Source organism: Metopolophium dirhodum, chromosome 8 (genome assembly GCF_019925205.1).
Source record: "Metopolophium dirhodum isolate CAU chromosome 8, ASM1992520v1, whole genome shotgun sequence".
Taxonomy (NCBI): Eukaryota; Metazoa; Arthropoda; class Insecta; order Hemiptera; family Aphididae; genus Metopolophium; species Metopolophium dirhodum.
In genome coordinates this window covers 3,368,422-3,437,512 of record NC_083567.1, presented here as the reverse complement: position 1 = coordinate 3,437,512, position 69,091 = coordinate 3,368,422, and the positions used below count along the sequence as shown (strand labels likewise).

General features: G+C 31.1%; 5 protein-coding genes across 6 annotated transcripts; 3 read left to right on the top strand and 2 right to left on the bottom strand.

The window, feature by feature from the left end:
* Positions 1 to 12,814: 12,814 nt before the first annotated feature.
* On the bottom strand, positions 12,815 to 13,658 carry LOC132951155 (trimethylguanosine synthase-like). The gene is made up of 4 exons (XM_061022897.1): positions 13,607 to 13,658; positions 13,416 to 13,547; positions 13,024 to 13,328; positions 12,815 to 12,964 (listed from the first exon to the last, which is right to left on the bottom strand). Exons 1-4 carry the CDS (start codon positions 13,656 to 13,658, stop codon positions 12,863 to 12,865), a joined length of 591 nt encoding a protein of 196 aa, XP_060878880.1. The 3' UTR covers positions 12,815 to 12,862.
* A 418-nt stretch (positions 13,659 to 14,076) lies between these two features.
* LOC132951153 (uncharacterized) lies at positions 14,077 to 16,264 on the bottom strand. The gene is made up of 4 exons (XM_061022896.1): positions 16,041 to 16,264; positions 15,392 to 15,514; positions 14,670 to 14,844; positions 14,077 to 14,295 (listed from the first exon to the last, which is right to left on the bottom strand). The coding sequence occupies exons 1-4, from the start codon at positions 16,262 to 16,264 to the stop codon at positions 14,179 to 14,181; spliced, it is 639 nt and encodes a 212-aa protein (XP_060878879.1). The 3' UTR covers positions 14,077 to 14,178.
* A 17,226-nt stretch (positions 16,265 to 33,490) lies between these two features.
* LOC132950408 (radial spoke head protein 3 homolog B) lies at positions 33,491 to 43,755 on the top strand. 2 transcript variants are annotated; one of them, XM_061021844.1, is made up of 9 exons: positions 33,491 to 34,167; positions 37,753 to 37,834; positions 37,945 to 37,995; positions 38,228 to 38,398; positions 40,453 to 40,578; positions 40,692 to 40,895; positions 41,573 to 41,729; positions 41,811 to 41,891; positions 42,558 to 43,755. In XM_061021844.1, exons 1-9 carry the CDS (start codon positions 33,680 to 33,682, stop codon positions 42,725 to 42,727), a joined length of 1,530 nt encoding a protein of 509 aa, XP_060877827.1. In that variant the 5' UTR covers positions 33,491 to 33,679; the 3' UTR covers positions 42,728 to 43,755. The 2 variants fall into 2 exon arrangements, with proteins under 2 accessions (XP_060877827.1, XP_060877828.1); XM_061021845.1 differs by lacking the exon at positions 37,945 to 37,995.
* A 4,396-nt stretch (positions 43,756 to 48,151) lies between these two features.
* On the top strand, positions 48,152 to 50,155 carry LOC132950649 (zinc finger BED domain-containing protein 5-like). The gene is made up of 2 exons (XM_061022171.1): positions 48,152 to 48,171; positions 49,336 to 50,155. The coding sequence occupies exons 1-2, from the start codon at positions 48,152 to 48,154 to the stop codon at positions 50,153 to 50,155; spliced, it is 840 nt and encodes a 279-aa protein (XP_060878154.1).
* Positions 50,156 to 54,069: 3,914 nt separating this feature from the next.
* LOC132950931 (uncharacterized) lies at positions 54,070 to 64,485 on the top strand. The gene is made up of 6 exons (XM_061022561.1): positions 54,070 to 54,305; positions 54,399 to 54,575; positions 55,622 to 55,706; positions 58,048 to 58,202; positions 59,507 to 59,672; positions 59,753 to 64,485. The coding sequence occupies exons 2-6, from the start codon at positions 54,510 to 54,512 to the stop codon at positions 59,848 to 59,850; spliced, it is 570 nt and encodes a 189-aa protein (XP_060878544.1). The 5' UTR covers positions 54,070 to 54,305; positions 54,399 to 54,509; the 3' UTR covers positions 59,851 to 64,485.
* Positions 64,486 to 69,091: the final 4,606 nt, after the last annotated feature.

The following is a 69,091-nucleotide window of genomic DNA, read 5'->3' as shown; positions in this document are numbered from 1 at the left end:
AATTTAATACCATCCATTATACAGTGACCCACTTGTAACCTACAGTACAGCAGAGCGACATCCACTTGCCCACCTTTTTAAGAATTTTGCCTTGCTCTGATTATAATGCATTGTTTACATCAGTGTTAGGAATAAAGTATTTTTAGATTCTGAGCGGAGCGAATGTAATGGTTTTACAATGATGTTTATTTCTTTTTTTTTTAATTGAACATTTTTAAAGCCCAGCAACTATGGCCATTAGCTGTTTGTTTGTTTGTAGGGGAGGATACTATTGGTTGGTAAACACGTGTGTGTAGTTTTGGCAGATTTTCAAGTGGGCACCCGTAGGCACTATTGAATGCGTATTATCTATAATATAATTGTGTTATTGTTTTTTTCATCGGATAATAGTAAACACTTGGTTTCTCTGTGAAAACAAAAGTTATTTATTACTTTTTATTTACATTATTTACAAATTTACCTGTGAAAACAAAAGAAACAACAATTTATGTTACTATATTGTCACTCTTAATTATTATTAACAAGTTAAAACACAATATTATAATCAATTTGCCTGGTTAACAATCTTAAAGAAATCCTTATATATTATTATTATCAATTTTACAATTTTATCACTTCATCATCTTATCGATGTTTAGTTATAATAATAATAGTAATATCTAAAGAAAGTATTTTCTTTACATGTATAATTCTCATATAATATGTAAAATGAGACCACACGGGAGCCGCCATATGCATTCCGATTTGATTTTTAACACTAATATTATGATAATGATAACAATTTTCATAGATAACATAATATTTTACCATGTTTTCCCTTGACCCGGAATGCATATGGCGACTTCCTTTGAGGTTCATATTTTGAACAATGCACGCGTCCCATGTATTTAGTTCAGTGACCGTAGGTATCTGCCATGCCCGGGTAGGGGATGGCGGCATTTGTTCTCCTTACACCGTGACTTGCCTAAAGAAAAATGCCGCCCGTAAACCTAGGTTTGAACCAGCGCCGGTGTGCATCACACCTGACGCCTTAGTCCGTTCGGCCACTCTGTAAAATGTTTATACAGGTAAACTTGGCGCAAAAAGGCTGTCTCAAAAAACATACCTTTTTTATTTTGGCGCAAACAGACTGTTCCCAAAACGAATTAATTTTTTTTGGCGCTAACGGATAATAATTCCCGGACAGAAAGTTTGAAAGAAATATAATGTTCAAATAAGTTGAATATTTATTAAGTACCTAGGTCCTATAGGTACCTACTAAAAATAAAATAAAATAGATTAAAACTATATACTTATTAGTTACTAGCTGATCCCGAGCACTTCGTTGTCCGTTAAATGTATCAACTCTATATGACTCAAACTTTGTTCAATTCGTTATTTAATATTCGGTGTACGGTATTCAAAATTGATCTTAACTTTTCCGTTGCCCGGAATAAAAATTCTGATTCACAGCAATACATTATCAGGTAGGCAATCTACCTGTGGTAAATCGCGGACCCCGTGCTGTTTGTGAGTAAGACGTGTGTGATTATAGTGCATAACTCTAAAATATTAAAGTTACACCAAGTTTGTCGTTTTTACTTAATTCGACCTACAGTGGATTAATATGATCGATTTATACAAAATCCCATTCTAACCTAACCGTACTAAAATCCGATGAATAAAAAAAAAACAAATTTATCCCTTTGTAAATTAACCTATCTTCTTCCCAGAGGTCCAATCTACCCACAAACATTAATTTATATATATTATATTTATCTAACTATATAAATACACAGACTATAACTATAAATGTCTTGATTTTTTTTTTTTTGAACGAAGTAGTATTTCACGGAGAAGGTTGATATAAAAGAAAATTTTAGGAAAATCCACTTGTGTTCAATATATTGGTTGCTGTTGGTTAATCGGGCATATTTGTTGATTTGTATTATTGTCTTTTGTCAATATACATATAAGATCTGATAAGTAGTTCCAGAGTTTAGTTTGTATAGTTATAGTCTGTGTATTTATATAGTTAGTTGGTAGATTAGACATCTGGAAAGAAGATAGATTAATATTTACAAAGGGTTACATTTTTTTTTTTATTTCATTCATCGGATTTTAGTACGGTTAGGTTAGGATAGGATTTTGTATAAATTGATTAAAACGACAAACTTGGTATAAATTTGATACTTTAGAGTTAAATCATACTTACAAACAGCACGGGGTCCGCGATCTACCGCAGGTAGTTTGCCTACCTGATAATGCACTGCTGCGTATCAGAATTTTTATTCCAGGCATCAGAAAAGTTAAGATAAATTTTTAACACCGTACACCGAATATTAAATAACGAATTGAACAAAGTTTGAGTCATATAGAGTTGGTACATTTAACGGGCAACGAAGTGCACAGGATCATCTAGTACTATTATATAAAGAGGAGTTGTTAGTTACCATTGTTGAGGGTAATCTCTGGAACTACTGAACCGATTTCGAAAATTCTTTCACCAATAGAAAGCCACATTCTTTGTGAGTGTCATAGACTAATTTAAAAAGGGAATCGATCACCCCTGGTAAGTTCTCAAACAGGAATTTTGAGATTTACGATAGAAATTGTTGTTTATTAATGGTTGCTATGGGTTATAGGAGTTGAGAATAATACTGATTTATTATTATTTATTTATTATTACGTAACAAGCTATTATTTATAATAATCAATAAACTCCTTTGTTTATTAAATTAGAGAATCGATCAAATGCCATAAACGTTCTCCGCAATGAGCTCTTCAATTTAAAAAAAAATCATAACGATCGGTTTAGTAGTTTCTGAGAACATAGGCCTCTAAGGTTTTCATTTTCACATTTATATATAAAGATTACGTTACTAATTAATAATGATAATTAATAATAACTTCAGATTTATTTTTCTAATTATAAGGTACAATAACTGTTATTTGATAACGCATTGTACCGTTTCCTACTTATCCTTCGGAATGTCACGCGACCTTTGTTAAGTTTTATACCTAACCTATATACCTCATTTTAAGTCAATAAACGGTTTTTTTAATCATTTTTGGAGTACGTTGCGTCAGGAAATTAATTAATCGGAATTGATTTCCGAGGGGGTAATATTATACAATATTCTTTTAATATATTTATTTTTTGATACTTTTATCATTTTTCAAACGTATATTTTGACTTTTTTTTCCTAAGGTTCGCTATTATACTGTACCTATACAGAGTGATTCGTTCAACGCAAGACACAACCATTTTTATGTCATATCATATTGTTTTATCATATTGCATTATTATGTATCTAGTACCTACCTATTATTATATAATATACATTTTCAAACAGCCGCATAAATTAACAGAACGTATCAGTGCGGTGCTCGACTGCAGTATGGCTATATTATATACTGCAAAAAGAAAATAATGACTTATCCATGTATTAATACCTCAATATATTATAATATAATATAAATATACACAGTATACATGTATAAGGTAGGTACCGCATAATAATATAATATACTATATATAGCATACGTTAGCTCAGGCATAATATATATGTATTTAAAATACGATTTAAGAACGAATATCGTGGTCACATTGTTTAAAGTATATATTATTATTATATATTATTACCTGCCTATATTATGTTTGTTTGGTTTAATTTTTTTTTTTTTGTGTCGTTGCATTTTCTACATATTGCATAGGTATTTTACTTTGTAATATTGTTCCATATACGAGTGTCGCGCGCGGTACCAGTGATGCACAGGTATAATATACCTATATTATATCGTATACCAGCCGCGGCAAATACGCAGTGTGTGGTTCGTGACCAGAGGTCGATTTTCGAGATCAAAAGAGCGGTAGATACCTGCGCTGTGTATAGGTATACACAGCACGCGGCCTTTACTATGACTCGTATAGTATTACGCATATCCGCGCTGAATATTAAGGCGGTATTAATAATCATATACGTACACGACGAGGTATAATGCATAGAGAGGTAGCGCTTTAGTGTTCGATGGAGACGCACACGAACTTGCGTTTACGCACGAGCTGCAGGAGATCGAAACCTCGCGCGTGTTTCACTCGGCCGCGACATTATAATATATTTATAATCATATTATTGTTACAGTCACCTGTGCGCCTCCGTATGACTATAGGTCCGGGCGATGGTTTGATTTCACTAATATTCGTTTATCCGACGTGATTGTGAGTGGTGACCATAATACATACCGGAGTTTAAAACGGGATGGTTCGTTTTCCGAACAAGATGGTATATACAATTATGTCCCCTTGACTCGGTCCCCGGTTTTCGTCCAGTTTCAATCCCCCGTTGTGTATCCGTCATATTGGAATTAGGTCTTGAACCATTGGCTTGATTCCAGCCACGTCGGCTCTCGCACATACAATAATATTAATAAAGAAATATCGTGTCTCGGGTTTTTAAAAAGAATAAACTTTAAGGTACCGCCGCCAGCTTTAATGCAAGAAATCATTGTTGATTTTTGGTTCTAAATCGCTCTACTAATATTGTAAAGTTCAGCCCGGAGTACCGTATTTTAGATAAATGTAAGACTGTACCTAATTTCGATTTTTAGATTCTGAGCGAAGCGATGAATGTATTGATTCTACAATGATGTGTGTTTTTTTTTTTATTTTTTTTTTTATTTTTGTGTCTGTCATCACCTTTTAGGACAGTAAAAGTGCTTGGATTTTCTTCAATAGTAACTTTTCTGATAGGAAAGTGAATCTAGTTGGTACTTTGGGGGGTCAAAAGTAAAAATTTCCCAGTATTTTTCACAAGCGACGTGAAAAACAAAAGAAAAATTAAGGAAAAACGGGAATTTTTACGCAAAATCTGTTTTCGAGAAAATCGATTTTGGTTTTTGATGTAACTCTAAAACAAATGACCGTAGGGACATGAAATTTTGACTGAATGTTTATATGAGCATTTTCTATACACCATAAAAATTTGAAAATATTTTGACTCTTTTTGAGCTGTTTACGGCCATTGTCAGTTTTAAATTTTTTTAGTTTTTTTTTCTATAAATATCAATAAAATTTTATCTGTTGAGTAAAAAAGCTTGAAAATTTAATAGAAGGCTCCTAGTTTATTGTTTCAAAGGCAGATGAAAAAAATTAAAAATCCTTAGTCACAGTTTTTAATTATAAGCATTTAAAGTTCAAATTTTGACAAAATACGGAAAAATCACGAAAAATACCAAATTATTTTGATGAGAATTCACAAAAATTTTTCTTTTTAAATCTAAGATTTGAAAATGTAATATAAGATTACTCATAAGTTTGTCTACCTTTATCAAAAAAAAAATGTCTAGAAGAAACTTAAATTAAATTTTTATGAGCGTCTGAAATTTATATTTTTACAACATTTGATATTTACTCGATTTCTCATGTAACAATTTTCTTATTTTATTGTAATTAAAAAACGAATGACTGTAGATACTTGAAAATTTCACTGAATGTTTATATTAGCATTTTCTATACACCATAAAATGTTGAAAATATTTTGACTCTTTTTGAGCTGTTTACGGACATTGTCAGTTTTCAATTTTTTTAGTTTTTTTTTCTATAAATATCAATAAATTTTTATTTGTTGGGTAAAAAAGCGTGAAAATTTAATATTAGACTCCTGATATATCGTTTTAAAAGCAGTTGAAAAATATTAAAAATACATATGCACAATTTTTTTTTATAAACATTTAAAGTTCAAATTTTGACAACATTTATCAAATTTATAATTTATTAATTATTTTGTGGTTAAAAATTTATAAAATGTTTAACTTTTATGGCTAGGGATTGAAAATTTAAAACAAGGCTCCACGTTAATAGGTTATATATAAATTACTTTATTCACAATAATATCATCAAATATACTTGGTAATATCATAGGGTGACTGACCGTTTTCGCTCAGAATCGTTTTTCTTATACAATGATATTATATCATTGAATTCAAATTTAACACCATCCATTACAGTGACCCACTTGTAACCTACTGTACAGCAGAGCAACATCCACTTATCCACCTTTTTTCTTTGATTCATTAATTAAATTTAAAAAAAAACTTTATTGAATAACCAAACTTAAATAAGCGATTTCGTATTTACTAAGTATAACGAACATTATTGCATGTGAGTTTGTTGTGGAAATCTCCAAACTATTTTATTGTGTGTATACTCGTACTGTGCTATTTACCCCTTTGGAGTGTTAAAACAACAATAAAAAAAATATATATACTATTATATTATTATGTGCGCTAAATAAAAGAAAAACCCGAAGGTATACGGCAAAAATACAAAACAATAATTTTACTGTTTTATAACGAAATCAAAGTTTGACTTGTGAACAACTGTTTTCGATTAACGAGCAGACGAACCATACATAATATTGCAGTCGGTGACGAGCACGATGAGTCATGACGTGTCGTAGTGCATAGTGCAATAATTATGAATCAGCTCGGAATAATCTTCAAAAATACATAAAAATTCATTAGATGGTCACCAAAGACTTTGTCATGATAAAATATTATATTAAGTGGATTGATCGACAATTTTAATATTTATATTTCGGTTAGTTATTTCAAAACGCATAGCGTACATAATGATCCACTTATGAACTGTATATGATGTTATTATTTCGGTATTCGGTGCCTACTATATACACAAATAATAATATTATCTACTATTTAATAAAAATATTTTATTTTAACAGTATCGAGTACGCCCTAAAACAAATATAGAAACACTCACTATTACTATAGTATAATATTATATTTAAGTGCGCGTGTATGTGTGTGTGTGTGCGTGTGTGTGTACTGTATGTGTTTCTCGTGCTTCATATGCTTCATATTGTAAGATAATAATATAATATAAATATTTATTATTTAATATTAAAATAATAATCACGGCGTCCTGTATAGGCTTTCTGGGTACACAACTATTGTGGGTATGTTTTTCTGGTATCATTTTAATCAGATTATACAAGGTACTAAAAATCTTGCAAGTATACTTACTCAAAAGAAAAAAATCACAAAAAAGTATTTCAAAAAATTATAACTTAAAAAGCAAAACAAAACTGCATGCATTTTATTGTAAGTATAATAATAAAATGACATATAGCTGATGTAACTTCGTCTTAGACCTTTATAATAAAAACGCGAATGCCTACAAAATCCGAACTTTAATATTATAATAGTTTTCAGTGTTATAAATTATGTCAAACGATAATAAAATAACAATATGCATTATTTACTAATATACATATTATGTAATACTGCTTATAAATTAGTTATAACACTTATAACCAATATGGCAATATCCAAGTACAAATGTACAAACATTACAAATTTTTATTTATATATCTTATGATTGTTATTTAAATAACGGCGGGAATTATTATCATAGATATATAGAACTGTGTATATATATATACATCTATGATTATTATCAATTTTGAGGATTAAATAATAAATAATATAAGGACTAGGACAATTACATAATGAGGTTTTAATTGTAATATAAGTACCTAGCTAAATGTCACTAGATGTGTTTATATAAAATTCAGAACTCAATCAAAATATGTATTGATACTACTGATAACAATTTTTTGAATTCCGTATTGTCTGTAAACAATCTTTACATAATTATTATTTTACACTAACTATCGAATACAAAGTGGGAAGTGGTTTCCACTGGTTAGGTCTTATGGAACGCCAACCGTCTGAGCTAGAGACCTTAAATCTTTTAAAGCTCTTTACTTGGCTCTAGTTAGATCCATTTTGGAGTATGGTTCTAGTTATTAGATCGATCACTTTAATTCAGAATTCGTGTCACTTGAACGAGTTAAAAACCGATTCTTGTAATGCTTTTAAATTAAAAGCCCCTCTAAAACCCAAATAACTAGGTACATGGCTCAATTCATTTGTACAACTCAATTTGTCCATAACGTGATCAACCGCGACATTAACTCTCCGTATTTATTAAATCATTTCCAGTTTAAAGCATATTATTATTATCACAGATTTTTCCCACTTTTTACATTTTATCTCATACAACTAACTTAAAAAAAAAAATCCCACTTGTCAGAGCCATGTCCTTATGTAATAATTATCATGCTGACTTTGATTTCTTTTCAGATCAATTAAATATGATATATCTATGTGTCACTTAAAGTTCTAATACAATATATTTTATTTTATAATTATTATTTTTAAATTGTCTGTTATTACTTCAACTGATATCGCTAATTAGGTATCTTTGTCGATGTTTTATTTTTCACCTACCTAATACATTACTTTATTATAGGGTTATTATAAAGGGGATAGCGTTTGTTTTATTAAATTTAATAAATATATTATTATATAATTATACATATTTAAGCCAATCTGCAGTCAAAACCAATTACCCCGTGTTAAAAAAATCACCAGCCTGACAATGTGTTGTGTCAAGAACTCAAGAATATAGTATATAATATATGCATTATAATATGAATACACATATTATAGGAAATTAATGTTCACAATGGCACAACTTTTCATAATTCCTTGAACCCCTATAGGCTATAATTATACTTGCGATGACGCGAAGTTACTTTGATTAAGAGTCATACAGTGGAAGCGGAGGAAAAAGCAACAACGACTGACGACCACGTTTTCTTGGCTTAAGCCAGATTCCCACTATACCATTTTGTGTTGAGTTCTATATATTGAACAAAATATTGGTAACACATCACCCAAAGGTTGAACTACCTATATTAACTATAAAAACTTTACTAGGTGTTGTTTCGTTTTCCGTACACTTATAGGATGTAGGTAACAAAATGTTGGGGACACGTTATATACTATACTCCGTTCCACGAGAGAAGGAGCTCCTTTCGCTATGCAACCGACGTCGTTTAACGACCTGAGTCACTATTTTTCCTAATCAAACATAATTTGTAGTTGTAGTGCTATACAACTTTGCCGTCCAGAATGTTTGAGTGAATTATATAGTGCCCTGGGTCGTTAAGCGCCGTCAGTTACACCGCGAAACTAGTTTCTTCTTTCGTGGAACGGAGTATAGTTGAATATATTTGGTAGTCGGAACTATACTCGGTATGGTGAAACCCAGCTCGACTTTTAATGGGAAGTATCGTGGTTGTCGATGTTGAGCTTGTCCTACATTTATGTAAGTATACAAAATAAATTAAAAGTGAATTGTCTGAATCTCTCTTAGTCTTATTGAAAATATATTAAGTAATATAATATGGATAATTGGAAAATCAAGGATTTCTTTACGTTTATCAGGCGTTTTGGAAAATTACTGGAACTAACGAACATGTGATTCTTGGGTTTCATAAGTTTTGCCTACTTTTGACCGTGTATAAGCACTTGTCACGGTCTGAAGAAGACGACCAGATTGATACTGAAATCACACAAATATAAAATCATTTTTTTCTTTAGTTTGTGATTATCTTTAAATAAAACTCATATATGTACATATAACTTTATATTTTACATCGCTTATTAGATCTATGCCATTGTACCTATAATATGCTCGTGCCATGTGCTATAATTTCTTAATTTAATAAAATTTCCCCTAACTGCCTAAAATATTGTACACTATCGATAGACTATGCCAGAAATATTTTTTTAGATATCTAAACATGTTTCCTGCATAGTATCTAAAGTTTAGATTCTAAACAATTTTTGACTCAAGATTTTTGCTAAAACGATTTATTTTATTTCATTTACCCGATCGTTTTATAACTGGTACAGAAATCTCAAATCACCTTCAAATTCTGTATTCGTTCCAATACTGATTAGTTCGATTATTTTCATACCAAACTTGCATTTTAGGAAGATGAACGATCGTTACATCTGTATCTTAACCACGGCGAGACTGACCCCACAAGACTACATTGTATACCTTAAATAAATATATGCACTAACGTAAAACTATATATTATTATACATTCACCTTCAGTAGATAAACATCTATAACTGATAATTGTATAGATAATACGCTCTCGGAACTATTGTTGGTATTTGAGTTTCACGCATCTCGAATACCTACGTATAATATTATTCTGACGACTTATACAAGCGATATTGAAATAATAATAGTTTAAATTTAGGAAACACTATAGTACCTATATTATATTATAAAAATATTCTTACCGGATTTTGCAAAGTGGATAACTGTTTCACCACACCGGAACCTAGTTGCTGCAGAATGCCAGTACTAGAATTATTTGAACATGTACTCTGCCTCCTTGACCGGATGGTGTTCATACTGGAGCTGAGCAAGTATGGCACGCTGCTACTCGTGTTTGGCATGCTACCACCCTTAAAAATCGTAAAAGATCATTCGTTTAAGTATGTACCCGATATTCTTACACACATACACACAGACACACACTTAAGTAAGTTTTGCCGAGCGTTGTTCAGTTAAGATAATATTAATATAAAATAAATAAAAAGTACTTAAACTGCAATCTACTTTCTTTATAAAAAATAAAGAAAAAAATAAGATAGTAGGTAACACTAAGATAATACATTTTTAAAATTTCTATTGGAAAGATTGTCGAATATTTATGTCAATCTTAAAATGTATGATATTGCCTTCATTAAATTTAATACCCAAGACATTTCAAACAAAAATCTTTGAAAAAATAATATAATATATCGTACCTATTAAATTATAGGTAATGATAAAAATATAATAATATAAAATGCACAACCCAGTATAATTATTTAAATTCTAATTGTACCTACACAATATTTAAAAAAAAAATTAAAAACTTTTAATCATATTAGAATTTTAGTAGTTCTAAAAAATGTATACCTGCCTAGTATGAAAATTGTGATTTATAACCGATGTACGATACAACATAACCTACATTGGTACCGAAAAGATTTATTGGATGCATAGTGATTTACCTTTTGCACGCGTAGTTGCACGTGATTTGTTTATAGTGAAAGGTAGTTTATTTTAAACTGTCTAAAAGCTGCGATTGTGAGTTAATTGTTTATTGTGTACCTATGTTAATATATTATTTTATTGATCAATGACACAACACGAACTAAATAATTTTTACTTGTATAAAAATATGAATAATAGTTCAACACACAAACTTTAAAATATTTTATCCAGTTCCTAAAAAGTAGCAGCAATAATGATGATATTGTAGATGTTTCGGTAACTGTTTATTATTGCCTCTACCACCAAGTGACCTTATATGTCAACAGTCTTTAACATAAAGTCTAAAATGTCGATATTCATGATCGATTTATCTTACATGTAAATCAGTCTAGTATATTATGAACTATTTATGGAAAAACGGTAATCATTTTCGTAAAATGGTGGGGGGGGGGGGGGTAGGTCAAACCGTTTCACCACAAGGACAAACAAATACAATAAAAAAACTCAGCTTTGAAATGGATAGAATGAAAAATTTACACGTTACTATATTATATTATATACGAACCCAAAGTCTGACTCTTAACAAACTATGGTCCATAGTTTGTATGGTCTGTGATCGAACTCATTGTCTTATTGTATCGGGTGAAGCACTCCGATAACATAATATGTTTATATTCTCCCATAAGAAAATTGTATGTACACCACTTCTACTTATAACATTTAAAATAATTGTACCTCACATTAAATGTTGATCTTGTTAGTATGTTTGTCGGCGTGTTGGTCTATTGCATATTATGCCATTTAAAGTGCGTACCTATCTTAGAAACGTTAAACTAGCTTATTTTAAAATAATATTGATAAAAAAAGGTAATATAATTCATTATTCCTAGCAATTTTTAGTACTGGAATTCAATTTTTACTACAAAAGATATGAAAATAAGATATTGTGTGATTCATATTACTGTGCAGTGGCAATAATAAACAAGTACCGATGATTTTATTATATTTTAGTTGAATGAATATTTGGTAGATTCCTAACGAGATATAAATAGGTACATACATATAAACATAATTTGTCAAAATATAATATTTTAAACACTTTTGGATTAATCAAATATTATTCGGTTCAAGTGTTACGAAAAAAATAAAAAAATAATATATATTACATATATTAATTATATTTCAATAAAATATGTGACAGGAAATATAAGTAAGTAATATAACTAGTAAGTATAGTATTTTTTAGCACTACAAATACATTATTTTTAGGTATTTTGTTATTATATTATTTTTTCAATTCAACGATTTTATTGATTAAATATTTTTAATACGCAGAGTTAACTTTGTTTTATGTAATAGTCAATAAACTATAAAACTTAGTTTTAAATTGCAGCAATTGTATTGTTTTAATATGTATAATTTTATTTTATATCGATGAGTTAAAAAAATATTATATTAAAATAGTTAACATTTATATTCTATAAATTCATCTTCTCACAATACACTACTTTTCAGTTGACATTTTTTTTTTTTTTAATATTTAATAAAATAAAATAGTTGGAATAGGAACATTTATTTTGTAACCCAAATCTATTTTATTTTATTATTTTGATGAGACAATTAAAATAATACATTTAGTTACTAAAAATCAAAAATTGGTATAAATTATGTCAACCTCTGGTATAATTTTTAATTTTCTATAGTTTTTTAACATAAAATTTTGTTGTATTAGCAGTGTATACATTTTATATATTTATAATATATCAATAAATATATGATGGTTGCACAATTATATTAATTTGTTACAATAAAATACTCGTTAAAATAATGAAATAATTTGGAAATAACTTTATTCTAATAATCAAACATAATTAATCAAAAACTGCAAATAATATTTTCAAAAGTCGCTGACAACTGTCAGTTACTTGAGTGAAAGTCTCCATAGATACTTTAGTGAAAGTCTCCATAGAATGCTGTGATTGAATTCAGTCTTCCATTAATAATATTCTGCTGAATTTCCACTTTACCAAAATCATTTGCCAACCACATACACTGAAAAATTATAGTATAAAGGTTAGATTATATTGAACACCATACATCATGTGCCTTACTTCTAATATATTTGTGGTTTTCGGCATATGAAATGCAATATTAGGCGCAATAGTTTTAACAATATCAAAAATACCAAAACCTCCCCCGAAATAATTGTCACACATAGACGTTAAACTGTAGCTTTTTTCAATTGAATATCCTGGTCCTCCCCATGGTGGTGACATAAATACTACATCTGCTTTTAACTTTGGGTAAATTTGAAAAAAGTCACCAACTACAAAATCAATTTTATGAGCAACACCATATATCTCAGCATTATGCCGTGCTAATCTTATCTTATCTGGATCAATATCACATGCTATAACTAAACAAAAATAGTTTTTTTTAAATCTTTATTTTAATATATTTTAATTTTTAAGTTAATTATTATGTAACATTGTAAAAATAATACCTCGTTTGCATGTTTTTGCTAGCTGTATAATATTACCACCAGCTCCACAAAAAGGATCCAACACTATGTTATTTTTACAACGCTTTGCTATATGATAGCTTAATACCTCCGGACAGACCGAATAGAAGCTCTCTGTAAATATAAAACAATGTTTAAAAACATAAGATTTAAACAGAAAATAGTTGAATTACCTGTGTCCAAAAGAATACCGCGATCAAAATTTGTAAATAACAAGTGCCTCATTAACCAGTATTTAATAGGCAACTGTTTATCTTGATGAAGATTAGTGGTGTTTTTTTGGCAATTCAATTGATTTGAGTAATTCTTTTTAATTATTGAATTTTGATGATGATTCTAACATATACATATAAATAACTAAATTTATTTAACTTTATACTTGTACACCATCTTTTTTCCATAATTAATTTTAATAATATACTATAATATAATACTTTTCAAGAAGCTATAGTATTTCATTCAATATAATATAGATAACAGAGCATAATTTTAGACATATTAATCTTGCATGGTAAAAAGTTAACTCAATACACAAAGATTATTTATAAAAAAATTAATTTGCTGAAAGTTCTAAATATTATGAATTTTACAATAACTATTGTACAACGTAATGTGTATTAAATTTCAGCTATAAAATAGTTGATGATTAATTATTTGCACAACAAATGGAATTAAAATTTTGAAATTATACTCAAGAGCTAACTAAAAAGATAAATTTTAAAAGTAATATTAATTTAAATATGTTTCATACTTCAATTTTGTAGTTTTTGTTGTAACGATTATTTTCCGGGTATGTTTTAGAGCGAATTGGCTTTTGATGTCTTCCGTTTTGATTATATCCATCAGAACTACCTATTGAATTCTAAAATAAAAACATAATATTTAAAAATTGTTAGATAAAATGTATGTTTATATTTTGATGTTTAAATAAATAATTATAAATTACAGTGATAATGATAAGTATTGGTGAAATATTATTGTTTTTGATATTTTGTAATTATTGATATTTTGATTTCTACTTTAAATCAGATAAACTATACACTTATAAATATGTAGTATTAATATAAATTATCAAACTCATAACTAAATAACTTACAAATTAAAATATTAAATTTGTCCCAAACTTCTATTTTTATTGTATAAAAAAAATTGTTAAAATTAGTTACCTAAACACCCACCAGTCTTAATTTTTCTATCACTAATATATTTTAGTAAATAAACAAAACATATATTTACTTTTGGTTTTGGTGCAATATAACTTTTCTGACCATATCTGGTAATATGCTTTTGAGAGTCTTTATAATAGCATATCTGTGATGGATAAAATGTATACATTGTATCACTATTACACACAAAACCTAGATCTTTAAGAACAGCATTAATTTTTGCCGAGGGTTTATCGTACTGTTGTCTGTAACAAAAAAAAAAATAAATCATCCATCAGTAAGATACTACACAGCCATGCAGGTACTTGTTTTATAAAGTAATATTTAATAAATACTGTTAAAAATGCCAATTATTTTCGGCTTTTCCATAATATTATTTTTAATTTATATAAACTAAACACAATTCTCATTTGATTGGTTTATGTATTCATATAACAGGCTGTTAACTTCATAACTAATATACAACTCAACTCATTATACATAATAAACTATGTAAGTATTTAGTTTGAAAATGACGGTAGGTATATAATATTATATTATAGTACAATTTCTAAAGCGGACCCTGAATAAAACGAATATCTATGAACTATCGAATCAGGAATTCTTAAACGGTAAAAATGTATACAGTTTTGAAAAGAAAAACTATTTTTAAAAATGATCGAATAGTCATTTTAGCATGTTTTCATACTTAATGTTGCTGTATTGTAAAATCGTATACCTACATCATTATTTTGAAAGTCATTTTATTCAATTAAAATTATTTAAACAAAATTAATTATAAATATTACTTACAACATGTAGCTTGGTTCGTTTTCAATATTAGTAGTACGACGTTTGCGTTTATCTGAATAGAAGTTAACATTAGAGATTTCATTTTTTACAAATGATTTCGACCCCTTTGGAAGTCTTTCGTGCCTATAAAAATGTAGAACAAAATATTTTTATTTTTTTATTATTTTAAAAGCCGCTAGTATAGGTACAGCTAACTATGCAGATAACTCAGACAAAATATTTAAAACTGCAAAATAGATGTAAATTAGAAGTGTAGTTCTGCGGGGAAAGAGTCAAGGAGAAGCTCACCTCCAAATTCCAAACTTTTCCAAAAAAAAAAACCATTACTTTAAATAAATGTCTATTAACATAATTTCTACCTGATTATTTTATTTTAAGAACTTGTATCAGTTGCTTGAAAAAACCTCTCCTCAATTAAAAAATATCTGTTTACTCAACCGATCAAATTATACGTATCAGGGGCCGTAATCCCCCAAGATCATATTTCTAAAAAATTGTACATTTTTGTAAAAATAAACATATTATAGTTTTCTGAAAGTCATGACTTAGCCCAACCAATACAAATCTCTGGAGTCACCCCTGACACATAAGGTGTTGAAAATAATAAAAATTGTTTCCAACATTCCTGTTAAGAATAATATGTAAGTACCTTTTATTTGCTTCGAAGTAAGTGCACAGCAGAGTTATGTCGTCTCTGGGGTTGCAGTGATGGGGCCCGTACAACACATCGACCAGTTTTCCGGTACGCGAAGTAAAATTCGGCTTTTCCAAAAAACGAGTCTTGCCGGCGGACTGCTTGGGTCTTCTCCATTTCAGAGAACCTTTTGTTTTCGGAATATCCTGATTCATAGATACGGATTCACTATACGGCATAACTGTGTTTAGCGAAGACAATTTGTATGTTTGTGTTGGCTCAGTAAAATTCGGCTTTTCCGTAAGACGAGTTTTGCCGGCGGACGGCTTGGGTCTTCTCCATTTCGGAGAACCTTTTGCTTTCGGAATATCCTGATTCATAGATACGGATTCACTATACGGCATAACTGTGTTTAGCGAAGACAATTTGTATGTTTGTGTTGGCTCAGTAAAATTCGGCTTTTCCGTAAGACGAGTTTTGCCGGCGGACGGCTTGGGTCTTCTCCATTTCGGAGAGCCTTTTGGTTTCGGAATATCCTGATTCATAGATACGGATTCACTATACGGCATAACTGTGTTTAGCGAAGACAATTTGTGTGTTCGTGTTGGCTCAGTTTCGTTCGTAGTTTCAATATCTGCAGCGGGTTTATGCGCGGCGTAAAAATAATAACAATAATGTCAAAATTACGTAAATAAATAATGATATAGGTGGCGGTCGCCATGCACGCACGATATATAATGACAACCCAACAACCGTGGCGCGCATTTAGCCAGTATTAATATTTTAACCGTAAAATTGTAAGGCTAGAATATTATAATAATGTATCATTGTATTAAATATTAATGCGATAGGTACTATAATAATTCATAGATTTATGAACAAATGTACAGTCATATATAAAAGATGTGAATATTATTGTAATTAGAGTACCTAATACATACTCAAATCGAATAATTTATGAGGAATACCTCGTGCCTATATCCAAGCTTTTTACTTGCAAACAATGAAACAAATAGGTACTAGCTTACATAAACTATGAATCGAAAAAATCTATAGCACATTTCAAATGTCTATAAAAAGAACCAAAATAGGTAGGTATTTTGAACAAATATCATCTATATTGAGACTATGAGTGAAGTGTCCAGCTACAGTGCTACTTTATAGGTACCTACCTATATTCTTTATAGTACCCTACTATGCTAATATATAATATACCTAATATTATACATAAAAAATGTCAACCAGCATGCGGAATTATTGCTCACATATTATAATTATAATATGTGTAAATTATATTATGTAAACCTAATTAAATTTAACCTACACATTTTGTAATTATAAAAACAAAATATTATTCTTTATTTAATAATTTATTTGTAATCATATTTCAATAAAAGGTTTTATCCAAAGGCATAGAGTACAGGCGCAATTAAATTAAATACCAAATACGTAGATACAAATATGCAAATAAACTAATTAATAATATTATAATGGTAGTAGTACAGAGTGGATTTTTTTGTTATTGATTATCTACATACCTACATTATAATTTTTTTTTCGACATCAACAAAAACCAATGGGCGTGAATTTTAAATAGACCATCTCTTCTGATGTCATATCTTCCAGGATTCCTTGAATTAAAGTTATTAAATCTTCGCAGATACAGTTTCAAGCGTTTAAACCCAACATTTCTATATTCAATACCAACGCTTCCAATTTGCCGACAACCTATTTTACATGGAGCTTGTTTAAGTAATTGTTCCGTTTTGTATGGGTATTATTAAATTAATAGAATAGATTTTATTGGTTGCGTGCCGGATTTATTTAATAGTGGTATCACAATATAAATCTCATTATTTAATGACTAAAATATGCGATACTGTAAGTAACCAAGAATGACGTAGGTACTGAACGAGGAACAGCAAATGTTGTTATTGCATCAAATTTCTACGTTGGAGTTGTAATTTAATTCAAATTTTTATAATATTATAATATCTAGATGTAGTTACGTATCGTTATACTAACTTCAAACCTGTTCTAGCCACGGTTATTTTTAAAATTTTCGACCAAAGGAACTATACTAAAATACATAATATTAAATTAATCGATAGCTCTCAGATCTGCTATAGGTCTTTAATTTTCATACACTTAGTTCGTTATGATTTTCATATTTTTAATTTGATTTATGATTCCCGATTTCGAGCCAGGCAACGAGGAGCACAAAGACGGCGATGTTTCTCTGATTTCTCGCATATATGTAACACAAAAGGGTACAGAATTGTTGTGGGTCGACCTTCCTATAAAATAAACGGAGGAGGTGGCATGGACAAAGAACATTGATTGTTTTCTTTTCAATAAGCGTGTATAGTGTGGTGGATATATTATATTTTACGCGCGATTGTGATCCACAGTCTTGACAAAAAATGAATGTACGCCACTTAAACATACCTGCAGCAGTTACACCCATCGAGTGGATAACAAAATAAACGTACAATGTTCTATTAGAATTCAGAATTTTTTTTCAAAACCAGATATTTTTACAATTTTTGCGAAACTTATGATTTTAAAATTTTTTTTCTACAAATTGTAAAAATCTACAGCCGTATATTATATAATGTCGTGCGAAGAGTCTTATACGATATAAGAGTTACACAGTTCTATTTTATATTATAGATATTGTGTATATCATAATATATATATATTATGTTTATAAGCGTTTACATCGCAGTCGTGGACGGATGATTTATTGAAACATTCATTGTCCGACGGGTCGCGGAACGCGACAACCGTTTGACTTGACAATTGTGTGAATCGCGATTTATTTCAATCGCCTACACGACCAAACCTGTTCTTTCATTTGCATAACATAAAATTTAAAAAAAAATAAAATATCAGCCGAGCAACCCAAGTGTATAATATTATATATATATATACTTACGTACATTATATTATGCGTTCTCGTTTCCGCCAAACGTGCTAATCTATCATTGATTTGCAGTCCGCAGATAAAACACACGGCCCGCAAATAGCGTTTATAAATTATAATTATACGTCGTGTATTATAATCCCCTACTGGTGTTTTCGAAAACGCTATAAATACTCTTGAAACGCCACCGGAATATAATAATAATAATAATAACATACGCGTGTAAAAAGTAAATCGTTTATAGGACGTACACGTGCGTTTATATTATTATAATAATATTATACGTATGTTGTGAAAAAAGTTTCAATAATAAATGCATCGGCGGTGACCCGGCCGTGAACGATTCGCAAAAAACGAATAAATAGATACATTCCGCGACCGAATGACGACGACTACGATAGTCATACGACTACAATAAAAACCGATATAAATGGACCCTACAATATAATATAGCGTCGTATGACCGTAATAAGTATGTTTTCATTTTTCCCTTCAACAATCAGTATCACTGTATATGGTGAGATCGAGGGCAATTGATAATTTTGCGACTGGTGTCCGTCCGCTATATTATTGTAAGGCTGTCGTCTAGTGTCAACCAACATTATATTATGCGCTTATACTTTTTCGTAGAATAATTCCATTGTGACATGAGTATAAAATATCTAAAATACAATTTTGACGAGCCAAACATCTGTGCTACATACGATGGTCCACGGATCTGTGTTGGCAGGTTCACACAATACACAGTATATAGGTACTCCTATAATAGTTGCAATGCGAGTCTGTACGTTTTTCCGCGATCCGATGAGAATAACGATGAAAGAGTAACAATAAAAAAAAAATGGTCCTCTGCATATTAGTATGGTGATGGTGCGACCGAGAGAGGAGATTAGGTGCACCTTAAATCCGGACGACGACGAGGACGACGGTCAGGGGCTCACGTGGAGGTATATAATATTATTATGATTATTACGCGCACATATACCCGGTATGTGTTACATGCAGGTATCCATAACCTGCGGCGCTCGCGCGGGTGTGCGTGTGCGTGATGTTGGCGAGTCGGTTATAACCGGTCGCAGCGGGCGGCTCTATAAGCACGCATAATATACCTACGGTAACAACAACAATAACAACGACAATAATAATTACGGACCACTGCAGGGAATTCCTGTAGCGCATCTCGCGACGGGGTGTTGCGAGCGCGGATCGGACCGCCGGCCGGCCGGAGGTCGTAATACCCCGAAAAGCGATATCGTACGTGATTTTTGCCGACCGGACGAGATTGTAGGTACACAGAGCGACTTAGGGTAAAGCCGCTGCGGCCGTATTACATAATACGTTTCTACGTCGCGAACAACGACTGTACGAGATGACTGTCTCGTCTGCTGCAGCTGCAGCTGCAACAGCCTATGATGCACGCCGTTATGGTCATATCATATAATAATTCATTGTTGAATACGGTCGTGTGCATTATAATATAGTAATGCATATTGCGACGGGTCTCGCACCTATACATAGGTAGGCAGGTAATAGTCTATGAGATTATGTGCAGTTTCCGACCAGTGCAAATACCGAACATCCGCGACCATGGATAAAACGCATTACCCGACCGCCGGCAAGTCATCCTCTTTCCATTATGGACCGGGCGAAGAATGCATTTTGCCTGTGTATAGGTACACGCCTATATGAAACTGCATACAATGGTGCATCGCGTCATATTATTATTTGCATATAGTCGCAGTGTAGTTCGTACACGTGTTTACACGATATTGTGCAGTGTACACCAATAATGTTCCCGCGGTGAAGGTATACATATATTATAATGGTATTATGTGGTATGCTGTGTGGAGGGAAGTGCTGCAGGCCGGCAATCGTCATCATAATCATCGGGAAAACTGAAAAACATTTAAATGGGTGTGATACAATAATAGTCTACTACTTCTTTAATATTATTTCAGGCAGGCACGGATCTAGAACTAAAATTGAGGGGGGGTCATATTTACGAAAAGACAAAAACTTAATACACAGTTAAGACACAATAAAATAAGAACTTTATTGATAATTGTTGTTTTAATTAATTAAATGACAAAGTTTAGTCTCCTTTGTTTTGTTTTTCCAAATCTGGTTATAATGTCATCAACATTTACTGCTATATTCTTGTGAATATTGAGTAAAGCGAGACCAGTGAGGCGTTCCTCTCCCATGTTTGAACGAAGCCACGTCTTAAGGCGCCTGAGAGTGGAGAACGATCGCTCCGCTGTAGTTCGTACTTTATTTTAATAATGAAACATAAATAATTTGGAATTTAAAATTTAAAATTTAAAATTCAATTATATGTTAGTATTTTATAAATTATATAAACTTAATTTTTATACAAAATACATGTTTTTACTACGGATGTGTCCCTCAAGATTTCTAGAAAATAATAGGGCCACTGCATAAAAAGGTTGTAGACTCCTAATACAAACTATTAGCTTATACATTATAATCATTTGAATAATAAAATGCTCGATTGAAACTTCATTCGAATAGGAATTGCATCGATTATTACAATAATTATAATTATATACTCACCATAGTTTTTTTTCGTACTCGACGACTGATGCACGTGTCCCAGACGTTCACAGCAAAATAAAATGATTCAATAAGCAGTCAAACATTTAACGTTGTGTATGGTATTTTCAATTTTGTAACAAATTATTAGAACGCAAATTAGTGATTAGCGGTGGCTGCGTCGCCATTCCAAGTACCTATATAATATATAGACGTACGCGTGTAGACTGTAGGTAAGTGTAAGTGTACCTTATATTATTATATGGGTTGAAAATAATATTTCCGTCGAACGACGAACATATTCTTTCCGCCGATTTCTTATTAATTATCGTCAATCGTCAATCAGTTTATAAACACTATTAATATTCTTAGAAAATATATGTTTATTGGAAATCATGATTTTATGAACAAGTGGTGATTTAGTTTAAATGCAGGCTGTAGCCTGTAGGTACCTATATAATATAATATATAAATAAAATATGTTCTATATATTATATTTTATATATTTTTTTTTTTTTAAAAAAAAAATCTGTGAAACATTAAAAACACAATTTCTGGATATTTTAATTTTTAAATAAAAATAAAGGACTTCATTTTGATTTTTTGGGGTGGGTCATGACCCCCATGACCCCCCCCCCCCCATAGACCCGCGCCTGATTTCAGGTAAAACAATACATACCGAACACTTTTTAAGCTTTTCAACCTATTTGTTTGATTTTTTTTATTATGACGCTATTTTATGGCTTTATCTTTGCGGGAAACCAAACAAACGCCTAACCAGACGCATGATTATTATAATGTTTTTAAAATTAAATGAATTACTATACAAATAACCAAAGTGGTTAGGAAATTAAGTAGACCACCCCTTATAACGAGTTTTCCCAATGGTTTTAAGACGTATATTTTCACATAACTCGGACTGGGCTCTCTCCCCCCCCCCCCCCCCCCCCACACACACACTGTATAATAATATTATATCATATTATGATATTGCGATATTGTATACAAACCGCGACCGTTCCCATACATTTTTTAACAATCAAAAATATATCGGTATGTGTTTGTCTTATTGATGTGATAAATTTCTATGGATTTGAATTTGAATTTTTCTTATTGTTTTAATTCAGAACAAACGCAGTGTGTTTACGCGTCTATAGAGTAGCGTACTTTGAACTCTTTTGGGTGTGCCACCCGAACGGATATAACATGTCGATTCGTGGGCGTTCGAAAATAATTACGACTTTATCATCCGACATTTCCGAGGAAGAAATCTGTAGGTAGTGAAAAGTGTATCGTTACAAAATATATGTGCCACGAAGAGATCGTTTTTTTTTTTATTATTTTATGAACACGCATTCATGTGTTTTTTAAAACGGTTTTATAATAATTTAAAAAAATATCATTTTAATAGTATCAACTATATTATTATGTACATATCAAAAACATATAATATAATACAATATTACATCTAGGGTAGGTATCTAAATTATGTTACTATATTCTAAACGTTATATATATTAAACGCTAAAATGTGGTGGTACAAAATATTTGTGACGTATTATCAACAGTGGGTGGACATTAACAAGTTTTACATTTTTTAAAACTATCCAACTAAAATATTTGACTTAGGTCAAACTTAGGACTTAGTTATTAATTGAGTTGAAATAAGCTATCAAGTTAAAATTATTATTTTTGAAATTTTTGGTTTTAATTTACCTAATCATACATTATTAGTTATTATTTATTACATTAATTACTGTATAGACGGTTTTAAATAAAAATAAACTAATACTATAATATAATAAAAGGTAGTGTTATAACAATAATTTCTGTGGTTTCTTGATAAAATAATAATATTGTATATAGATATGCAAAAAACACTCTATGTGATCCACGTACTATTTAAAAAATTGATTAATATTTATAAACTGAGTTAATTTGCAATTTTTTCAAATTAATTTCATACTTAGCGATCGGTTTGTCCACTCAACTTAACATAAGTTGGGTTAATTATTTTAATGAACTTGCTCACTTATACATCTAATGGTTTTCTCATCTAATATATTATATTCTTTATATATTATAAACAAAAGTTCATGCAATTTTATAAGTTTATTATGTAGGTTTAATTCATCACAATTACTGAATTACATGACAATCGTTAATATTATATTATAATTAAATGGGAAGAGATGCATAATATATAGATAATAATTACAAGCTAATAACTATCAATTAAATGAATCCGTACGTAAAAGAGTACAAATAAATTTGGGATGTTTATTTCATATCTAAAATTATATTTTATAATTTAAAAAAACTTTTATAAAATAAAACATTACGTGAAATTTAGAAAAATATTAAATTAAAAAAATTGTACGTACTTCAACTCACTTACCGGTTGATTGTATTAAAAACTAGAAAACAAGAGAAACTTCTTTCTCGTATGATCTACACATCATAGATATCATAGCCTCACTTTAGGAACTTTGGGGCCCAGGGCTAATTTTTTGGTTGAGCTCCTGGACTTGAATTATTATAAATTCGGTTTTTTTTCTCTGAATCGCTTTCATATAATCAATTTATTTTTTAATATTTCAGACTAAATTATAGACCCATTCCCCCCTAAAAAGGGCTCTGACAGATATACCTGTCTACATAATATAATAATAATAACTATAATACAGATGTACCGATATGCGTATCGAAATAATTTTTTTCTTGTTAATCTCAACAAATATTTTACTACTCGTGGAATTTTTTCGTATCCTTTTGCCTGTCGGCAGTAGGCAGGTACACGTTATATTATTAATAATATATTTTATTACACATTTTGTAATCCGCAACGCAATAATATTTTTATCCAGCGACGTCTGATTTTGAAACATACGACACCATCTCGAGGACGAGCGGCGGCCCAACGCGAGTCACACCGACCGTCCGCTAGAGCGCAGCCGACGTAACGCGTGCACGCAACGATATTAATAATAGCAATAATAATAATTATTATTTTCGTTTTAAATCTCCCCGATCTATATTGACGCGTAGTCCCTTGGCAACTGTTACAATTATTATGTTTACTGTTCGATATAACCATCGGGCCGCGCGTTTCACCTCTTAACAGTCGTAGTTTTTAAACGCGGTTGTCGCCGTCGGCTATCATAAAATTGTATCGTTGTGCGCGAGGAATCCGTTCGCAAAGAATAATAGCGGCGAGACAACGGCGAACCGAATTATTAAACAATATCGTAAAAACGGAACGGAAAATTTAAACGGCGATCGGTGACGGCGCGTAACGTATAAATTATATAATTATTATCAGGCGCGTGTTGGAATCGCCCGAAAATGATCAGCTCGGCTCGGCAAGAGAGTCCCGGACAACTGGAAACCGAAATGTTGCAGTTTCGCGGGGCTGGCAACAAGAAACCGTACACGTTCTCCAGTCAGCCGCAAGCGCTGTCCATGAGAGCTCAACTGGATCGAGACAAGTGAGTGTTGACGCGAGACGTGTCTGTTATTATTATTATTATATTTTAGAAACCCCTTGATCCCCTGATTCCCATACTAGTCACAATTCCCTGACCAGCGCAACAAGGCGACGATCGAAAGTCCGCACGCGGTGGCGGAAACGAAACTAAACACGACGACCCACCACCCGCCAACAATTTTTTAAACCATCGCGAGTAGGTACCATTAGTATAATATTATATATAGCTACTGCTTTACTATTTACTACTGTCATTTAGTAATTGTTTTTCACCCTCGTATTGAGCCGTATATGTTTTGAAAAAATCGAAAAGCAATCTCTTCTCAAAGACGCCACTGCAGGTGGCACTCGCGATATTAACGGAAATACGGAATATTATATTAACGCGCTATAAATGGGCAGTGTACAGCGAGACTTCCGTACAACGAACTTTCGGTGTAACGACATTTTCTGTCTGACGAAATATTTTTGAGATCCTAACCAATTTTTATTTAATTCAATTCGACAATACGAATTTTGTTTTTTGTTGCCTCTATATGACTTTTCGATATGGAAGCTCAGTGTAATAAGAATAGGTTGAGGAGTCAACGACACACATTTCGTGTTTGAATTTTGCCCATTTTTTAACTTTTATTTGCACTATTATAACTGTAACATAATTATTCTGATATGGAACAATTCAATTAGTAAACGTTATGCGTTTCATTATCTTAATTTACAATTTTAATCACCGATAATTTACCTAAATTTAATTAAATGGTTCTAAAGACACTTATTTGATTTAATTATACAATTATATAATTATTTAATCACAATATGACAGTATAGGGAGTAATACTATAGAAATATATTTGTTATTTAACTTTTAATTTTTTTATTATTATTATTAAAAACGCTTAATAAAGTTACTATACAAGATTAAATAGGTATGTTTTTCAATTAAAATTGTCTACAATATCAGATGTGACAATAATAAATAATTATACTCAAATAAATTCAAAATATTCATTCATCGACATACAATAATGTTAATGAAAATAATTAACTTTCGTTGATATGTTAAAATGTCAATAGAACGTAAGTAAATATTTCATTCAATCAATTAAACTTTTTAAGTTTATAAAGTTAATATGAAAAAAATATCGACTTAAATGTATTAATCATGACTATCTAAATTATTTTCTACATCTTCTATTTAAATTGAGATAGTTTTCTAAGTCCTTATCATTGTAGTTTTTTTTGGACCGTTTGATTTTCAATTACCAGGCTCTGACTATTGGTTATTTTTTACAATAATTTTATGCATGATTGCACGTATACCTAATTATGATGTATTGTTATTGTTTTATCCCAAAATATTATAAAATTATTTATTTCATTATTCGAAATTGTTTAGTCGATGTATATTATATTTACGGCACGTGCAGGCTCGGTGTGGCGCAGTGCGTACACTCAACTGCGGAAACGCACTGAGTGTACGTAACGGCTGGCGTCGCTAGTTCCCGGATGGGTGACCACCCAGGATTTTTAGCAACAAATCCGTGCCACACATACGAAAACGTGTTTTCAACCGTTCCTCTCCCTACTAATAACCTACAAACAAACAAAAAACTAACAGCTAATGACCTAAGTTGCCTGGTTCAAGCTCAATAAAAAAAATATATTTACGTTAGCAAATGATTAAACATGCAAATATTCAAATAGATTTTTAATTGTATGGTAAATATAAATGGGGGGGACGGAGTGCCCGAGCGGACTAAGGCGTAGGTTGCAATCACGGTGTCTGGAGAGAGGCCGCCATCCCCCACCCGGACATGGCAAATACCTACGGGGCCCACTTGAAAATTCTGCCAAACTAAAACACACGTGGTTTACAAAAACCTACAGTACCCTCCCCCACAGTTAAAACCACCCAATGCCCTAAGTTGCCACGGGTTAATTATTAAAAAAAAACTAAAATATATAAATTGTTAATTTATTAAATTAACTCGAAAATTAACTAATCGAATTAAGTTTGAAAGTCAATGTCCACTGTCGTTAAATATTTGTTAAAGCTGAATGTTTACTTGAACTATGACATTTATTTAGATTTACGTCTAATATACATTTTTTAATTAAGATTTAAAAATTAAAATAAGTTTATCAATTTCATCCACTATAAAATAAAATACCAAAAATAAAAAGCTTTAGTTGCGGAAACTTAAAAAAAAAAAATTATAATAATGGAACTCAAGTAGGTTTATTTATTCATGATGTTACATTATTCAATACATTTTATAGTGCGTTTTGGTTTATTATTATTATTGTACCCATATTGTAGTCTTAAATATAATGACCATGGGCTTTACTTAAGTTTATTGATATTTTATATTTATCTATTTAATTGTTTAATTGAGAATCTTAACATAATGAATAATATGCTATTACTATAATAGTTCCTATAAAATATTGATGGACGTATTTAAAAAATAAAACTTCTGTAACACGGCGTCTTAAATAGGCTAGGCTATTTAGGTACACCACTATTGGGAATTGCATTACCTAGTAAGCATGGTTTGTTAAAATGTAATAAATAATAATATATTATGCAATATTGTTTATCAAAATAAAATACAATAAACGAATAAGAATAGTGAAATCATAATAATTATTGTGACAAAATAAACAGTGGTTGAACAAAACTTATAATTTACCATAATTGTATAATATGATAGGTAACGTTGTAGGTAACTGTTTAAGTTACTACCTAATCAATTTTGTAAATAAATAAAAATGCCTAACTGTATTTTAATAACTTCGTTTACAACTTGAAATAAAGAAGGATGACGGTTTGTTTTTAATGCAAATTATTGAGACGTATTTTTTAATTATCTAAACACTGAACACATATAATTTTGTTATTATTACTGAAAAGTTATAATAATAATGCAAAATGTATCTTTTAAACTATATAATATACGACCCGAAATGTTTAGATACATTACTCTACAATAATTTGTGATAATATTTCAAAGCAAAAAACCTTGGAACCGTAATGTTTATCTTATCGGTTCCTTTTAATCAACTTAAGAATTCGCGTGCTTTACACGGCGCGGTGCTTTGTACACATTCTAATACACCTTTATTCTCCCGTTAAAAACACTAAAAAGAAGTATAACTTTGTATACATATATTAAAAAATAGTGGCCTTTTATGGCGTAAAAATGTAAAACGTTACCGTAATTGCATTATTAAAATGTTGTGTTTTTTGTGTTTACTTACATTTCGGACCAACCATCTTCCCCAAACACACCCGTAGTCAATGTTATTAATTAAAATCGTAATGTTCTATATACGAGTTCCATAAATATCCATAACCGTCTCGAGCTCAAGTCGGCTTGGTGTACACTGTACAAAAAAGTGGCGCTTTTAAGTCATCAATCGAAATCCTCACATACCACATTAATATTAATATTAATACTCTGCGTCTTCTCTCTTGTCCTAATGTCCAGTGGCATTCTGGATAACATTATTGCAATTCTTCCCTCTCAATCACATTAGAACCAAAAGACTCGTCTTAAAACAGGTGTATCTGTCATTATCGTATGCGCCTTAGACCTTACTGCCTTAGCGAGTACAGATATAGTATTTCAATTTTAGTTTAATATTTCAAAGTGTCATTATAATAATACGTATGTCCTTCCATAGAACCCAAGTTCCCATTGTATTTAAATACACTCTTTAACGATTTATTACTCACTAATTCAAGTAGAGCGGTAAATTGTCTAGATGTCATACTTGATCGGGTCATTATAACCTTCCATGATCGTATTGAAAAATCTTGCTGTAAGGCTCAGAAGATACTAGGTTTTATAAAAAGGGTCTCTATTTGGAATTTAATTTGATAACACCACTATTAAAGCATAAGAACCAGATATAAAAGGGAAAAGAGTACAACGTAAGTTTTGCTGCTAGGGTACTGCACATTGACCACAGTCCTCATAATTATGGTTCGTTACTTAAAATTCTAGGACTATCAATCCTATATCCCGATAGACGTGTTTCTGCAAACCAAGGGTCCTATGAAAATTGACTAACGGCACTGAAGGTATAGACTCTGAAGGATCAGTCAATTTAACTTCAAAATTTCTATCTTCCAGTCACGAACAACTTATCCCTTTTTCATACACCTTTGCAACACCAATTATTCCCAAAATAGACCGATGTTCAAGATGATGTGTAATGTCAATGAGAACCTCTCGTTTTCTTTTCGTTAACATTATGTAAACAACGTTTAGGGTTTATAATTTTCTTGTGCACATATAATGTATAATATATTGTTCTGTACTTTGCGTCATGGGCCAATGTGTTATGAAATAAATAAATAAATAAAAAGTATACATCTTATAAAAATAAATAAATATTTGCACTATACGCCACTGTTTTTTTGAGCGTATATCTGCTCCTAACCTAAATACAAATTATAAATTAATTTATGTTATTATACCTATAGGTACTTGACTAAAAAAAACTAAACATTATTAATGTTCATTCCTACAACTGCGCAGTTTAGCTACTTATAATATCAATTTATAACAATAAATTATAGTAGACATATTATAATGGTTTAACGAACATTTCACGCAAGAATTATATTTCATTAGTAGTTAGGTATGATTACTTAGCTATACCTACTTCAAAACTATATACCGCACGAATTTCGTTTCGTGACTAATATAGTTATATCATAATATTGTGAACACAGCTCAGATATACTGCAATTAATTTGCACGTTTTCAGTAATAAAATGTCATATTATTATAATATTATATGTTAGACATCGTTAAATTTCTTTATTATAATATTGTTTTACTTACCCACTCGTTTAATAAGCTAAACAATTTTTACTCCGGTCAAGGTCTGTTCGTGTCGTTGTGCACTTTATAACCGCTCGAAAAAATACATACAGGTAGGTAAGTACTCTTGATTTCTGCTATCGTAAGTAGGAAACCCATTAAAGCGTGACACGCTCGAAATGGTCGCGCAATACCCCATGATCTGAAGAAAACTAAAAAGTTGTAAATTCATGAAAAGCTATATTCTTTGAGCCTCAAAACGATTTCGGTACATACCGCATGATTGACGTTTTGTATTTATAATCATGGGAGTTAATTAAGTTTCGTATTTGCATTAATTTGACCAGTTATACAACATAAATGTATTATAACATATTTATAGAACCCTCCCTCCTCCACACGAACTTGATCAGTGGGGCTCATATTGTCTACTTGAAGAATAAATGAAAAATAAATAAATATCGCGAAGTAGTTTACCTACCCGATGGTAAATGTACCAAATTATGGCCTGTCAATATATTATACCTCTCTAGAGGCTTAAATAAATATTTTTATCGACCCGTTTGAACTGGTCGAAAACGGTAAATAATGATTACGGCGTGTTTACCACGTTTCACGTACCTACATAAGTACTATCCTGCATTGCTACCTATAGACGTAGTAATATTTTTGTCGAATAATTGTTTAATCCATTATAATATGAAAACATATCGATTTTATTTCGTTTGAGCGTAATACGTCATTTTATGTGTGAGTATGTTACTGTCAAATTGGAAAATAGAAAACTTTTCATGAATTGCTTAATACAAACAGAATTAAGTACGTATACCTACTTATACGACGGATTTGGTGTAAGCGAAAATTAAATTTTCGCGAATAGGTTTTTTAACAGGACTATGCCGACAAGTTATCTGAAGTCAACGCGTTTGTCTGATTTTCTAAAAATAAATTACGATATTATATACCTAAATAAATACAATATATTCAACAACAATACCGCGGTGGTAAAGATATCAAGTACTCACTTGACCGCTTGAGAGTACTTGACAGGTCGATGACGATACCCACTCGGACGAATTTGACCGATCGTCAGTAGTGCCTGGGGAGGTGCGCTTGAAATCCCATAGGTCTTCTTGAATTTGTGTGATTAAAAAATAGGCCTATAATATTAACTAATTATTAGGTCTGTGGATTAAATCAATACTGAATATATAATTCCAGCCGGCTTTTCCGAAAAATAACTATATGATTCCATACGATATTCGTGAAACGGTTATAGTGGTCAACGACAATAAATTGGCTAGAGTTTTCGCTCCAAAAATGTATCAATTCGTAGTAAAATAAATATAAGACACATAAAAATATAAAATACGTGTTGTGCGATAATTTATTAGTTGTACAACTGCAGGTCGGTTGGATATCGGTGCGCCTATTTTATAAATTATATACCTAATTCAGGCGTAAGTATATAATATATATAGGAGTTCGTTAATATTTAAAAGAAAAATACCCCTAATTATTGTTGCAACATTAATTATGTACGTTCGCTGTGCCGGAAACTAACCGACCTTATTCTTTGGGCCCTGGGGTATAAATTTATTTGACTCGCGAGTCGTCGTCCTCGTCGTCGGGTCAACGTCTGGCCGCGGTCGCCGGTCAGGGTTCGTGTGTCCGCTCTCGACTTAATAGTAAACTTTATAATATATATACCGAGTGATCCATTTAAACTTTAAAGCAAGACACTCATCATTTCAAAATCGATCAACATTTTTTAATATCGTATTTTTATCGTTATTGTTTTGTACGTATTTAAAGTATTTAAAACGAGCGAGGTGGAGTGATATAGAGAACCCTCTTAAAATGTTACGGCAACACTATGGACTGGTCACTATGTACGAGCAAGATTTTGTTTTAAACTTGTCCGTGGTTCAACCCCCCCGCTGTGAATAACTCACGTGGTTTACTCGCTTCACCGGCCCCGTGGGTGCGTGACAAAGATGACGATCGTGATCGCCGTAGACGATGAAAGTTTTGATTAGGTCGTCGATAAATTATTTAAGTGTGTTGTGTCTAAGTGTATAAGTTTATACAGGGGCCCGAGAAGCGCACGCACCTATATCGTGAATTTTGTCTGACCACCACCTCCACCGCCGCCGCAAACTCCATCTCCACCACCGGTGTCGGTGCCGTGCAAACGCTGCCGTGTTCGGCGGCGTTTCATTAAAATCCCGAATTTTCGATCGCCAACGGAACGTGCCCCGCCGAGGTCATCGTATATTATATAGATTTAGGCTTTAGCTATACCTATATTTATATCATACACCATATATATATAATATTGTACACGAATAATACATATTATACATATAGAGAGGTGAGCAAAAACTGCACGACAGACCATACAGGGTGTGCGCAATAGACGCATAACGCGCGTGCGGTCAATTATATTATGACAAAACATATCGCGTAGTTATGCCTTATGCTGTTGTATATTATATATAATTAGGTAGGTGTACTATAGGAATATTATCTTAACTTTAGTGATCTTTCCTCTAATTATGCTGGTCTGCAAACACGACGATTTAAACTGTGATAAATCTATTTTCTGTTTTCACCCACGTCGTTCGATCAAGCGTTCAAAACGTGGAGTGATTTTTAATGCGTCACGATTTTTGAATGTTTTATTATTGTTCTAACATTTTTTTTCATCTGAATATTATCGAGACCTACGACAAAGTTATACGACCGAAAATCCCGAAAAACCGTTAAACATACAGACTGACTGAACCGTCATCAGTAAATCTCTTATATTCATAATAATATTACAAACGCGAAGTGAGTCAATTATTATACGCTCTTAGTAAAATACATAAGATATGTAAAAAATTATCTTCTCGATTGAATTATGAACGAATTGGTTGAAAATATGAGAATAATGTAATGGACTGATTATATGTGAATCGTAAAATAAGTGTCATATAATATTGTATGTACCCAGAAAAGTAATGCTCAAAGTTGACATTTCGATAAGTAGGTATCATAAAATATTATATGCACGCAAACTTTAATCAGAACAAGGCGAATGTCAAACGTCTGTGGATTTAATGTGGTCGAAATGATTACACTTTTTTTACACTGTCCTGTCTATTATGATTATAAAAAAAATATTTAAAAATAATAATCACCGGCGACAAGAAAATATCGTAAATAAGACCATCTTAATAATAATAATAATACGATACTCTGTCGAATACAGCAACTTTACTAGTATAACATATTAAGTTAGTATAAGAGCAATAATAATGGTATCCAGTTTTTAGTTTTTTGATAGTTTTCATTTCCTTTTCGCTACCAACGTCTGATGAGAACACCGGTCGAGCGGTTTCGCGGTCGCCCTGTATAATAGGTCTCGTCAAATACCGCAGTCGGTCATTGTACAGCTGTACAGCGTTCGTTTTTTTAAAAAAATATATATTTTATTATTATTATTATTTCATCGCGGACGCGGCGCCGAGCCACTGACCCGCGCGCGCGTGTGGTCAGCGGCGAGCGCGTGCGTAGCTCTCTCGAGCCCGAAACCCCTTTGCCCACGTCGCACACCCACGCCGAGTCGTACACACGCACACACACTTGACTCGCTTACACGCACACGGTCGCACGCACACGAGTCGTCGTCGTCATCGTCGTCGTCGCCGGCCAGTAAATTCAGTGCCGTTCGACCCGATGGCCGTCGCGTTTGTCAGGTGTCGTCGTCGTCGTCTTCGTCGTCGCCGTCGTCGCCGCGGCGGTTCACTGCCGGAAGTCCGTCCCGACGTTGTTTCCGGTTGTTGACTGACCGGAAAAACAAGTCGGCATGCGGGAGAACAACAGCGGTACCGACGGCAGCGGCGGAGACGATCGCACGACTTCGTCGTCGTTCACGGTCATCGACGACGACGACCATCAACACGACCACCGCAGCCGTCGCCGTCACCGCGATCACCATGGTCACCGAGATCGCCAAGATCACCGGGATCAGCACCCACGCGACCGGGACCCGCGACACTTTGCCCGGTCCCTGGACTCGAAGCTCAAAAAGCTGCAGCAGCGGCACCCCGGCGACGGCGTCAAGCAGCGCTCGTCCAGGAAACCCGTTTTCGTGACCACAGTGAAAACGGGCATTTTCCTGGACCCGCCGCCCGACCTAGCCGCCCTGCTCGGGCTCGACGACCGTTCGTCTCAGTCCGGCGTCGACTCGGACCGATACTACTCGTACTCGAGCAAGCCGCGCGTACTCCACGACAGGCAACACCAACGGTGCACAGTCTCTTATTCTTGCCGGAAAACCGACGGGCAACCCGAGTGAGTATAATATATAATATTGGTATGTCACCGGTGGTGGTGTTTTCCGAGAGTCACCCTGACGATTTTTTGCGAGAATAATACCTCTTCGTCGGCCAAATATGTAGAGGTACCCAGGGTCCTGGAGAGGATCCTCGAGTGAGTGAGTTGTCAGTTTATTTTGTTTTCTGCGAACCTCACGAGAAAATCCTTGTAGTGACGGTCGAAGTTGATATTTTAGACGAATTCGATCGGTTTTTTAATTAGGTACATACCTCCTAACTGTAATTACGTATAAATAAAAAAAAATTAACCTGCTATACTCGAATACATGTTAAATATTTGCCAAATTTCAATATATTGTTTTTACATTACCGGCGGTATACAAAAAATTGACTATTTGAAAAATTAAACTGCGCAAACAATTTGTCCCGTTCAATTCATATACACTTTAATTGGAATTTACTTATATGAAGTTATGAATTACTGTTGAATACACCACATTTAATTGTACATCGATTGGCCATGGTAGTACTCTTGACAATACGGGAGTTTTGGGACAACTATACTTCATACGAGATGTCGAGATTCCGACGACCTATTTAAAAAAAAATAATATTTAGTTTTCGCCACTTGTCCTGAGCAGTACTCGACGTAACAATATTCTACCCAGATATTGTTGAAGACCACCAACAATTAAAGTCCCATACCCTAACATGTGGATGATATTAGCTATATACGTTTACTCCACATTTAACTCCGAAATTAATGTACAGCCACATAAGCCCTTTCTGCAGCTCACACGTGAATTGACATTTACAATAACGTCTAACTTGAAACGCGGACCGTCTCATCCACGCGTGTTTTGTCACTCTGAGGATTTTCCTAACCGGCAGTATGTCGTTGTAGCTGCATATTTATGGTATCTATATAGTTTCTTAGATCCGCTGCAAGGACGGTTGCTTCAGGAAAAACGTTTGGGGCATAGGTGACTTAAGTGACTCGGAGTAGCATGTATACTCGGATTTAAGACATTTTCATTTCGAGGGGGTAAAAAAATAAACGCTCTGCGCCGATGGCTGTCAACATCTTATATTAGTAGGTACCTGCCCATTTAAATAATAAAATTATATGACTATTACCTATGTGGAAAAGGTAGATCATTAAAATAGATTTCACGTCCCAGACGTTCCGTCATTTTACGATTATGCTTATGAGTACAACAACTCACGAGTCTGTGTGGTAATAACTAAAAAATTATAAACGACAGTCTCGGGTTTACTATGAGAAGAATCTCAGATGCACACACCTTTTAAACAAGATTGATTGTGTAGTAAATATTGTAGTGTTCTATTGTTAAGCATTAGATAAACATTAAACATAGTGATTTATTGTTAATGTATTGGACGAATTCACCTTATTAATTTTATCAGGTATTTGTGAACGAATTGAATTAGATTAATTTGTGTTTGTAGAATAAAGCGATTCAATACTGCTGAAACATTGATTACAAAAAAGGTTATGAAACCTAGATATCAGTAAGTGAGTGGGTAAAATAAACAATTATATATCTCTCTATACCTTATAAAATGTGTTGGAAATCAACTTGTGTATGCATATTACCGTACGGTTTTGAGTGGACTATGTATGTTGCATATTATATAGAGTCGATGATATTATATTGACTTCCGTGACCCAACTCACTACCCTTACAAATGTCTGAGCCATTTCACTTCTGTCTTAAAACTATTTAACTGTTTACAACACACTCAAAGAATTACAATTTTCTAGTATTTATAAATAATCGGTATAAAATCAATACTTAACTTATATGGATATTAAAATGCGGTGAAAAATGAAGTATCAACATAATTAATCGCTGGTACAGTGGTCGCCGCTTATAATGATCACATCCGTCCGAGAGTATTTTGATCACTATATCCGGAAATCACTATAGTGTATCACTGTAGTTATAATTTAAAACATATTATACTAAATACATCACATTCTGTGTAATTTGTAAAATTATTAGCTACTATAGGTTTATCAATACCTATGTATTTACTGGAAATTTACAGAAATAAATGGATAAAATAATTAAATTTACATGAGCAACTTGGGTGATCGTATGTAAATGCGTCGTTCGTAATTAGTATATTATTTGAAATTTGCACTTAAGTGGTCCTCAATAATTACTATAAAAAAAAAACGTGATTTTATATAATATGTCCATAACAGTGAGTACCTAATATTACTATAAAGTATCTAAAATTAGTTGTAAATCAGATAATATTGATATTCATACAATCATAAGTATATTATAGTATATACAATATAGGTACCACATTACCACAGGATAATCAACTTTACCGTGACCAATGACCGTGACCCTTGACCGTTAAGGATAATATCCTTTTTAGAATTATTTTTAGAAGCAAATTTATACGCTCTATGCATACATGCATACTTATCTGTAACGACTTTAACGAGTAGTACAATTTAAGATTGATATCTAGACATAAATTTGCTCGAGTGGAGTGACCAAAAATACAAGGTTTATACCCTTCTGAGTTGTATAAAAGCGGGCAATACCTACAAAATATAATGTATAAAATAGATTCCATTATGATAACGATTTATAAATGTATTTAATTGTACTAACGTCGTAAAAAATCAATAATGGGCGCTATAGTAATTATTTTGGTAACGGCTATTGTTAATATAATATAAATAAAATAATGTGAATGCATACAATTATACGATTTAAGTAGATGTCTATCATAACTCTATTAAAATAATATATGATGTCCTTTTGACAATAGTTAATACATCAAAAGATAATATTAGTACAAGAAGCGTAATATTATATGATTATTTCGGTGGCAAAAGTAAAATTTATAATTTTTATCATCAAATATTTAAATCGAAATAGGTATAGGTAGTGTAAAGTTTAATTCGATGGTATTTCCTAAGGAAAATCGATGAATATAAAAATATGTATTTAGTTTTTCCGATGAGAACTGGCTAGTTTTCAGAATCGAAAAATCCTCCACCTTAAAACGATTTCAAAAACGATCTCCATGATTATAAAAACATCCCACTGATTTCGGTTCTTTTCGGTAAGGCTCGAGTCCCTCCTGTTTACGATGTATAGAGCCTTTGCGTAAAACTCGTTAACAATATCAAAGAGATAATATTCTTATTGGTATTATCACGACACCTGTGAAATTTATAGAAAACTATTATTTTGACTCGTTTACATAAAATAAAACCTTCATTTTTTTTCTATTTCATAGTTAGTTATAACGTTGTACAAGTTTATTACGTTTATTTAGGGCCGTAAATTCTTAATTCTTGTAGAAAAAATAATAGTTTAAAAACACCCAAGTTGACTTATGTCTTACTAACCTAGCACGCGAACCGGTCGTTAAATATTCATACCTTTTTTTTTACAAACCATAAAACATTCGCTCGTCCTCTCGACAATCCTGCACACCCCATTTGCTCAATCAATTCTTCGAGAACTTGAATTTGGGTCAAAACGACGTGTAAATTATGTATTTTTTCTTTTAAATTTTTTTTTTTTATTATTATTATTATTTACAGTATGTGCAAACAAATGGGTTACACGAACATCATGCATGACAAACGGGTGGTCAGAGGCAGTAATTTTGCAAAAAAATCGTTCGTAAGTGTTACACGTTTTTTTTTTTTTGGACATCACGTCTTATTTATAGAACATGATTTTGTTCTACATGATAAAACATATTATAATATAATATTATTAAAACTATTTAGCGTCCAAAATGGAACCCATATTTTGGGTATGCTAAACAGTTGTCGTCGGAGGTGAGCGTCTTGCTTACACGCATGCGCTACAGATTTTTCGTTTTCATTTTTGGTTGATCATTTATTTTTTTTATATTTTGATTATTTCATGTAACGTTATATTTTGGCTTTTGAAAACGCTGTGGAATTGACATTAGCTCACTTTTTGCTATTGCTACATTACATATTATTATCTAAAGGTTTTATTAAATATCAAACGGCGTTTGAAATCTATGATATTATTATTCCACAGATGGGTAAAGAGTCACCCGCTGCACGGGAAGCGGAAGCTCGTCGACGGGCCATGGCCAGGAAAAAAGCCATAGACTACCAGACCAGGGCTATGCGATTACACCTGGGAGCGCCGAAACTTCCCAGGGGCCGACAGAACGTGGACATCCAAACCGATGTACATCTAGAAGAAGTAAGCATTGTAAAATTACATTTAAATGTTTGTGTTTTTATACCAAAAGTTCTTATTGCGGAAAAAAATTAAATCAAGTTCGTTAAGTTCCGTATAAGTATATAACCAACGATTTCGTTTAAAAATGCATCCTTGCAGTATTCCGTTTTATTGCACTGTAGTGGTTTAATCAAGTTAGTCTAGCCAACCCAAAACTAAATTATAGGATATAGTGTTAATACTGCATACAGTATTTCTATATAAGTAAGATTCAAATTATATAAATTTTAACTTTAAACAATTTACGATACATATTTTTTGACATAAAAACGAAATAGACTGAAATAGTGAAATATTATAAAATTAAAAACAAAATAAATTAACTTAACTTACTTCTTAAAATGAAAAATTAACTCGTTAATTTCACGTTAATTAAGAAAGAAATTTGGTTAGTTAACAGTTAAGTTAATGAAAAGGCAAAGGTAACTAGTTAAGTTAAAACTTAAAATAAAATTAACTTTTTAACTTAACTTTTTAACTCGTTAATGCTCAGCCTTGGCAATAACACAGTGTTAAAAATATTATGTGTGGTGACTGATGGCCGGTGGGTGGGTTAGCTAGCCGCTCTATAGCGGCAAACGTGGGTTATAGATAAAAATATATATAAAAATACCACTATATCTGTCTATTTATAAATAATAATTGAATTAATTTGTTATTATAATATATTTATTATTATTAAAAATATAAATCGTTTTCCATCACATCACTACGCTGTTGTTGTACTGTTACAGCAACTTATTTCAGAAATGTTGGAACGTCAACATTTCTGGGATGTTTTTATGTAAACTTAATATATTTGTAAAACTAAACCGTTAACACGATGTTTTGGTAACGTCGAGGTGCGATGTTAGCATTGAAACTTATATCATACATCGCAACAATGTTCTGTAACCTAAAAAGCACAGTGGGTAGTGTCTACTAAATTATTAAAACAACAAATAAATTTGTTTACTTTACGCTTACTATATTCACTCAAATCATCGTGTACGGTGTGATTAAACAAATTAATATTTTATTAATTGTAAATTTTGATCACAGTTATAGATATAGCAACAGATGTGTACCAACATGATTTACCTAAACTTAACGTACATAATATTATTTTGCAAACGAACTAAAAAGAGCGATACGTTATTGCTATGAATAAATGGACAATAAATAGTCAACAATACTAATTGTAGAATTAAAAAGAACTTACGAAGTTAATAAACTTAAAAATAATTAATTGCTTAACTTTTCTTCACCTTAAGATTTTCCGTGTAGATAATACGGATAGTATACTATATACTAAAATACTAATTATACTTCTACCTTTATAATTATACTATTTATCTATATTATAACATGTATACTCTGAAATATTTATACTTTTATCTAAATTATTTATGTACCTAATCAATTATTTATGTATTCTACCTTACTGTACTTATACCATACCTACTTGTAATAATATGTAAAATTGCCGTTTCGGCGTTTAATAAACAATAAACAATAAATAAATAATAATAAATAAATAATATGATAAATAGTATTTCGTCAAAATCAATAAACATTTATTCGCATAAAAACCATAGTATTATAACGGTATTACACTCCATTTTGATATCAAACATGCGTTCTGGTACACGGAGAATAATTCTATAAAATAATTATTACGGTAACGTGTATCGATGTCTGTCATGCACGTTGAAACTTAAAGTAAACCACCTACCTAGGTAGAAGGTACCTATAACCGTGACAAAATATAGATAGGTATGTCAGCGACAATACGACGTGTTTGAATATCGTTTGCGCATTCTCACTTTTTTCTATGCGTTATAGGTTCTCCCATGCTTTAACCAATGGAGAACGTAACACACGGTAAAAAGTGGAGGATAATGAGTGTATCACAATGTCGCAGCTGACAAACCTATATAATATTTTGTCATGTCCATAACAATATTATTATGATTGCAATGATAACGTGATTCGCCCAGGGAATAATAATTAATATGATTTATTGAACTCTACAGTTGTACGATTATCCAGTATCCCAGACGTTCGGGGCGCAGACTGAATTCGATCAAGAGATGTTCTCGAATCCGGGAACTGGGACGTCCGCTGGCACCGACGCTTCTACCCAAGTAGACGACAAAGATGTAAGTCCGTTGCCGGACCGCGGTTCGGGTAAAAAAAAAACAAACAATATGTGACCCGAGGAATGACCGTCGTTGCGCTTTCCGTACGACGTGTTTTTGTTGTTTTTTTTTAGTTATTCGACTTCGACACCGAGGTGACGCCGATAGCTGAAGCTCTAATATCTGACGCCTTCAGAACAGCCATGCAAGAAGTGCTCTACGAAGACGAGCTGGAGACGAGGGCCCGGCAACAAAGGGCGCTGTGCATGAGGCGCAAAGTCGAGGAGATAGAAATGAAGAGACTTCAATACCAAGACGAAAGGCTGAAACAAGTTATCGTGAGTTTCCGATTTGTTTCTATCTGTAGTAAAAAATAAATAAATATTGAATCATTATTTATGACACGGTGTTCGACGGGAATGCGACTCACGCAAAATAACAGTTCATATTGTCATATAATTATAATATGTCTATATTATATATTAAAATGTATGTGTACTCTTTAGGTATATATATATTTAATATATATAATATTTATGTATATATGTGTGTACGTACCTATGTATATACGAGTCATTCACAGTTTTAAAATATTATTAAATACCTATTATATAATATTTTTAGACTACAGTCTTAAATGCATATAATTTAGAATACAATATTATTTTTTTATCAAAAATAGAGGCATTTTTAATTATACTTTTGATTCTGTCGACTATATAGAAGTTTAATTTAAATCCTGCATCGAATTACGCAGATAAAATGTATCGGCTGTCCAAAAATAAAGTATACCTAATATTGAACTTGTTTTAAACTCGATTATACAAATTAAATATAATATACATATACATGCAGGTTTTATTAAGAACAAGATTTACTTACACTTAGTTTAAAAGAGTATTACCTACCAAAAGTGTTTTTTTTATACATATATAAGTTATTATTTATCTAATCATAATACGCTTTGATTATCATATCAATACCAATATGACAATATGATATTAATTTATTGCAGGCTGAACACACGAAAATGTTCGACGAAGGCGATGAAAGAGAAAAACAACGAATCTCCTCGACGTTGACTTCGGACCGTGTGACTGATTTGTTGCCCAAAGTACTTGACGATCTGAGTGAAAAAGGACTCACAACCACGACTGGAAATAAATTAGAAAGTAAGAACGCATTATTCCTACCACAAACTTCAGTCTTGAATACTATATTTACTACTATATATTCTGTATCATCGCCGACAGGTCCAGAATTCGTGGCATGGCTGACGGAAGAACTGCAAGCTGATAAAACGAAACACGCCGAGAGCGACGAAATTTTGAAAAGTATGACTTATGACTTTTTAACAAAGCCGAACCATAATAATATGATATAATATTGTGAACGCGTAAAAACATTGTTTTGGTGAAACAATACGCGCGTACTTATATCACGTCATTCTTGATTTGGTTGGTTGTTTAAAACTTTATTATGCTCGATAAAAACGTGAATGTCGTGCAATTTTTTGGGGTTTCGAAGTATTATAATGACTTATAATGAAGTCTTGAAAGTTTAAACAATCATTATTAGTATTATTATATTAAATAATTCGGCACAAGCGCTACACAGCAGCTGTTAACGATTTTAACTCAAACCCCAACAACTGACATCACAAAGTTCGCAAACCATAAACCCCCGGTAGACTTTTAAATGTAGAAAAAGAAAAAATATAACTTATAACTCCAAAAATTGTTTAATCGGTTTTTAAATTGTACACCAATTACTTAAGGTACCCTAAGGCAGTTAATATGTTTTTAGTCTAAATCACAATCGTTGTCTTAAATCTTATACCTATAGGATAATAAATTTTTCTATTGTTGTATTTGGAATCGTTGACTATTGCACATTTATGATGAACGTTTTTTAGACTTGTAATAAAACAAAAATTATGTGAATTTCTTATAACATTATTTCTGACAAGTTTAATAAAAATTATTATTATTTGTTCTTAGGTATGATTCACGATTTAATAAGTCGTCGTTTGGATTCATACAACGAAACTACTGACGTGAAGGATATTGAACGACCCGAAGAACTATTTAAAGAAATCGAATCGATAACATTAGAATCTGACAAAAAAATTGAATCAGATAGCTCGACAAAAGCTGCTAAAGATAGCTAGAAATTAGTTAATACTTAAGAGCGTTTCGTTAAGAGGAAAAATAAAGTTTCTACGAATTTTTCCCACTTCATACGGCACAGAATGTATTTGGACAAATATCGATAGGTGTTATACATGTGTCTTACATATTATAAAAATATACAATTTAATATAATCGTATAATATAGGAACAAAATTAAATATTACAATATAGGTATGCCCTATACGTATGAGACAGTGAAGCACTGAATGTTAAGATACACTCTGTTAAACAAACATTTAAGTACAAATTTGATTGGTGTTGACCACCAAGTATAAAGACTTCTTCGTTGTTACTGTGGTCATCATAAATCCTTATCCACCAAGTCAGGCGTAATAAGTTTCAACATCATGAAATCCGAAAATTGTAATACTTGAATTTCTAGAAAAAAAACATTTTTTTAACAGTTTAAATTCTAAAGTGATTGTACACCAATAGAGTAGGTATCTATAAATATAAATAAACATAAATATAAATACTACCTATATTATACATATTTTTCTTCGCGACAGTTTATAATAGTTTAAATTATGATGAAAGCAATGAAATATAATACCTGATTAGTTTTTCTCTCGCCCCGATTTAAAATTTTTAAAAACCTACGAACAACTCAGTGTAAACGCGCACCTATACCTATACAATTACTAAGTGGGTAGCAAACATATTTTGAACCAAACAAGAAGTGGAGGAAACTAAATATTTTTGAATATTACAATATAATATTCGTTGTTGTGTAGTTTTAGAAATCAATAAACGTATACTATTAATAGATAAACACCGAGACGATGAGCTTCAATCAAAATATGATACGTTGTTATATCGTTATAATATATACATATTACATACTACATATTATATAGATTGAAAAAAATAACGTACTGCTAAATATATTATTATATTATGTGATTAATTATTATTATTATTATTATTATTATTATTATTACAAATTTGTTGAGTCGTATCAAAAGTCTATGTATTTTTGAATATATATATTATATTATATAATAAAAAAAACATACTAAAAAACAGTGATTTTTCATGTGCGCATTCTGGGGGGGAGGGCATATCATATTTGACTGTGGACGCCGTGCAGCGCTTATTAAATCACGATTAAGAACAAGTATTGTGCGGTCTACGTAAATCCATAAATTTGGAAAGAGGGTTATTATTTCTTGTTTCCATTTTTTTCCCCCAATTATTGTTTGTGGGGTCCCGCAAAAAGCAGCTGTTGGCAGGCGTCGGCTCGCAAAATACATAATAGAAAATCCATATCTAATACATCTAAATTAACACCGCCGTAACTGCATCCGAGAAATATTAATATTATTATCACTATGATACCCTCTCGTAATATATTTGACATTGACAAATTGATAATAACAGGACGTGTCTGGCTTTGCAAAAATATCATGTTATATAATGTATATGCATATCGTCCTAAACACCGCGTCCTTCGAGTGTTGTCCTACCTAAACCTAATATACAGGTCCGTGAAGTTGGCTGCACGATGCAAACATCTTGGCCCCAAACCTTGTAAAAAATTTGTAAGTCATTTCTAACTATGTAAGCACAAATTGGTAACTTATAAGTACGGCCGTTTTCAATTGTCCTCAAAAGTTTATATCACGGCTACCTTCCGCGAAACTTGGCGGTTATGGCATTTCAAATTTTTTGACTATGCCAAAATGTCGTTGACAATTTGTAAGCATCTGTAACAACTAATCCCTCCATTAGTTATCCCCAAAAAGAAGTTTGCCGTGTCTTATCGAGCTTTTTGAACTTTGACTGTTCTAAATCGTCCTGCGAAATTTGTAAGTATTTATAAGCATGAGTTTAAAATTTGTCATGTCTCCCTAATTTATTCCCAAAAAGAAATTAGTCCAAAATTAATAAAAAAATCCTAGTTAAATTAAAACGATATCTTAATAGGATAAAAAAATTAAAATAGAATAAAAAATCAGCTAAATAAAAATTGATATTAAATGAAATCTAATTTCAAAAAAAAAAGGTTGGTTAAATTAAAAAACCGAAGTAGAAAAAAACTTTTATTTAAAAAACCTAAATATGATAAAAAAACCTGTTGAATAAAAAATTGATATTTAGTAAAAAATCAAATATTAGATAAAGGAGCTAAGTTAAATTTTAAAAAAAATGTAAGATGAATACATAAAAATAATAATATAATATTAATATAAGATTTTTTTATCCTATTAACATATTTTTTTAATTTAACTAGGCTTTTTTTATTAATATTTGATTATTTATTAAATTTATAAGAACGAATTTAAAATTTGTAAGTCATCTCTCCATTAATAATCCCAAAAAGAAGTTAGCCGTGCTTAATCGAGCTCCTTGAATTTTGACTGTTCTAATAATCGTCCTGCGCAATTTGTAAGTATTTGTAAGCAAGAATTTACAATTTGTAAAACATTCCTCCCTAATTTATTCCCAAAAAGATATTGGTCCAAAATTAATAAAAAAGCCTAGTAAAATTTAAAAAAAAACATAATATAAGATCAAAAATCAGCTAAATAAAAATTAATATTGAATAAAATGTAATTTTAATAAAAAAAAAGTTATTAAAATTAAAAAACTTTAGTAGAAAAAAAACTTAAAATCTAAAAACCTAAATAGGATAAAAAATCAGTTAAATAAAAATTGATAATTAATAAATAATCAAATATTAATATAAAAAAAAACCTAGTTAAATTAAAAAATATGTTAATAGGATAAAAAAATCTTATATTAATATTATATTATTTAAGATTCTAAGCGAAACGATGAATGTATTGATTTTACAATGATAAGTGTTTTTTTTTTTATTTATTTTTTTATTTTCGTGTCTGTCATCACCTTTTAGGACAGTAAAAATGCTTGGATTTTCTTCAACAGTAACTTTTCTGATAGGAAAGTGAATCTAGTTGATACTTTGGGGGATCAAACATAAAAATTTCACAGTAGTTTTCAAAAGCGACGTGAAAAACAAAAGAAAAATTAAGGAAAAACGGGAATTTTTACGCAAAATCTGTTTTCGAGAAAATCGATTTTGGTTTTTGGTGTAACTCTCAAACAAATGACCGTAGGGACATGAAATTTTGACTGAATGTTTATATTAGAATTTTCTATACACCATAAAATTTTGAAAATATTTGACTCTTTTTGAGCTGTTTACGGACATTGTCAATATCCATTTTTTTCAGTTTTTTTTTCTATATAAATATCAATTATATTATATTATATTATATTTGGAAAATGTTATGGTGTATAGGAAATGCAATTATAAACATTCAGTCAACATTTCATGTCCCTACAGTCATTTGTTTTAGAGTTACACCAAAAACCAAAATCGATCTTCTCGAAAACAGATTTTGCGTAAAAATTCCCGTTTTTCCTTAATTTTTCTTTTGTTCTTCACGTCGCTTTTGAAAACAACTGAGAAATAATTTGACCCCCCCCCCCCCACAAAGTACCAACTAGATTCATTTTCCTATCAGAAAAGTTACTGTTGAAGAAAATCCAAGCTTTTTTACTGTCCTAAAAGGTGATGACGGACACAAAAATAAAAAAAATAAAAAATAAAAAAAAAACACACATCATTGTAGAATCAATACATTCATCGTTCCACTCAGAATCTAAAAAAAAATTATTTATTATATTTAAGTTTACTTATTACAATGATGTGTGAGTATATCATTACATAACTATGATAAAAAAAAGTTAAAAACACTTACGTATTACATATTATATAGGGCTATAGCAATATGTAGCCTACCATAACCTACCTATGTAGCACATGACTTTGGAAACATTTTTTTAGACCTGTCGAGTCCTTGCCTTGCGTCGAGTCCTTGCCTCGCATCGAGTACTCGATACCAGGCGATGTTAAAACTATAAATAACTGAAAAAACATAAACACTTCTGATAAGAATACCAGGAAGGTGATACTTGATAGTTTCCATTTTGTTCACGTTAGTAAGTGTCAGAGTAAGTTTGTATGAAAGAAAATTTAAAAATGTTTGAAAATCTATTTCTAGTACAATTTAAAATACTCAAGCAAATCCCAGTACTCGATCCTTTTTTCGAATACAAGTCGAGTACTCAATTTTTTTTAATATTTGGCATTTGTACTATCAATCGGGTTAGCATTCAAAATATTTACTTACCAATTTTTTAGAATTTCAATCCTTTTTGGTTTGTTTCCTTGAAATATTCGATATCGATTACACCTCAAATATCCTATATTTTGCTGTTTCTTTTGTTACTTTTTACTATTCCGCAGCGTCCAAAATGCACCGTTTTAATTACCGTTCTAGAATGTCGATAGATAAATATTAAATTGTTCACATAATTTTTATTGATATTATGTATAGTACTTAAGAATACCTATTTATTTTATCTGTAAAAAACGTTTTTAGAATCTCAGCGATGAAAAAATTATTTTTAAATTACCAAAATCTCTTTTTGTATTAATATTAACTGAAACCACTAGGTATATTGTCTTAACAACGCACTACATTATGACAAATATTGTAGCCAATATCCCAGCTAGCGTAATTATGTAATAATAATATAATAATATAAAAATATTATTATGATTACACCATACAAAATATATTGCCTATGGGTGTAAAATGTGGTTTCAATTGTTTCAGCACTTCCTATCCAACGTAGGTACATTCATTTTATATGATATTATGTGTCAGGCCACCGTGAGCTGTGGGTCCGAGAACATTGGCGATTCTAACTTAAATATATAATAATTCGCATAACGCATAACGTGCAAAAACTTATGAATGTGATAAATATAATATAAATATTTCAAAATTATGATGTTATCCCTGTGGCCATGGAAACCGATTGTTTTTCACTATCAGCTGTTTAACGCACAAAATGATAATGATTAATGACATTTAGTCATTTGGTACATTTCATTCGATATTTGCATGAGGAGGATGCATAATTATTCCATTGATAGAACTCTACGTGATTTATTTATTTGTTTTCCTTAATTATTTATGTCTTGTATTTACACTGAAGCAAACATGTGCACCATAGACGTTTCAGGCGGTGCATTGGATTGCCATTAAGTGAATTTGATGAAAGTTTGGACATGAAGGGTTCGAACGTGGCTCACCCTGCGAGTTGTACCGTAATTATTATATACATTGCTACTTAAATCATATAAATAATACCAATGTTGTAAGAAATACTTTTAAAAAGTATTCAAGTAATTACTCAAATCCATTTAAAATTAATTATTTAAAATAGGTACCTCTCAAATACTATAAAAAGTTAAGTATTTGAGTAATACAAAAAAAATCCTATTTAGTTCTAATATAATTTGTTATAATCAAAAATCTGATCAGTCATGTTAGTTCATTTTTAGTGATAGTTCCATCACAACAATGAATTTTTCTCTACAGAGGTATTAGATTAAAACTATGTTTGGATAATTGGATATCCCATACCGTCATCGATCCTCGTCGACGATAAACAATAACGATATTGTTGAAAACCATTTTCTTGGTAAATAGGTAGTACTAATAATTAGTAATAATATTTTCGTATAGTTAAATAAATTATAAAGTATAATAGCTGTTAAGCAGAAGCTTGTTGCATAGTATATATTTTGTTATTATTTTTTTAGCTTATTCTGGTTAGGTATAATCATTTCTGTAACAGAACCAGTGGCGTACCGATAGGGTGGCATGACGGGCAACTCGCCGCGGGCCCATATGACGTTATAGAGGGCCCTTCAAGAAATGTCACAAATCCAAAAAACAACCATTATAATAAAATTAAAATATAATATGATCTTTAAAAAAATGTAATTCTTTTAAAATTAAATCACTCTGAAATTGAATACATTTACTATTTAGTAGAGATGTGAGTGCTGTAAATTGACCAGGTAAATTTTTACCGGTAAATTATATATTTACCAATTTTTTTTTACCGATAAATTATTTTTTACCAGGAAAAAATGTTGTGTGGCCCCTCTAATCAAATGAAATCAAAAACGCCTAGTTAAATCGTAAAGAGATCTTTTTTATCAACTGATACTGTGATATAATCATTTGTAATATTGATATACTTGTTATTGTTTATATAGTTTGCTATAGACTATAGTATTAATATTCTGCCGCCCCTACTATATACTAGAACAGCGGTTCCCAACCTGTGCACCGCCAGCTTATTTCAGGGGCACCGCGGCTCGAGAGTGTAAGAGTGAAAAAAAATATTAAATATGATATAATATAATATAAAATATATTTACAATTTATTGTAGTTAAAAAAAAAATGTTTTACGTATGAAATTACTTAGTACACTCGATATATTTAATACAGTGTTTCTAATCGGTGCTATCGAATCGGTAAATTCAGATAACATTATATACAATATACACGCACGACTTCTTCGAATTTCCGACGTTCATTAAATTGAATTGTATCACTCGTATATTTTCGGAATTATTATTATACCAAACCAGTTGAGCATTTACTTTCAGTCTGTGATCGACATTTTACGCGTTAACACGTATTTTCGTAAACTATTTTTTTCTGTACATACGTTTGTTTTTGTTTTAAACAGTTGGTTGAAAAGTGGGTCTATTAATAAGACGCCTGCTACGGAGTCATCTTGTTCTAATATAGAAGAAAGCATAACCAACGAAAACGGAGTTAATGATAATAGTCCTACTTCTCAAGGTATGAGTAGTACACTACCGCCCAATACTGGTGACTCTGCCCCAAGAACGTCCAAAAAACGTAAATACGATGAAAGTTATTTGGAGATGGGGTTCATAGAAACAAACGATGGCCAGCCACAGTGCGTAATTTGTTCAAAAGTTTTTCCTAACAGTTCTATGTATCCCGGAAAATTACGTCGTCATTATGAAAAGGTCCACACAGATCATAATGGGAAACCACTCGATTTTTTCAAACGAAAGCGCTCTGAACTATTGGCTGTTAAAAAAAAAATAAAAAAGCACGTTCTAACCGATAATGAAAACGCATTGAAAGCTTCCTACATGGTGAGTTACCGTATAGCTCAAAAAGGCGAAGCTCATACCATTGCGGAGACCCTCATAAAACCATGTGTTATTGATATAGTAACTTGTATGCTTGATGACAAATCTGCCAAACATTTATCCATAATTCCTTTGTCAAATAATACTGTTGCACGGCGAATTAAAGATTTGGCTAGCAACGTATCAGAAACACTTGTCTCTCGTATTAAATACACAAAATTCGCACTACAAATGGACGAATCAACCGATATTGCTGGTCTTGCTGTACTATTGGTGTTCGTTCGTTACGTAAACATTAACTCTTTTGAAGAAGATCTTTTATTTTGTAAACCACTTCTATCTAATACGACAGGGGTTTCAAATTTATCATGTTTTTCATAATATTCAAAGAGGGGCACCTAACTAAATTTGGAACAACAAAAGGGCACCGCCGACTAAAAAGGTTGGGAACCGCTGTACTAGAACATTAAATATCAGTAGGTAATTAGGAAACATTTAATATAGGGAGATCGCAGATACCAAGAAGGCAGATAATGTGATATTGATAATATATACTATTATTAATACAAAAGTTAAGTCTTTAGACTTAACAAAACATGTATCTGAAATTATATATAATTTATTTATAATTGTTCTGTATTAGACATTAGTAATTAGTACATTTTATGAAATAAGAATACTTAGTTATTAATTGTAATATGAATAACTAAACTATAAATAACTTTCATAAAATGTACTAATTACTAATGTCTAATACAGAAAAATTATAAATAAATTATATATAATTTCAGATGCATTTTTTGTTAATTATTGTTATTATTACAAACTAGAAAGAAATAGATTTAACAAGTAAGTATACAACATTAGTACCTAATACAAATCGTATTTACTTATGTCTAATAGTAAAAAATAACAATGGCTCTAAGATTTAGCTATTTTACAATTTTTACCACATTATTGGTAAATTTACCGTAGAATTGAACGGTATTTTTTTTTACATAAATTCTCCATCTACTATTTAGTAGTGCTGGACATTGGCTGGCCTAATCCGGACTACGGATTGAAATATAGAATCCGGATTGACGGAATCAATCCGTCTTGACCGGATTCGCGGATTTAATTAGTAAATACGGATTCGAGGATTCAATCCGTAAATCCGGATTCGAGGATTCAATCCGTAAATCCGGATTCGAGGATTCAGTCCGTAAATCCGAGTATCGGGCTTAATTTATAAAGCTGAATTATTAATAGTTTAAAAATCATGTCTATGAAAAAAAGTACAGACATCATAATATGTATGATAATATTATAATATAGTATCTACTTCAGCCACCCGGATAATAAACATATAATATACATTTTGTTTGTTATATTAATTATTAATTAAGTTATAAATAGTATTTAGAATAATGACTGACACACGGTTATATTTTATAGATTATTTTATCAGTTACAGCATATCGTCTACGTTGGCGATATTGTAATAATTTTTTTTTTTTTACTTTAACCGAACAAACATTTTTGTGCAACTTTCGTGGGAAAAATCGTATCACTACTCCACAGCTTGCAACCGTCAGTTATAACATCCTATTTTTTCGTTAAACTGGAATGGCATACACAATGGTCGACACCTTGCGTCATACGTTTTTAAGGAAACAACTTAGGTATGCCCTACTCGATGTTACCCGTCGCAATGAGTAATAACTATAAAATAATATACTAACGATAAGAGCTGATAACGAAAATCTCGTGTTGGAACGGGAAAACAATTATTATTTATTTATCTTATGGCATAATATTGGGACACGTATCAAACATATTATATTTTAATATAGTATAGTATTATATTATCGTTCATTCGTGACTGACGACCGTAAAATAAATATAGCTCCCACACACTCCCGATAAGTCACCCAGGCGGAGTCACGCGTGTGTACGGTAAAGAATGTACCTACTTAGGTACCTATAATGTAGGTGCCTATAATATGTAGGTAGTAGGTACTATGTTGATTTGTATAATATTTAGCCATGTAGGTACATTTTGTATTTAGAAATTAGTATGTTTAATGAATAATATTATATAATTTGAAGTTAGATTCATAAATTATGTTTATGTGTTCAATAGTAAATTAAATTAAACAAAATATAAATTCATACAATTTTTAGCGGTTATATTTCAAAATTGTATTCGTTTCTATAGTGATGTAGAAAAAAAAATAGCTTAGCAATAAGGTATTTTAGTGGTTCTTCCCGTGGTGTTAAAAAACTATAGGAGAAAACCGAAAAAATGACCTCTCTCAAGTACCATCTTGATCCAATTTGCCAAAATACAAGATACTTATTATGTAGAAATCGAAGCGCTACTTCTGATAGACATTTTGTTTTCAAGAGAAAAGAAAAAATAAACATCATTGTAAAACCACTAGCTTCCCTCGTTCCGCTCAGAATCTAAAACGATTGTTTGTTTGTCTGTCTGTCTGTCCTTTATGCATTCCTAATTTTCTGGACCAATTGCGATGAAATATGGTACAGAGATAGATTAGACCTCTGGAGAAAAGATAGGCTAATTTAAAAAGGGTAAATTAGAAGTCCAACTCGGGAAGGTGTACAAACAGGGATTTTGATATTTACGATGACAATTTTTGTTTGTTAATGGTTGCTATTGGATTTTATTATTATTATTATTTTTAAAACCTGTTGGCGCAGTGCACTTATATGTATTTTAGTACAGGATGTCCCAAGTTCGAATCACGGGTTCGGTGGACCAATTTTTTACATTAATTTGACATTTTTTTTTCTTATTTTTCTTCTTTATTTACAGGTACATACGAATGTTTGGTTTTTTTTCATTCATCGGATTTTAGTACGGTTAGGTTAGGTTAAGATTTTGTATTAATTGAATTAATCTGCCGTAGGTTGAATTAAGTAAAAACGATTAACTTGGTAAAACTTTGATACTTTAGAGTTAAATTATACACTTACGTACAAACCACACTGGGTCCACTGCAAGTAACCTACTGCGATCTACTGTAGATAACCTACCCTTTTAATATACTGCCGTGAATTTCACGGACAACGCCGGTCGAGATGGCTGTAGTCCTATACATTAAAATATAATATAATTTACACTTAAAAATACATTGCTTCCATAGCGTGTTACACCCAAAAGAAGTTGGACAATCAGAATTATTTTTCCTGGCAACGACGGGTAATTCAGCTATACTAAAAAATAAAAATAAATATATATAGGTATAATATATTTTTATATTTCTATTATTATACATAGGGTTTAAATTTGAAATATAGCACTTGAAATTTTTCAATTGAAATATTTCAAAAATTGAAAATTTTACTGTTCTTGAAATATTTCAATAAAATTATTAAAAATATTTTTTCTTCTTAAAAAACGTGTTCGGTTATAAATAATTAGAAACAATAAATTGATTACCCCCTTAGAATTAAAGAAAAACGTATTATTTTTGTTGATTTATTATTTCATATTTGTATATTCTATATTTTATAGTGCTGAAAAATATTCCTGGCATTATTTTGAGAATAAAAACATTTTTTTACACGAGTTTTAAAATATTGTTGTATATCAGCGATCCAAAAGATAATGGTTTGAAATAGAGTTGAAGTCAATTCCAACAATGAATGAAATAATAGTGTATTTTCAGTAATTATAAAGTGTACAAAAGTCGTATAATATGTGTGTAGGTATATGTGGCTGAGTGATGTGAAGATGCTCTGAGTTCATTATTTAATACTTAGATCATATAGTTTGTTATAACTATTATAGATTTGTTACACAACTTATAAATTATATGTAAATATGTTACATATTTTTTTTGTTTCATATAATAAACCAACTTTTAAAAATATTAGAAGTTGACGACTATAAACTTTTAGGTATAATAAGCATTTTATTTTTATTTTTCATCAAAATGAAATATTTCAAGAAAATAAATTTCATGAAATTTTAAAACCCTAACTATACATATAATATTATAATACAGATACTTAATATACACGTTGGATTTACCAAGCATGTTAGTTATCCCCCTTCATTTTTAAAAATATTTTGTACTTTATTTACATTGTAAATATTAAAATTAACAAAGAACACTATACAAATAATAACAGTTCAAATAATAATGTATTCGTTACCTATAACTATTGAGCAAACATAATATCTACAAGCTGTATACACTGCCATTAATCATTGTTGATAAGTTAATGTTTTAACTCTAAAATGTTGTGATAAATTTGGTTTCGAGTGCCGAGTAGAATAGGTGTATTACTGTATTAGGTACCTACAGTTATGGTTATCAGCGTGCCAGTTCCTGCCACCATAATATTTAAGTATTTAACGCGTCACCAGAAGTGCTGATTCAGCGTCACTTTACCATAAACTATGCTTATAAGTTATAATGAACGGGTAACCACGCGACCACGCAGTAAGTATACCTATTACAGTCTCATAGCTTACATAGCTGCGGATCAATTGCGACTATACGTGGTGCGATTATAGGTAAGTCGTAACAGATGTATTCTGTTTGTAGACCTTTGTGGTAAATACACTGGATTTAAGGTACATATTATACTACAATACACAAATATTTAGGGCATTTAAGTTCTTAAATAATATTGTGACGAAATTTCCATTACAAACGAAAAAAAAATTGAATGTATACTCAACGCATTACACCTAGACGTGCAACCGACGCAAGGACCGATGGTGTCTAACGAAGCACTGACGGTCCTGTGGAATCGATGTAGGGTGATTGGCATTATAAACAAGGTATGTATAAAAGCTATAATAATATTGTTCGTAATTTCCGCACAAATTGTTCTCACTTCTCTATCACTCTGTCTAGCACACATATTCCACACATGGAATATAGCGAATTACTTGTATCTGTGTGTCTCTCTCCCTTTCTCTATATGGTATATATTATACACAGCAGTGGCGCCGAACCCTATATTCAGGTAGAGCATCTGCCCTACCTCATACTATTTTGGTGGGGGGTGGGTGGTGCAGTGGTTGGGTCAGCGAGTTTATTATAAGTTATAGTAAATTATAAATAAAAATAGTTTATAATTAAGTCTTTAGTATTTAGGTAGACTTATTTATGTAGCCTAAAGCCTAAAACCACAATAATATTATAGTTAATAGATATATACATAGGTATACGATGATAATATTATTATATCATTAATTTTGTTGTCAATGTTTGCTATATAATATACTTATCTATGGTTTGGTTATTATGGTCCATATGTTTAAGTGGCTTAGCCAGTGTTAACATGTAGCGAAAAAATTCGTTACGAGTGGATATTTTTGTACGAAAATAGAATTATCAATATAATATTATTATTCGTGAAACGTCGAATTGTGCCGAGTGGTGAGGGCCGACGGTCGATCTTAAACGAAAATATAATTATTTCTATGGCAGGCAAAAGCTCTGTGCTAAATAAATGTTTAATGTACTAAAAAATTTAAGTTTTTTGTGCCTACTATTATTCTATTATGTTATTATAATTTTAATTTAAAATAATAAAGTTTATCAAAGTTTGTATGATTACTACTGATATGGTTTAATAAAATAATGTGCTGTGTAGGGATATTATACCTTTGTAATATCAAATATTTTTTGTAAACGTCAAATATTATTGATCATGGGATGGGGTGGTGATGTTTCATAGTTTTAAAAGTTTGCCCTACCTGATTTTTTTGGTTTCGGCGCCACTGATACACAGACAACACGGCAAATTTGTGTTTAATAATAATCTTATGTACCTACATTTTTCAAATTTATAAAAATGTGTGAAAATGATTTTTTTCAGATATGTCTTTATTTTATAACGGGTATATTAATAATGTGCCTATTACCGTTGGTAACTGCAATTGGTTACCCTTATTGCAAACGTGGTATGTATAAAATACATTCATTTTACACTTAAATAACTCGTATATACTCAAGTTGCTTTAGTAAAATAATATAATCAGTTTCAAACCGTTCAGGGTTTGAAATTTCGCGTAGCTCTATAATAATTAAGTGTGATCGTCGTAATCATTGAACAATTACATATTATAAGATCCTCCCATGGTATTTTATTTTTTATTATTAAATCCTATTTCCTATTTCTAAAAATTTTCTTCACAGATGATATACAATTTTAGCTTAATAACTACCCTATAGGTATTTTTGTGTTATTTAAAAACAGAAAATTAATCTACGAGGATGTTATGTGACTTTTTATAATATTATTATAACATTAACAGTGATTTCTAGATTATGACCACGATTTTTAAATTAACAAAAGTTATTTTCTACATAATTTTATAATATTACAAACCAATCGATATCAACAGTATTAAATTACTCATGATCACTAATTTTTAACCAAAACCTAATATTTTTATCCAATTTTTAAAAATTAACTCTTTTTACATATTTTTTTTTATTCTTTCAAAATAATAATGATCGGTGTAATTTAAAGTCTTTAAAATTTAGATGGCGTAATTCTGGGGGAAGTTTATTAAATACCTCGAATTTTGAGTATAAGTTTATATTAGGAAAGTATCTATTTTTATTTAATATAAGTACTTCTTAATATGTTGTTTTGAGTGGTTTGGTGTTGTTTAAGGTTTGAATTGCATGCATTTCCCCAGGTAATTATTCTGTAGGTTAACAGTGGTTCGACTAAGGCTATTTATATACACTTTTAGCTTGGGAAAAGTTTAGTATGCGTTTTAGATGGTTAAAGGTATAAATGAGTTGTACGTAATTTGGTTACTAGCAGATTTGTATTATATTCTGTCCATTTATTCATTTCTACTCATTTCTATCCTTAGTATTTTACAGATGTGCTGATGGTTATTTTATTTCCACATGTACATGAGTTAATACTATGACAGCCGCTCGAGTGCAATGTAATATGGGTTATATTAAGAGAGTCGGAATTTCATGTGGAAACGTAAACGTTTTTCAATATTTAGGAATAGATTATTTTCCAATAACCCGGTTTGTATGACATTAATATCATTTTGAATTTTTTGAAGGACGTAGTTCCAGCTAGGAGTCTCCAGTCACTATTAGGGCTGTGTCATCAGCAAAGCATACTAGATTCCCTCTTAAGGGCAGTGAGTTAATATTATTTATTTGAATATCAAAAAGAAGAGGGGATAAAGATGTCAAGACACATTTAATTATCCGACGTGAACTCAGTGTATTGTTAATTTTTACGAATTGGGGGCGTAAGGACAGATACGACTTAAGGAGTTTTAATGCAGCATTTTCGATTTCTATAATACCAACTAGTTTTGACAATAGTATGTTGTGGTCCACTGTGTGGAAAGCTTTAGCTAGATCAAGGTATACTGTTGCACATTTTTTATCAGTGTCTTATGCAGTGGTGAACAACTACTTACTTACTAATTAATCAACTTACTTATTAATCAAGTAAACCTTAAATCCAATCTACGATCGCCGCGGCAGTAGTGAAAAAAAAATTAATCAAATCAGACCACTCTACAATGCGTGAGAGTTATTCCCGGATATTTTCCTGTTTTTTGGCGCTTTTCATTTTTTGTAGGCGGTGTCATTGACAATTTGACATGTGTGCACAAGTGGCAGCAGCAATAGACCAACTAATGCATCAATTCCAGTGGCGGAAATTACGTTTGCGGAGCCACACTATTTTACGCACCAGGGTTATCACTTATCGAATATAATATATATAAAATCGTAATTTCCGTCACCGGGATTGAGACATAAGTTGACAACTGCAGATAGCCCAGCACTCGTATACAATCACACTCACGCTATATTAAACTAATCATCAGTGACAAAATAATGCAATGGGCAGGGACATTGGATATTGCCTAAATATTGTCCCTTATCAAAGACACACGAGTATAGGACCTTCAATTGAAAATGTAATTTACTAATCAATAATCGAACACTTAAATATTATGAAAATAAATTCTCTTTCAGCTCGTGGTATTGTGTTATCGATGCAATATCTAACTTATATTATGACAAACGAGCATCATAAATATTTGTATATATCATAAAGTAGGTGCTCATTTTAAATTTGGTTTTTATATGACGAAATATTTTGAAATATATTCTAGTATCTGGAATAATGTGAAATCAATGTTTAATGTTGTCATTAAAAATAAATTTAAAACTTTGAAAAAAGAGTAAAAAGTATATTGTTTTTAATGAATTCAAATTATAATGTATGTTTGCTTTATATTCTTACAGATAAATGGAAAAAAACGTGTGAAATGTATTATTCAGTTGAAAAACAAACATCGGTGGTCACGACAGAATGGAGGATTTTTATTTTTATTTGCCTGTTTGTGGCGTTTTTGATAAAAATGATTTTTGTTAACAATGGCTTAAGATCTACAGATATAGTAAATAATAACATTTTTAGTAATTATATTTTTTAATATTAAACGAATACCTTGACATTATCATTTATCTATCAGCGCCTTGCGTAACTATTTGGTGACTGTAGTCACAATTTAACTATTAAAGATACTAGGTAGTACCTACTAGGAAATTTTCATTATTTAATAATGAAAATTTTATCATAGTCTATACATGATAACATTTTCAAAACAAAGTTAGTCTTTTTAAGCTATTTATAGGCATGAGGAATTTTCGATTTTATTTGAAATTATTGTCGATAAATAATTTTTCACTTTGTCAAAAACTTGAAAATTGAATACAAGGTTTCTCATAAGTTGTTAAAAGAGCAGTTCAAAAATAATGACAATGACATTTTTTAAAGTATAAAACGTTTGAGTAAAACTATAATTTTTTTGTGGGCCCTATACAAAACTTTCAATAAAATACAACCCATTCCAAGCGTATTCTACGAGTGTTATACACGATTATCATTTATAATATACCTACATTTATATCATAAAATATTATTTAATATAAAACGAAATTACAAATTTATTTTAACGGGCCCCTATACTCCAGGTACAACGGGGACCCTGTGTATACTACTTACGTGGCAAATTGATAAATATGCCAAAAGTATTTTTATTTACGCAAATATATAATAATAAATACATTTATTAATAGTTTAATTTTAATTATTGTTAATAAATTAATTATAAATATAGCCTGGCATTACTTGTGCATCGAATTCGTTTTTTGATTGTTGTGAATGGTTTATATTGACGTTCAAATTTAACACATTCATAAAGTAGCTTGACCTACTCAATGATAACTGATAAGGTACACTAGAAATTTATCATACAGCGAAGCGAGTTCCTAGGTTTTTTTACGATATAGTTTTAAATTTGATTTATTTATTACCTTTAAGAATAAGATTATAGATTACAATAATAAAATTATCATAAAATATAGTGTTATGAGACCTCAGATGAAATAAAGATGATTATCATAAAAAATTTGTTGTGACTTAATCCTTCACTTTTCGGTCTACTTTTAAAGCTGATTCTGCAAATATTTAATATCCTATTTCTATGAAATTATAATTATAGGTGTCTGAAAATCAATCACATAGCAAAGTTACATCCCCGATTCTTTTTTTAATACAATTTATTAAATTAAGATTCTAAAAAAATTCTCGTTATCACTTATTAGGTAGTTATTTCATTAGATTATATTTAAAAACTAATATAAGAATAAGATTGCATAGAAAAAATTAATAATTCTAAAATATTGATATTATTTTTAGCCCACAGATGAAAATAAAGTGAAGTCGTGGCTACGTTGGCATATAGATTTCTTTGTGATTTCCGTTGTAACCTTCGTTGGATTTTTGTTTAAAGGTCGTACCTGTTCTTCAGATGATAATAATATATATTATTATATACCTTTAAAACTTGGGATTACAATTATAGGTAAGTTTGTTGTTTAAGTATAATATTATGATTGTCATAACAACTAATTAATGTCAAATATAATTGTTACATTTTTATAGTTCTAATGATAGAAATCAACGTTGTGAGAAAGTTCAACAAAGAGTTTAATAATTCTGCTAATCGCCGTAAACAAAAATGCATAACTTTAAATATCTAAAATATCAGAGAATTGGGCAACTACAATCGACGAATCAAATAAAATTTCAATCAACTTTCTCGTATTTTAGATTTTATAACTTCCTTAAACAAATACATCATGGTACTATTAAATAATAACGAAGTTAATATTAGTCAAGCGTTAAGACCAAATCGTCGTAGTTTTAATATTAAAATTTAAAAAACTTTTATATTATTATGGTTTACAATTATTGTTTTACTTTACAATGATCAACATTTTTCTTTCTTTACTACCTACGTATTTAAAAATGTTTATTACATATTTTAGATTCTGAGTTGTTAACGGATATTTTCAATTTCTCTGTTGGATCAAAAAGTGTGAAACTTTAATACAAGGCTCCTGCTATATTGTTACAATAACAGTTAAAAATATTAAAAATACACTTTTTTATTAGCATTTTAAGTTCAAATTTTTACAAAATATATCAAATTTTAAAATTTAAGATGATTTTGTAGTTAAAAATGTATAAAATTTTCTACTTTTATAGCTACCATTGAAAATTTAAAACAAGGTTCCACGCAAGTAGTTCATTTTGGAAGCAAAAAATCTAAAAATATACATAACATTGTTTTTTTATAGTTGTTTTAAGTTTAAATTTGAACGAAATCACATAGGAAATAGCCAAAAAATAATAATGATTTTAGTTATTTTTTTGTAATATTACAATAATCAGTAGTAACAATATATAAATATAATATAAAATATCCTAGACTGACTGACCGCCTTCGCTCAGAACCATTTTTCGTGTATACTGCAATGATATTATATTATCATTGGATTCAAATTTAATACCTCCCATTGAATTGGCCCACTCTCGTAACCTACTGTACAGCAGAGCGACATTCGCTTACCCACTTTTTTTTTTTTATTTCACCTACGAGTTAAATACGAGTCGGGCACGCCGTGAAAATTGGAAAACCCGGCGCCCGTGCTGGCCGCTCACATGCACGCGTGACGTGTATTCTACCGACCGTCGCGCCGAGAGTGTGCGTATCGCGCGCGCAACCCTTTTTGGAAAAGACGCGGCCGACGAAATTTCAATCAAAACCGAACCGACATTATATTATTAATATGACTTGTATATACACACGAGCAATAATGAGTAATGGCGGGGCGGCCCGCGAACAGGTGCTGCAACCGTACGTAATTCGCATTGTGAAAACCCGCCACAAAAGCTTTCGTTCCGCGCGCGATTCGATACGCATCGACAATATAATATACGTATATGATGTGTGTACGCGTAAAGCCAGCTCGCCCCCCCCCCCCCATCTAAAATGCATATACTGCGCGACCCGCGAGCCCCGCAGGGGTGGTCAGAGTGTGGACGGCGTGCGTGTGCGGCCCGTAACGCGTCCGCGACCGTTTTGGGCGCACTGGGGATGGTTTTTATCTTTTATTTTTTTTTTTTTCGTACGTTTCGTATTATTAGCCGCAGACCGAAATCGCGTCCCCATCCGTGCACCCTCCCCCCTCGAGCTCGCCCGTTCAATATCCTATTAGCGCACGGTCCGGAAAATCCGGAAGGGTTCCGGTCATCGGCTGGTTTGTCTTCGGCGGCGATATATTATTATATTACGGTACATCGTATATATTATATTATATTATGTTACACTAAATCAAGATTATCTAATATGATATTGTTATTCTATCGACGAACCCGTCACGCGTGTACGAACATACGGTTTTTTTGGTTTTTAATTAAATAACAATATTACACGTTGCCACCGTTTAAACGTTAAACAATTATATATTATTATAAAAATATGAATAAAGCGTATATTATGCATAGATATTATAAGTCTATGATATTATGTACCTACCTATAGTACCTACACAGTTTTATATTTTAATCAAAAACACCGCTCAGAATAGAACGCGTTCCTCATTAAATGTATAATATATAATATTATTGGTGGGATAAATACTTATCGCGAATTATTATTATATATTATTCACAAGTTCTATCATATTATTGTTGTGACCAGGGCTTGCATTTGAAAAAAAAATATTGTTTTACGTTATTTACAATCAAAACGTTATACAAATTTTGAGTTTATCGTTATTCAAAATTTAAACGTTATTCAACTTTTGTGTTTATCGTTATTCAGAATTAAAACGTTATACAATTTTTGCGTTTAACGTTATTCATAATTAAAACGTTATACAATTGTTGCGTTTATCGTTATTTAATATTTAAAAGCATTTAGATACCTGTTTTAAAAGTACACAGGCCGCAATTAAAAAGTATATGACTATGACCTTTTTTGGGGACATAATTTCCCTATTCTGAGTTTTAAGTAGGTATTGTGTAATTTTATTTATTTAATTAAATGGGTTAGATAACCCAATTACATATTATTTACAAAATATAGAGTACAGTGATACAGATTAAATTACAATATACATACATAGTTCGTAAAGAAATGGAAACAAAATAAATGATAAAACAGTATGATGATAATTAATCTTAAGTTATAAGTGATAATGTATTATTGAATTTAATAAATTGCCTAGGCTCTAAGGACTTTATTATAAAATAATAAATATAAAATATACAATTACACAAACACTGACGACTGAACAAATCTGAGCAAACTGATCACCGAACACAATAGTTGAATAACTTGAATGGTATAAATTCCGACCGTAGTACATATAGTACAGTACAATATTATCAGAGTATCACTATTATTAGCTATTGGTAATTAAATTATTCTATTAATACCTTCTTATTAAATTTTAAAATAAATCTAATACGGGATCTCCCGGATAGGCCGGATACGGGATAAAATTAATTCTTGGATCGAATAAATAATTGAATAATACTAAGTATTATTAAATAATTGGAAATTAATTATTTTGTTTAATGGAATACAATATATACCGTTTTGCGTTATGTTTTGTTTAATGATATATCATATATTTTGTTAAACGTTACGTTTTGTTTTGTGTTATTTATTTATTTATGTTTATCGTTTTTCGTTATAATTGCGTTTACAAATTTCAATCGTTTTTTATCAAATATAACGTTATAATCATAACGTTATTATAACGTTTGCAAGCCCTGGTTGTGACCGAAAGTTTATGCAGACGTTTTTGATTTTGATGTATAATTTGTAATAGCTATAATAGATCCTTCAGAAACGTATGAAGACAGCTAGAGTGAAAGTTTTTTACATTGGATTTCAATCCTGTTTTAAGATTAATTTTTTTAAGGCATAACACCTAAATAGATTGTTTAAATTTAAAATCAATAAAAAAACCTACACGGAATAATAACAACTGATTCATATATTATTATAATATTATTATCATTTATACAATGTGTACAACATTTTTTTTTTAAATTGTTATTTTAATTTTGCTGAAACTTAAAACAAACGTTACTTAAAATTATTGGTATGGATGTCGGCGCACTATTTATTATCCCTCTCTAACCCACGTGAGACATATCATATTCACGTTCAGCAGAACCAACCCTATATGCTGTTAATATTGTAGTACCTATTGGAATGAAGTAGTGAATTCACCTATATATACTATCAAACTTTAAGTATTACCTGTGTCACTAAGTTGGCTGTTTTAGGATTTTTTAGTTTGTATGCATATTACGAGCGTGTAAAATATTATAATTTAAAAATGCATATACTTTGCACACAAATTAAACCATCGTAAAACGTCGTAATATTCAACTAGCGACACAGGTAATGTTCTTAACTTAAAGATTGATAATAGACGAATTATTCACTGTAATATTAAAAGTAACAACACAGGGTTGGTTCTGCTAAACGAAAATTCGACGTAGCAAATCGTGTAAGTCAGAGAGAGAAAACAATAATGGTGCGCCGACTTACTCGTATCGATTGATTATTAATATAAAATATACAAGTACTTGGTACAAAGACACGGACGGTTTTTATGCATAAGAATATAAGATGCGTGGGTTTGAATGTAACTCGCTTCGTGAGCAAATAAGTGTAGAATATTAGGTTCATCGTTCGTAATATTATGGGAAAAAAAACCAAATTCACACCTTGAATACAAGTGTCAAGTGTTTTAAAATCCACCGACTCTGAAACTCCGGATATTGGCTATTATTGTTGTTAATGTTAGGTTAGGTTAATGTTATGTGATCATGACGTCTCCTCCTCTTTCATGTATACGCGTGTGTTTGAGTGTTATGCGCGCGGCACGTGCACCGCCGTGGTCCATTCACGTGCCGCGGTCTAATCCTCGTGGCCCATGAAGTCACTGTACGTGTAATAATTATTATTATATTAGGAATCGTGTCGGTCCGTTTACTTGTTGAATGCAGAAACACTTGTAAATGTTTTAAATATTGATTACCTTAAACGCTGTATAATATGAACTTACTGTAATGAACTGCAGTCATACTACGAACTTTAAAATAAAAACTTAAAACTAAACTTTAAATTGAATATTGTAATTGCATGAACTCTCACCTTCAGCACAGCCTTTGGCTTTGGAGGTGATCCAACAAAAAAATTGTCTAATAGTAATTTAACTTGTATATATATTTTTTGTTGGACAATTAATAAATATTATTATTATTATTATTATTACTTTTCTTTTAATATAATGCTTTTATTCAAATCTGTGTTGTTTTTTTTTCTAAGTATATACTTTCTGAGTCACTAAATTTTAATCTTGGTGTTCTAAAAAGTATAAGAAGTCCATAGTAGAGACTAAAAATATATGTGGAAAATTGTATAGTATCTACTATATACCCAATATTAATAATATTTAAGTTTAATAATTAATATTTCTAAAAATTATACGAGTATCGGAGTACCTATGATAAGTACTAGGCTAAATATTACATCCAGCTATATTTTATTTTATGTCAAACCATTATTAAGAACTATTAATTGTTATCCTTAGTACTTGCAAAGAGTTTAATAACTCAAAAATTACCTACTAGTTTGAATTTCAATTAAATATGCGTCAACATTTTCAAAAAAATATGTGTTTAACATTTACATCAAAAAAGGCAGTTATTGTTTGAAAAAAAAATAGATTTATATTGCCACACTCGTTGAATGGTATGAAAAATCGAAATATTTGAAAATATAGCTTTTACATACTACTATTACAAGTTTCTAAAATCAGAATTATTAAAAGATAAAAATGGGACAAGCAGATTCTGTTTGCGGCGAATCAATTTTTTATAATATACTATTTATTCGACGCCAATTTTTTAGGTATTCAATAATTATCTACTAATTTACTCTCCCAATTGAATATCAGTCTCGATTATAATCATATAAATTTAGAATATAAGATATTAATACTATTAATAGGTATCCATATCCATATGTGTTAGATATATTATTCATCGGATCCGCATTAATAAAAGTAATCAAATACGACATGCATACATAACAATATTTTAAGTACAACACAACATTCTTAACGACATTGCAAAACTCACAAGAAATAATAAATTATTCGCTGTACAACTTAAGACAAACACTATAGGTACCTACCTAAATATATTACTTTCTATTTTCCAGAAACACAATATTTCTTAAATTTAAAGCTTTCAAATATTATAACTCTTGATGTAGGTATCTAATCAAATCAATAACGACCTGATTTATTTTACATTTGTATTTTTTCAACAGAAAATATCTGTTTAATATATTATTACAAATTACAAATTTCTATTAGAATATAGTACAGCACATATTTTTTTTTAAATATTATTTATTTCTGTTAAGCAGAAAATGTAATAAAAACAAAAATATGGATTTTCGTCTCGTCGAATGCGCTTTATAATCGTCATAGCCGACTATATAATTATTAATACCATCAAGAGTGATTGAAAACCATGCGATTCTTATCAAGTGGTCTTATCGCCCACGTGTCGGGGTGGAAGTGTTTTCAGACCTTTTAATTGAGTAATCCGTACACAAAGGTACAGGTGGTTTTTTTCTGGCCCATAGGTCCGAGGGGTGAGATGCACGAATGCATAACAAGTGGGATCGAGCTGCGGTATAATATGTATAATACGCGAAATATAAAAGGGGCTTTTTTTTTATACTCATATATATTGTATATACATTTCGAATGAATGCAAATCGCATTTAAATAAAAGTTTGATACGACCGACGATATAACCGTGCAGCTGCATCCCGCGGTCCGGCCAGGGACCCCGCCGTCGCGGACTGCAATATCGCAGCGCCACGTTTCAATCAAACATATTATTAATATTATGCATAATAATACGCACAATATTATATTATAATATATGCCATTCGTATTTTTTAGCGTACACCCATATAATGTGTACACAGTACACAATACACGTGGGGACAGTGACGCGGAGATTTTTCTTCCACCCGAAAAAGTCACCAAAAACCGTCGAATGTGATACGAAACCGCCTCGACGACGATATCGCAAAATAATTTTTGTATAATAATATGCAAACACTTCCCGATATCGTTTTCTGGGACGTATTTTCGTCAGCGTTCTGAATCGAAAACGAAATCCTGTGTCCGGAAACCAATGCGAGTTTACAATAGTAATAATAGTAATAATAATAATAATAATATACATATATATATCGCTCCGACCGACTACGCTCTATTATATTGATTCAGCCGTTCGCGGTCTATATAATAGTGACGAGGGACGCGCTTCGATTGGGGAGCAGAAAATATAATATGTACGGCCGACGGCGTATTGTTTATCGTGCGATGGGTCTCTAATAGCACTTGGATTGCAATATTGTATCGCGTGCTAAAACAACTATACGCACACAAAAGGGCTGTTGTCGGGACGCGGCACACCGTACCATAAAATGTAATAATAAGTGTGTAACGTCAGAACTTTTTCACTCCAGTTCCAGGTGTCCTAATATTTGCTCTGAATATGAGTAAATGCTAGTGTGGCGATATATATTATCTCTCTATAATATAATGTGTGTTTGTGTGTGTGTGTGTGTGTGTGTGTGTGCAATGATAATATAGTTTTAGAGTCTGCAATAGACCAACAGAGCGGCCACGGCGGCATAGAGAGTCATGTTGGGTATATAATATAATATGTGATAGACGCGATTTTACTCGTATCCGTTTGTACGCACGATGGCGGTGCGCGAAGCTATAGGGCTATTATAGGGCTCCCTTATTAATATTTGTCGTCATCGAAATCACTTAAAGGTGAAGTAAAACTATATCAAAAATGATCGAAAAGCCCGATCACTCCACGCACGGGAGCAGATGAACCTAAATAGTACCATTACAGGACACTGGCTACCAGCTATTCGCTTATGTTAGACGTCGGTAACCATCTCGGCATAGGCGTAAATAGTGTTTGAAATTTGGGGGGAGGGACTGTAGGTTGTAGCTCAGGTCTATACTTGATACTCTTATGATGCTTTTAAATTATAGTAGAGAAATCATTAGTTTTAGGGGGGCCATAAAAATTCTAGGGGGCTAAGCTCCCCAGCCCCCCCCCCCTCTATTTGTACCTATGCATCTCGGCTAAACGGAAGACAAAACATGAATACGGGAGGTATATACCGACATATTATCGGAAACCGCTCGCTCCGAATACCGACAATAAATAACGTGATGGAAACGTTTGATTTTAAATAAATAAATCTATCAACCAAAACTAATATAAAATCCGAGTATTAACCCTAAAATTGTCATCATAATAAAGTACGTATAAAGAAACTTTTTAAAAATACAGTATAATAATTGTTTTTATTATTCTTCTCTTTATGCTGTTATTGTATTTTTGTCACATTAATTAATGATGATAGTCTAATAATAAAATTATTTTAATTGATTTTCAGTAACGATAATACACATTTTATGTAGTTTAAATCGTGTAAATATGTCAATATGAAATGATATAACCATTTATTTGTTGTATTACAATTTAAAAACATTTTTTTTTTTAATCGATAGTGTCAACACGTCATTATTATAATTCATAAAATGTTGTGCTTGCCTTTTATTTATAATAGGAAAATTAATTGATATTTAAGATTGCCTATGTATTTGATATGTGACGTAAATTCGTATTTTAAATATTAATAATTAATAATAATTATAAAAATACAACTGTATGTAGGTAGTAGGTACTTACATAATATATATATACCAGCACCTTGTATACGCCTTTTATAATTCCACGATTATATTTCGTATTCATTACATATACTTTATAATTCGTTTCACAAATCCAAACCCTAAAAAATAAAAACTGATTGTTGAATGGAAAGTCTTAGTTCTAAACAATTAACCCCTACCCCAAAAACGGTGTCAAAGAGGAAGGGATGTATGTACAAAATTCGATTGCTTAACAAATGCAATCGTAAAGCGGACATGTCATCGTCCGAATTCATCAATAAAGATCTATATGTATAAAATAATAATAATGTATATAAGAACACATACAATATACGGTTTCGGCGAAGAATCGTTGCTGGCAGGGTAGTTCAAAAGACCTGAAAGGGTTGCTGGCGGCGAATTGTAATGCTCAAGTGCTCCAACCAGGATTAACCATAACCAATGTTTACGGAACGGATTTAAACACGGACAAAAGTTTTTACGCGATTGTTACAGCTGCTGAACACGCATTTAAAATCCTTGTGTGGCTAGAGGGTTTATATACGCCCGGAAACCGGATATACGCAACAGAGGGCAGGTTTTCGGTGAAAGTAAAAAAAAAATAAAAAATGTTAGAAAAATATCAATTTTTCCACGTCATTAATTTAGAAAAACAGTCGGTATTATATACATAATATAATTGCTTAATGCACAAAATATATATCCAACACAAATACCATAAATATAATATATATTATATATGGTATTAAATATTTATATACCTATATTGGTAATATACCTAATATACACGCAAATATAGTATTATTTTACATAGGTTCTTATATAGGTTAATATATATATACCTATTATATTCTTTACGATATAAGGCTATATCTATCTTTATCAACAAAAAAAATGTGTATAAGAAAGTCAAATTAAATTTTTATGAGCTTTTGAAGTTCTAATTTTTACAACATCGGAGATTCACTCGATTTCTCATAATGTACGAATTTTCTTATTTTGATGTAATTCAAAAATAATTAATTATAAATACATGAAAATTTGACTGAAAATTCTTACTATTTTGGTCTTTGGATCCATATCGGTTCTTTTAGAATCGAAGGAACCGAGAATTATC

What these genes read in the sequence shown, in the direction of transcription:
- LOC132951155 (XM_061022897.1), bottom strand. Translation starts at nt 13,658, where the DNA reads ATGAGGCACTTGTTATTTACAAATTTTGATCGCGGTATTCTTTTGGAC. An exon ending in AGCAAAAACATGCAAACGAG is followed by an intron (nt 13,329 to 13,415) that starts GTATTATTTTTA and finishes ATTTTTGTTTAG; the next exon opens with TTATAGCATGTGATATTGAT. An exon ending in AAACCACAAATATATTAGAA is followed by an intron (nt 12,965 to 13,023) that starts GTAAGGCACATG and finishes ATAATTTTTCAG; the next exon opens with TGTATGTGGTTGGCAAATGA.
- LOC132951153 (XM_061022896.1), bottom strand. Translation starts at nt 16,264, where the DNA reads ATGCCGTATAGTGAATCCGTATCTATGAATCAGGATATTCCGAAAACA. An exon ending in TACTTCGAAGCAAATAAAAG is followed by an intron (nt 15,515 to 16,040) that starts GTACTTACATAT and finishes ACATTTTTATAG; the next exon opens with GCACGAAAGACTTCCAAAGG. An exon ending in ATATTGCACCAAAACCAAAA is followed by an intron (nt 14,296 to 14,669) that starts GTAAATATATGT and finishes TTTTTATTTTAG; the next exon opens with AATTCAATAGGTAGTTCTGA.
- LOC132950408 (XM_061021844.1), top strand. Translation starts at nt 33,680, where the DNA reads ATGCGGGAGAACAACAGCGGTACCGACGGCAGCGGCGGAGACGATCGC. An exon ending in AAAACCGACGGGCAACCCGA is followed by an intron (nt 34,168 to 37,752) that starts GTGAGTATAATA and finishes TATTATTTACAG; the next exon opens with TATGTGCAAACAAATGGGTT. An exon ending in CCCAAGTAGACGACAAAGAT is followed by an intron (nt 40,579 to 40,691) that starts GTAAGTCCGTTG and finishes GTTTTTTTTTAG; the next exon opens with TTATTCGACTTCGACACCGA.
- LOC132950649 (XM_061022171.1), top strand. Translation starts at nt 48,152, where the DNA reads ATGAATTTTTCTCTACAGAG. An exon ending in ATGAATTTTTCTCTACAGAG is followed by an intron (nt 48,172 to 49,335) that starts GTATTAGATTAA and finishes TGTTTTAAACAG; the next exon opens with TTGGTTGAAAAGTGGGTCTA.
- LOC132950931 (XM_061022561.1), top strand. Translation starts at nt 54,510, where the DNA reads ATGGTGTCTAACGAAGCACTGACGGTCCTGTGGAATCGATGTAGGGTG. An exon ending in TGATTGGCATTATAAACAAG is followed by an intron (nt 54,576 to 55,621) that starts GTATGTATAAAA and finishes GATTTTTTTCAG; the next exon opens with ATATGTCTTTATTTTATAAC. An exon ending in TTACCCTTATTGCAAACGTG is followed by an intron (nt 55,707 to 58,047) that starts GTATGTATAAAA and finishes ATATTCTTACAG; the next exon opens with ATAAATGGAAAAAAACGTGT.